The sequence below is a fragment of the Chiroxiphia lanceolata genome, chromosome 9, assembly GCF_009829145.1.
Source record: "Chiroxiphia lanceolata isolate bChiLan1 chromosome 9, bChiLan1.pri, whole genome shotgun sequence".
NCBI lineage: Eukaryota > Metazoa > Chordata > Aves > Passeriformes > Pipridae > Chiroxiphia > Chiroxiphia lanceolata.
The window spans coordinates 5,356,581-5,425,327 of NC_045645.1; the positions used below are offsets into that span (position 1 = coordinate 5,356,581).

At 52.9% G+C, this 68,747-nt stretch overlaps 3 protein-coding genes across 5 annotated transcripts; 1 reads left to right on the forward strand and 2 right to left on the reverse strand.

The window, feature by feature from the left end:
* Nucleotides 1–4,179: 4,179 nt before the first annotated feature.
* Nucleotides 4,180–20,955, reverse strand: POMGNT1 (protein O-linked mannose N-acetylglucosaminyltransferase 1 (beta 1,2-)). 2 transcript variants are annotated; one of them, XM_032696640.1, is made up of 22 exons: nt 19,813–19,974; nt 18,872–19,053; nt 15,728–15,836; nt 15,250–15,365; nt 14,877–14,942; nt 14,376–14,489; nt 13,601–13,718; nt 13,229–13,327; nt 12,616–12,743; nt 11,955–12,025; nt 11,582–11,657; nt 10,024–10,107; nt 9,851–9,892; nt 9,626–9,684; nt 9,062–9,134; nt 8,637–8,765; nt 8,206–8,331; nt 7,986–8,050; nt 7,557–7,601; nt 7,251–7,386; nt 6,861–6,970; nt 4,180–6,582 (listed from the first exon to the last, which is right to left on the reverse strand). In XM_032696640.1, the coding sequence occupies exons 2-22, from the start codon at nt 18,980–18,982 to the stop codon at nt 6,480–6,482; spliced, it is 1,980 nt and encodes a 659-aa protein (XP_032552531.1). In that variant the 5' UTR covers nt 18,983–19,053; nt 19,813–19,974; the 3' UTR covers nt 4,180–6,479. The 2 variants fall into 2 exon arrangements, with proteins under 2 accessions (XP_032552531.1, XP_032552532.1); XM_032696641.1 differs by lacking the exon at nt 19,813–19,974 and adding an exon at nt 20,656–20,955 and having other exon boundaries at nt 5,572–6,582.
* On the forward strand, nt 20,145–26,063 carry LURAP1 (leucine rich adaptor protein 1). Its single transcript, XM_032696642.1, has 2 exons — nt 20,145–20,358; nt 23,439–26,063. The coding sequence occupies exons 1-2, from the start codon at nt 20,167–20,169 to the stop codon at nt 24,126–24,128; spliced, it is 882 nt and encodes a 293-aa protein (XP_032552533.1). The 5' UTR covers nt 20,145–20,166; the 3' UTR covers nt 24,129–26,063.
* Nucleotides 26,064–32,949: 6,886 nt separating this feature from the next.
* LOC116791291 lies at nt 32,950–44,911 on the reverse strand. Of its 2 annotated transcripts, XM_032697129.1 has the most exons (4): nt 44,391–44,889; nt 44,167–44,277; nt 43,242–43,987; nt 32,950–33,472 (listed from the first exon to the last, which is right to left on the reverse strand). In XM_032697129.1, exons 3-4 carry the CDS (start codon nt 43,717–43,719, stop codon nt 33,297–33,299), a joined length of 654 nt encoding a protein of 217 aa, XP_032553020.1. In that variant the 5' UTR covers nt 43,720–43,987; nt 44,167–44,277; nt 44,391–44,889; the 3' UTR covers nt 32,950–33,296. The 2 variants fall into 2 exon arrangements, with proteins under 2 accessions (XP_032553020.1, XP_032553021.1); XM_032697130.1 differs by having other exon boundaries at nt 43,242–44,277; nt 44,391–44,911.
* Between the last annotated feature and the right edge of the window lie 23,836 nt (nt 44,912–68,747).

Consider the following 68,747-nt stretch of genomic DNA (forward strand, 5'->3'; position numbering starts at 1 on the left):
CTTCACCCTATTTTTGACATGAGGCTCCCTGGCTGTGGGGCAGAGCACAGGGACTGGGGGAGGGTGGTGCTGAAGGACAGGGTGATTAGCAGTGTGCAAACAGCCTCCCCCTGCACTGCCTTGCTCCGTGCCTGCTATGGCACCCCCCTATCAGCTCCTGCACTGGGTACAGGGCTGCACCAAGGCACTGCCGTGGCCCACTGGGGTCTGGCAACTCCCTGGCACCATCCAGCATGCTGGTGGCAGTGGGATGGGTACAGGCACCTGCTTCCCCACCCTGAGTGACTCAGCCCTGGGGACATGGGTTTTGGCCCTGCCCCACAGCAAGGTGTGGGGGAAAGCTGCCAGAAAATAGCCTTATCCTTCCTGGACAGGTGAATGCCCCAATTCCACCATAAACTGTTGTCACCTCGTGGGTGATGTCAGGGCTTTTATGTCTCTTTTCCCTCTCAATGGACGTAGGAGCCGCCTGGAGCCTGGCACTGCCCAAGGCCCTTCCCGGAGGTGTTGTGGTGCCCAGGAGCTGGTTGGTACAGAGCCAGGCACCTCTGGGCACACCTGGCCACGTCCTCCTCTGCTCCCTCTTAGTGGGGCTGCCTTGCAAAGCCGGCTCCTGGCACACACCCTCCCACCATCACCCCCATGGGGTGGAGCAGGTTTGGGGGTGATGTCTGACCAGCCGATGGCTTCTGTCTTCCAACTTCCTCCTGGCCCTGGGGTTTCGGTGGGGCAGGACAGGCTGTTTCTGTGGCACTGAGTTTTGTCAATAACCCTGCAACCACCAGCTTTGTTCCTTCCCTCCACCTGCCTGGAAAACTCGAAGGACCAGTTTCTCCTCCCGGATGTGATTCCTCCCAGTTGCCCTTCGCGGCTCTTGGCTGCCCTGGCAGCTGAAAGTGCAGCAGTGGAGAGGGTAAGCCAGACTGGCACAGCCTCCCCTGTGCCCCCACTCTGCCCCTGCTCTCCACTTCCCACTGCCCAAGCACCACTGGAGCTTTTGAGCTCTCCAGAGGAGATCCCATGCCATCACCAGCCCCAGGACACATCCCAGTCCACCAACCCATGTGGGTGCCACCAGGTATCTCTGCACCCTGCACCCTGTACCCTGCGTCCCTTAGACTTGTCTGGTTCTCCCAGACTGGCACCCCGAGGTGCTTGGCAGCACCCCAGAAGCTGACAGTTGTGCCATGGAAGCACGAGTTCCAAAGGTCCTCAAGGACACCTGGTAGCAAACATGAACTTCCTTATTGCCCCTCAGATGTCAGGAGATGCCCGAACAGCTGGTGTATCTGGGTGCGTGCCAGAGTGGGGGCTCTTCTTTTCCACCTGCAACACAGGGTGAGAGAGGGCAGGAGGGTAAAGTCCCCCTGCAAGGATGTTGGGCAAGCAGTCAGTGCCCTGTGCCTGCCAAAGCAGGACAGTGATGTCCCCAGCCACACACCAGCTGGTGCTCCCTGGTCCTTAAGTTGTCCCCCCTGGCCACATGGGGAAGGCAGAAGAGCTGCCTTTCACACCCCAGAAGCCCCATGGGGTGCCTGTGCACCCATTGCCCTGCCATGTTGGGTGCCACACACGGGCCAAAGTCCCAGGAGATTTGTAGGGTGAATTCTCCACTGGCATGTGCCAAACCCGGGGTGGCACAGGGATCTGTGCTGGTAGGGGATAGGCAGTGCTCAGCACTCAGCGATTCAGGAAAGGAGCCGCCCCCTCCTTCCTGGGAATTAGCGTTGATGGGGGCAGGTACGTGAGAGGAAGGAGGAATTGCACCTCTCTGTGTTTGTGTTGATAAAAGAAGTAAATTAAGAAGCAAAAGCAAACTTATCTGGCACCAGGTACCCAAGGAGTGCCCTCTGTGGGGAATTTCCCCCGCCTGCATAACAGCCTGGCCAGGATGTTCCCGGATTAGGGAGGAGAGGACATCCTCGAAGGGCATGGACTGGCCCAGGGGAAGAAGTGACGCAATGCACACTTTTCCTGGCATAGCCTTACTCCCTGGGTCCCCTTCTCCTCTTCTTCCTCCATGCCTCAGAGATAAACCATCCTGGGTGCTGGCCCAACCCCAAGTGTGCTTTCTAGGCAGCTCCCTGCCCTGATTATTTGTGGGGGTATCAGAGGAGGCGATGGAAGGCTGTTCAAAAGGCAGCAGGCAGGAGCTGACATTGAACCTGGGGTGTTAATCATTAATTCTGTGCTGGGCAGGACATGGGACAATAACCATCATGGGACAATAACCATCATGGTAACAACTCTGGGTACCCAGTTGAAGATTAATTCACTGCCAGCCTTGGGCGTGGGCACAGGAGGTGGCAGCCCTGTGTCGAGAGGCGCAGCAGGGAATAGGAACAGGGATGGGCCGGGTGCAGCAGAAGGACACCCCTCCGAGCTGGGATCAAGGGGAGAAGCCAAGCAGAGCCCCTTCCTGGGAGCAGTTTGGGCACCTTGGCATTGCAGGACTTTTTATGAAGCAGAGGGTGCTGAAAATTTAGGATCAGTTCCCTGAGCTGCGATGCAAGTGGCGTGGGTTATAGCATCATTGACTCCCTCCCAGGCAGGGAAGGGGATGGGGTCAGCACACCCAGCATCCCTCTAGTGCTGAGATCTCTCCATCCTAGAGATCCTCTGGATCTGTTATCCTGGAAGAGTGGCTGGAGGGTGTTTCCTTCTATCTGTGGGGCACAGAGGGACTGTTGTGCCATGGGAAGAGTCAGCCTGGAGCTTGTCTCCCACCTACCAGCCCATCATCAGAACACAGGGATTCCCTGCTCCCACAGCAGAGAGATGTCTGGCAAAAAACCATAATGCATAAAAACAAACACCACCAGAAATTATGCAAAACTCCCCACCCCCCACAAGCTCTGGAAAGGTCAAGTTTCATGCCAAAGCTATTTTGCTTTTGTTTAATTATCAGCCAGCTCCTGGGACGCAGAGCAGCCCAGACAGGTTCTCCTTTGTAGGGCTGCACAAAGCCAGGGAGGCCGGGCTGGGGGGGCTGCAGGGGGCTGAGTGAGACCTGGGAACCACAGCTCAGGCATCATGAGCTAAAGCTCAGAGGGCTGAGCTGTGGGAAGCAGGGGTCAGGCTTCCCAGAGCGGGCAGGTGACAGGCCAGTCCCCCAGACAGCTCCTGGCCAGCCGGGCACGCTCCAGCACCAGTGGGCTGTGCTAGGAAGGAAGTGAGATCTCAAAAAGAGGACATAATGGCGAGCGACCCAGCTCATCTAACAAGCTCCCAGGGACTGAGCCCCCTGGGCAATGAGCCTTGGCATCACCATCACCTGGGGGTGATGAGCTGAGGCTCTCCATCAGCCTGGCACAGGCGCTCCCCCTTCAAACAGGTTAACCTGTTTCTAGCACCGTGCCTCCATTTCAGGAGGGGAGGCCCCTATGAACACAGCAGTTTGCACACACTGGCTCCTCGAGGTGGGCACGATATGGTGGGTGTCAGACCTGAGCCCCCATTGATCCTCCCCTTGCCTGTGGTACCCTGGCAGCAGCTCAGCACCAAAGGGTTTGGGCAGGAGGCAGAGGGGAAGGCTGCCAGGAGGTGAGAGACCCTCCAGCATCACCAAGCCAAGCCCCTGGGGCCAGGCAAAAAACTTCTGGCAAAAAGCTGTGCCCCCACCCAAAAGCTGTGCCTGGTCCTGAGGAAGGGGTGGCAGCCCAGCCTGGCTGCAGGGATCAGGCAGGGGAGCAGGAGGCAGCCAGTCTGGGATGCAGGTTGCAGTCGGTCCATGCCGGTGGCTGACACTCTCCCACTGCCATTTCATTTGGGTCCTGTAGTCTCTGCCCCAAAAATGGGTACATCCCCAGTCCTCCCAAGGCTACCTGCCCCATGGGAGCAGAAATGTGGAATGGCCAGGAGGGTGATGAGTCATAGTTCTCAGGGGATCAGTAGCTGGAGGTGTTGAGGGAAACAAGGGGGCTGGTCACGCCAAGCAGTCGCCAGGCAGCTCGTCAGAGTTTCCATAATGAAGATTAAAGTGATAAAGCTTGAGGAGGGAACAGCTCATAAACCTGTGCCAGCCATGCTGGCACCGCATGGCACTGCACGGAGGACCTCTGCTGGCACAGGCCCAGGGCCACTGTTAGCCCATGGCCAGGCCTGCACTGCACAGAGGACAGGAGTCCATCCTTTCCAGCCCCGGCCCACACACGAGGCCGGCTATGGAACACACGAGGCTCAACAGCTTTGCAACGTTTACTCCTGAAAAAATAATTTGATTCAGAAAGCGGCAAACCCTGGTGATGCCACACACCCAGCCCTGCCACGGCTGCCACCCCGGAGCCTTGCTGGGGGAACGGGGAGGAAGGGAACAGCACCCAGTGAGGTGTGCAGAGAATGCACACCTGCAGAGTTGTGCAGGTGATGCCCATCAGTCAAGTCAAGACCCACAGCCCCCTGGTCACTGCAGGGTTGGCACCAGAGGAGAGGAGAACTTGTGTTTAGCCATTCCCTACCCCAAGGACCACCTTCCCCAGCCCCAAGAAGAGCTGGGAGGAAGCCAAGCCTGAGCCCTGCCAGAGAAGGGAAAGGGGATTCCTCTATTTTGAGGGGGAAGAGAAACTGGGCCTTGGGATGCTAAGGAAAGGGTAATGGTGAGACATGGAAGTTTTTCCAAAGCAGGGCATGGGGAGTGAGCTATGTTCCCCAAAAAGAAGCCAAGTCCCTTTTCCATCACTCTGAAAAGACCTTTTACCCTGAAGGTCAGCACAGGGGCCACCTGCCCACTGGCTGCCAGACTGGAGTCCCTCTGTTGGAGAGGGCAGGGTTGAAGCCCAGACTGGTGCTGCAGGCTCTGGGATGTCACCTTGCAACTCTCTTGTTCCCCTCCTGCATCCAACCCGTTCCTGCTGCCAGGGCAGCCGTGCAAGGACCAGAAGGGTCAGAGTCCCTGCAGTCACACTAGAGCTGCACTGGGATCACCTTGGCCAAAGAGATTTCCCTGGTTTGCAACTTTTCCTTCCTATTGTGGGCAAGGGAGGAAGGCAGGGAATAGAGGATGGAGCCAGGGGGACAAGAGACAAACCTTCCACGACTGCTCCTGCACAGGCTGGGGGCTGCCAGCTCTCCATGCTGCTTTCCTGTTAGCCACCCCCTTCCCAGAAGCAATAAATAAATAAGTTAGTGTGTAGTGTATGTAGACTCCGATGCTCAGTTCACAGTGAGAAAATGAAGGGGAATAGCCCCTGTGACCTCAGGGAAAGGGCTGAGCAGCAATCTCTTGCTGCATAGATGAGACAGGGAGGTGTACTGAGCAAGGGGAGCAGGACTGCCCCCCCAGGTGCAAGGGGGGCATTAGTACCAAGTGTCTGGGAACAGGAGGGGACCCTGGGGTCCTTCCTAAGGCAGGGAAGGGGGGATAGGAACCTCCTCCCTCTCCCTCTGCATGAGGGGTGTACCACAGCAGGACAGGCAGGCTGCCCATCCCAGAGCAGCTCACAACTTCCCTGCTAGCAACGTACCACAGTCAGGGTGGGGATTCAGGAGAAGGAACTCCCTCTGCCTTCAGCAGAAGCAGGAGATAGCTGGGCAGGGAAGAGGGAGAGACAGGGTACAGTACCACAGGCAAGGTCCATGTCATAGTGCAGCATCTCTCACTCCAGAGGACCCTGGCCCATCCTGCCCCTGCAGCCAGGGGTATGGCCAGTGGCTGCTCCCATCTCGCTCTGCAAGGCACTTTCACCCCCTCTCCCACGACTCAGAGGGCAGGGCTGCTCCCCACAGAGAAGGTGGGTGAGGATGGTCTGAGCTGCAGCACAGTCTGATCCCCTTCCATCTACAGTCATCTCCAGCTTCCAGAACTGACAGCCCTCGTGCTGGGTACGGGGTGTCCCCGACGTGTCCGCAGCAGGTCCAGCTCCTCTTCAGCATTCCCTTTTGCCCGTGAGCTGGGCTGCACCAGTACCTGCAGCCCACAAAGCAAAGCCAGTGTGCAGGAAGATGTCCAACCCTGCATACAGTCTTCAAGGTGCATCCATCGTGCAGGTAACAGAAGAGATGCTAGAATATCCCCTCCACCACCATGATCACCATGGGGCACAGAGCCAGCCAGGCAAGAGTTAATAAATACCACCCAGCTGGCAGGCTGCAGCACTTGCACCATGCCACCTTCTCAGGACTTTGGGGCCAAAAAGGGGAGCAGAGGTGTTTCTTGAGGCCCCCTCTAGGCTCCAGTTGAGCATCTCCTTCCTCCAGCCTTGCCCAGCCAGGGGGCAAAAGGAGCAGCGTTAGTAAAGCGTCTGTGTTAAAAAACGAAAGTTCCTGGGATGGAGGTGACGTATCTACAGGGAATGACCCTGTCCTGTGCAAGGGAGAGGGAGACCACAACAGGGGGCTGGAGGGAGCCCAAGATCTCATTTTGCAGCCCAAAACAGGAGTCCGTATCCAGTCACCAGCCTCCGAGAGCTGCTGCCAACTCTGGCTCTGCACCGTGGGGGTCTCTGTCTTCCCCCAGTCCCCTTCACTTCCAGCTGCCAGTCTCAGGTCTGCTCTGCTGCCGCAACCGCTGGCACTGCCACCGCCCCCTCCTCCTTGGCAGGGGGCTCCATGTAGATTGGAGTCACTGATGAGGGTTTCTTGGACCTGCAGGTGAGGGAGCTGGATGGGAGCACGCAGGGGTGGTGGTCTCCCCTCAGGACCCCAGTTCCCAACAGCGCTGCCTGGCATGATCTCCTTCCCACAGGGACATCCTCCAGCCCTGGGAATGTATCCTGTCCCCCTCCCGCCACACAGACTAAGAAAGGGGGGTGATGTCCCACCAGGATTGGGTTGGGACAGGAGTGGATGATGCACTGTGCCAGGCAGGGGACAGTGCCATGAAGATGGGGGATTACTCAAATTGTTGTGTCCCTGATACTCACGAGTAGGGGGAGGCAGGGACCCCCACCACAAGGAAGTGGTTCTTCTTGCGGAAGAGCCGCCACAGCCCCTTGTGGTTCCCACGGACGTCCAGGTCCCAGATGTGGAGGCACTAGGATGGTGGGGTGGGAGGAAGAGGAATCAGAGCCTGGGGACAGACACCAGGGCCAGGCATGGGAAGAGCCACTACCCCTGCCCTCACCAAGGCAGTGCAAAGAGGGCAGCACCCCCCTCCAGCCACACCGAGAGCTTTAACATCACCCAGGGACAGCAAGAACCCACTTGCTGAGCTGCATCGATGCCATGGGCAATCCCAAGAATGACAGCCGGGTGTTTCCTGGCGATGCAGAGATCAGTGCAGGCCTGAGGACAGGCCATGTCAGGGGCCTCACCTTGGCAAGCTGAGTCCAGGTGGTGAAATCTGCTTCCTGCTCCATCCTGATGAACATGACGTAGACCTTGCCCTCCGTGTCGGGCACAAAGGAGTCCTCGCAGGGATTCTTGCTGTGGTCCAAGACCTCAGCCTCACTGTGGAAACAGAACAGGGAGTGAGAGGGGACCCCACCTCCTCCCTATTCCCATGGCAGAGTACTTCAGACAGGCACCAGGGCTACCAGGGCCACCTCCACCTTTCCTCCTGTCTTGGTTGGTTCACCCACTGTGCCCTGTGGCCTCCTGACCTTTCTGTAGGCACCTACCCCAGGAGCCGATGAATTTCAGTCTCATAGGCATCCTTCCTCAAGCTGTGGGAGGAGGAGAGAACGCAGAGATCAGGGCAGAGTCAGGTACTTTGATAAGCAGGGTACACCCAAAATGATCCAAATTTAAGACTGCCCCAGTGTAATACTAAAGGTAGGTTGGAACCAACAAACGGAGAGCAGTGACTGACACACATCCTGGAGATGTGGCAGCAAAAACATGACCCTTTACCATATCCACCTGCAGCACAGGGAAGCCGAACCCAACCTTGCATAAACCAGTGCCAGGATTCCCCAGTAGAGGCCAGTGTGCTGATGCAGGAGGTTATGGCTGTTCCAGAAGGAAGGGAGACAAATCCAGCACAAGGAGACGAGGGTGAGGAGACAAGCAACTGTTTCAAGATCTCATTCATTCTGACCAGCACTCACCTCTCCACATTTTTAAGCTGGACATTTGGAACGGTGTTGAACTTGTGCTTCTTGAAATAGGCTTCCTGGGAGGAAGAGAGAAGAGAGGGAAGGAAAATCGTGTTCGATCACGAGTCAGCAGTACTTGGGCATGACCTCAAGCATCCCCACTATCTGGGAAGGTGTCTGAGAGAGAGATCAGCACCAGAACAGGGCTTGGGGACTACAGGAGGTCACTCACGTGGAAGTAGCCGTTCATGTTGAGCCCCACGATGCCGAAGTGGTAGGAGCGTGAGATGTCGGGGATGATGCACTCCCGGCCCTTCCGCTGCTCGGGCATCCGCATCCACATGTCCCAGTCCCAGAGCTGGAGAGGGGAAACTGCCACTCACACTCAAGTTTGGGGACATGATTAGGTAGTATGGGACCTTTCTGGGTACCCATACCAAGTCCAGCCCCTTTGGCCCCATCCTCCCTGGGCTGCTCCAGCCAGCTCTGTGGTTGGTTATGAGCAACCAGAATGTCTCAAATCCATTCTGCTTGGGCATCCTTCCTGGTTCAAGTACAGGGATAGCCCCTCCAAGAGCTGTGCACACAGGGACTGGGTGAAGGTCAGGGCCTGCTGATGGGCAGAGATGGGGTGCAGAAGTCAGGGTCCCTTAGGGTACTCACCTTCTCAGGGGTTGGCCACTTTGGCTCCAGCTCATCCTTGTACAGGCTCTTCCGGAGCACCCATCCCAGGCCTGGCATGGTCTCCACACGATACAGGAGTGAGGGGTCCTCAGCTGTGTGCTCATAGCCCTGCAGTGTTATGGAGATTGTTCAGCACCCTGAATGTACCCCTGCCCCACCAAAAAGGGAGATATTGTGCTCCACTGAGAACCTCAGTAGAGATAGAGAAGAAGGGACCAGCCAGTGGGAAGCACACGGCAGGGACAGGATGGTGATTTGCAGGGGCACTTTTTTCAAGAGTCCAGGGCTGGGGAGACAGACCCACTTAGGATGCCCTGCTTTAAAGATGGAACCTGGACCCCAGACTGACATGGGAACAACACAGGGTAGAGGTGGCCCTGTTCCACGATCCTTTCCTGACTCACCTGGTCGTTCCAGGCTGAGATGCAGTACAGGCTCTCGTCCTCCTCCAGAAGGTATATTGATTGGCTCAGAAAGCTGAGGAAAGAGTTGAACAGTCCCTAGTCAAACATCCTTCTACCATGTAAAACAAGGCAAACTCTCCACCAAGGGATGAGCCACCCCCAACTGGTGGAGAGGAACACCTGAAAACAAGCTAGGCTGCATCTCCCCATGGGGAGGGGACAACATCGTCTCCTGCTCAGTCTCTCTTCCTTAGGGAGAAACAGGAGCCCTGTTAGACACTGCCCCTGTCCTCTTGCTATGGGGCAGTCCCAACCATGTATGCACAGAATGGATCAGTGTCCCCAAAAAGCAAACCAGGAAGAGATCCCTGACCCTGAGAAGTCACTCTGCACTGAGTGCCAGGACTGGACTCAAGACTCTATGGGCAGAGCTCAGTTAGGCTGTTGCATGGGGACTGCTCAGCCTCAGATAAGTGAGCTACAGCATGGCAGGGATCTGGCCTCTCCTGAGCAGCCAGAGAGCTGCAGGAAATGGTCTGCCCACACAGAAACCCACAACTTTACCTGAAGAAGTCAACGGAAATGTCAAGATCTTCCTCCAGAACCACGGCAAATTTAGCTTCCTGTAGGGCAAGGAGAATGTCAGAAGGATGGAGACAAACAGGACAGAGCAGAGATAGACAATGTCCCCTGCCTGTGCTGTTCCCTGCCCCTGAGGACTGATTCCAGTTCCCATGGGAGGGGATCACAGATGCCAGGGACACCTTGTGCTGTAGCAGTCACACTCACCGGGAACAGGTTGAAGGTTGCAGTCAGGCTGGCTTTGTAGTGCTACAAGAAAAGACATCCATTGTATGTGTTAGCATCAGCCTGGCACAGACCTGGGCCTAAGCCTGCCTCCTGAAATGCTATCCCAGGTCCCTGGAAATAACTGTCCCAGGGTTTGGAAAAAGCTCTCTCACCTGGGAAACTCTAGCATTTTTAATGCTGATGGGAGTGTGCTGTATTCCTGAGAGGCCAAACAGCTCCACGACATCCATTGGCTCCTGCAATGGAAAAGTACAAAGCTCATCAAACATGTGGGTCATTCTCCCCATCCTCTGCCAGTGTCAGGTCCCCACAACAAGAATATCCTTGCACATGGCTGTCTTCTTGGGGGTAAGTGAGGCTCAAAATGATGCTGAGCTGTAGACCCTGAAGCACAGAACTCGCCAAACCCTCCTGGCCCTCCAACTCTTGGGTATCACCATGAATTTCTGTTAGCCCTGCTGGTTTGCAGACCCAAAGCTGTATCCAAGAATACCTGAGAGGCCTCAAATTCCCAGTCCCCCATGGACAGTACAGAAAGAAAACAGGTACAGCCAGGAACACCTAGTAGCTGCTTAATGGCAAGACCGCTATCAACTCAATTTTCTCTCACAGTTGCCAAGAAAAAACCTTTCTGGCCAAGCACATCTGCACTGGGGTCAGAAGTAATTCATATTTGGGCTGACATATCTCTGCCCCAAGAAGGACCCACCAAGGCCTTCTCCATCCCCTTACTGTGCATCCCACCTCCAAGCCACAAAAGAGAGGAGCTTCCATTGTACCAATCAGCACCAATCCCCTTTCCCTGGTATCCACCATGGCAGCATGTGCATCCAGGCTGCCCCCTCGTAGCTGAGGGATGCTGCTCCAGTTGCCATGGCAATAAATGCTGCTATCTTTAACCACTCTGATGTGGTACAGCAAGTCTGCATAAACAAACCAGCTCCCCCAGCCCCACAACATGGCAGTGGTGGGAGAGGCCTGTAAGGGAACAAGCCTGTTCCCTTCCCTGTCTCCATCACAAGGCAATTAGGTAGTAATTCACCAGATGTTGCAGAGAGAAGGCTTAGCAAGCTCCTGAGATCTAATAAGACCCCACATGCCTGTCCCAGACTTCATTTCACTGCAAGAGAGCCAAGACTTGCAGTAGGATTCTCCAGGGCTTTGTAAGGTTGAGCTGAGAGGAAGGTCTTTCCCTCTAAAGGGCCAGTTCTCCTCTACCTGGCCCCAGCTTTCATGAGCCCCCAGCTTTGAGCCTTGTGAAAACACACTGTTTTGGGCCTCTTCACTTCTTACTGAGAGTGGAGCTGGACAGGCATGGTTGGACTGGTTTGTTCCTCTTCACACGAGGGAGCTGGACAGGTGGTGTTACACCCAGACCCTGCCCAAGGGGCTGACGATGCTCATCAACCGAGAAAAGAGGACGGGGAGAGCCCAGCATGACCACCTCACCTCATTCCTGCTCAGCAACCCCTTTCTGACATGGAGACATCAACTCTGGGCTCTGGGCAAGGCCAAGGCAGCTTTATCCACAGGCATGGCTTGGCTAAGCTGACTTTGCTAAGAGCGGGTGAGGAGCAGTGTGACACACAGCAGCAGGAAGGGTGAGGGGGCTCATAACCTGCCACCCACCAAGGACTGGGCCAGAACTTCATACTCTCGGCTGGGGGACCATGGAGTTGGTCCCCCATGGATCTCTGGGAATGCTCTCACCTCATAGTAGCCATCGATGAAGACTGTGATCATCTGTGGATTGACGCCCTGAGCCGACAGCAAGGAACGCAGCATCCTGGGGAGAGAGGGAAGGGCCTGAGAGCAGCACAGCCCCAGTGGGCACAGGCCCTTCAGCAGAGGGGTATGGATCCCTTGGGATGGGGGAAAGTGTGCATGATTAGGGAACAGGACCTATTGCCCTTGGGCTCTTCACTTTCCCATAGCCAAGGACCCAGGGAACTGCCCAAGCAGGTTGGCCCATGCTGCTCATGCAACCCCAGAAGGAGGCTGGATTCTGCCAGCAGGAGAAAGGGAAGGGCCTGGGCCATGCCTGGTCTTGTAGTGCAGAACAGAAGCCCCCTGAAGTGCTTACCTGTACAGGTAGTTGGGGCGGTTCCCTGCAATAACAGCTACAGGCACATCAAAGACTTTGTTGTCTTTGAGCTGGAAGAGAACAATGTGTGTGAGTGGGGTGGGAGAGGCTATGCCAGCCACAACGATGCTATGATTTTATGGCACTGAGGGCAGGTTCCAAGGGGTAGGGACCTGCTGCTAAAACAGCAGAGCTGCATAGTCCTATCCTTTAGTGCAGGACCACACCAACCAACCAGGACACCACTCAGCACTGCTGGAGATCCTGCCAGCTTCTCTCCTTCACCCCACCTCTGCCCCAGCTCCCAAATCAGAGTCTGCATCCACTCAGAGACCCTTGTCTGAACCCTTCAGCACTGGGCCAAGGACAGCCCAAAGGCCACAATAGCTGTTCCATCTCCAAAGGTACAAACTCTGCTGCTTACACTGATGTTCCCAGAGCCAGCGTAAGCTGGGGGCTCAGGGCAAGGGAACTCCCTTTCCCCAGTATCACCTGCCCCCATGTATCCACTTTGCCAAGGCTTTGGGCTTGCCCAGGGGCAGTTTGGAATACTCAGCTGGTGCTTAAGAGCAGGGCTCTGCATCTGAGCTGCAAAACACATGTGGTCCAGCCCAGCCCTCCCTCCTGGAGCCTTCCCTGGACAGTCTGCCCCGGCACTCACGGGATCAGGGTTGAACTCGATGGGTGTGGGGTCTTTGCAGCTGCAGACACTGCCATAACCTTCTACTTTGCTGCAGAACCTCTTCCGGCGCCGGTTCAGCTCCGTGTCGGGCCAATGGCACTCAGCATCTGGAGGCACCGAGGAGCAAACACAGACCTGTCATCCCCAGGGCCTCACCTCTTGTGCTCCAGGCTGCACTACCACACACATGGCTGTCCCTGGGCTCAGCCACCACCGAGCCAGTCCTTGGTACCATGAACAATCAACACTTCCGGATGTTGGATACAACCACAGGAGCCATTCAGAGCCCAACCCCACCTATGGCCTCTCTGAGCAGTAAGGCTAACAGTCAGAAAAGACCAGACCAGGCCTGGTTTGGAGAGGTGACAAATGTCCAGACCACATTCCCACTTCTTCGTCCTCACCATTCTCAACAATCACACATGGAATTGCCAGGAAGGCAGGTAGAAGGGAAGCTGTGCCCATTTTTAAAGCTACCATCACCATCTCAAACAGCCTTGGGATTTTGCTAACACACCCATGGCTTCGACTTAAAACCAGGCAGCAGGTAGACATCTCCCAGAGATACCAAAGAGTAGACTGCACTTCCTACCTTCCACGGATGTCAGGTGAACTTCTGTCTTCAGCAGTACGGGGTCACCCCATGTCGAGAGAGCAGGTGACTTGGCATGCTTCTCCCCATACACTTCCCCTGGAGCAGGGACACAGGGTCAGGACTGTCTGGAAGGGCCCATCAAAGCATGACCAGAGGCTGGGTGGCAGCTTGGCACCTTTTCCCATTGGCCTCTGGCAAATTGCTGAAGGAACACTTCCATACTCTCCCGACTCCCAGGAACGGAGCTGCCAGTCTCTGTGACTTGTTCCCTGCTCATACAGCATGTTGGGGACAGGCTGGGTTTGTCTTTGCCTGGCATCTCCCAAGAAAAGGAGCCACAAACCCTCTCCCAGCCTCTGCAAGACTCACCTCCCTTCTTCCCCACAAATGTCCACATGTCTCTCCAGCTCAGGAATGGTGCAACTTGGCTCCCCAGGCTTTTCAGGACACTCTTGGCTGTGTCCTTGAGGTGAAAGGAGCCTTCATCCTGCAAAAAAAACACAACCCTGCAGCTGAGGTGTGGCTCCTGACAAGGAAAGTCTTCCATCAATAACAAAGAAGTACAAGGCCCACTCCTACCCTTCAACCAGTTGATCCTGAAACCTTCAATGTCTCTGTGCCACTAAAGCTGCTAGTAGCTTCATCATGACCCACAGGGAGGTCAGAGGAGTCATGGACTCCTGTTTCCTTGAGACCAAAATGTTCTTAAGCAGGGCCTCATGTTAAGCAACACTTCACACAGCTACACCTGGAACCCTGAAGCAGCACAGTGCTGTCACACAGCAGCCCAGAGCCAGCACAGTCCACAAGACCTCTGTAAAGCCTGGAACTGGGAGACAGAAGGATCCCACCACATCCTGGTATTTCCCCATGTCCATTCTCCACCTAACCCCTTACTTATTGCTGCAGGCTCTGACACATCTGCTTTTTGCTCTCCTCCTTTGCAGGACACACAGCAGTAGCTGTAGCAACAAGGGAGGGCAAGAGGGCAAGGGAGGTGATCCAGCCAGGGAGTCGCAGCCCTGCAGGGATGTGACATTTAGCACTGGGAATGCATGGTGACATTCAGAAGGCTACTGCCCAGATGAGCTTCAGGGCATCCTGACTCAAGATGACTTTTCCTTTTGACATGAGGGTCACATACCTTAATGGTGAAGATCAGGATTCGGCCCCGGGCAACCATGTTGAGGAAAAGTACCATGGCTTCATCTTCATGGGGAGAGTAGGTGTCAAAGACCCTCTTGGCCATCACATGACCCTATTGGTATTTAAACATCAGATGCATCTTAAATACCACATGGTACCGACACACAGAATTATGGAAATCTGCCCTGGAAGCCTCATTCCTTGAGCAACACAAGGAGTGGCTTTTCCGGTATGCCAGGGAGTTAATCCCCAGTCGAGCCCAACCCTCAGGCCTTTGGGACAGCATCACCCAACCTCACAACTCCTCCCCTGCCCACTCCCCAGGGACAACAGGCAGCACAAGGGAAACCCCGCAGGGACAGTCTGGGTGACCGTGTCAGGCTCTGCAAACGACAGACAAAAAGCATTCGGGGACTTCCCTCCTCAGGCACTCAACATCAAGAGCAAGGGCAAACTGCCCAGTCAGAAAAACAAATGCAGACACGTGGGGATGCTTTACCGTGGCCTGATTTAAGACGATGACGTGGATCCCTCTCCCCTGCTCCCGAGCCTCATCTTCCAGGACCTGCAAGTGGATTAAGTGATGAGAATCATATGCCAAGACCTCTTCTTATTGCCTGCCCATGTGGCACAGCAGAGCCCCCAAACAAGGGGCAAGTCTCTCTCCTGGGACGTTTTGGCTTTGCCCATGGCAGTGGTGGGTGCCAGAAGAGAAGACAACACAGGAGAATAATCCTGGAGTCCCAGAGGCAGGAGGGGGATCCACTCCTAACCTCCTTGCCACTGAGCTGCTCTCACCACTGCTGTTTGCAGCTTCACCTGTTCAGCTCTGTCCACCCTCTGCACACAGGGACAGCACTCCCGTCACTTACCGTCGTCCCATCCACAGCCACGTAGACCTTGGACCGACTGGAATACACCTCGACATCCAGGACCTTCTTGTTGTTGACAGGGTGCCTGGGGACCTCCACATTCAGCATCTCATCATCTACAGTGGAGAAATGCCCACTTTCAACCAGTCTCACCCCTGCTCAGCCCAGCCAGGCCTCCAGAAGGTCATGCCCACCAGGCATCCCAGCCCAAGTAGCCATGGGAAGGATGGCAGGCATGGGAAAACACAAAATGGCAACAGGTCAATCCCCACACAGATCCCTACAGCCAAATGTGCCAAAGCCCTCAGCAGACAGACTGGTAACAAGGACAAAGTTTTCTATTAATTTTTGTTAAACCCACATGCACAGACCTGTCTTTTGTGTTCTAGTTGGTCACAAATTAGCCCCGACTTAAAGAAATTACTTCCCTCCCTCCAGTTTCCTTGCTTCCAAAGCACAACAGGATGCTGCCCCTCACCGTAGTCCTGTGCAGACTCCTCTTCCTCCTCATAAGCAGCTCTCCTGGTATCCAAGATCAGCTTGATGTTCACAATCACAGTGACAAGCAGGAAGAGGACAGCACCTGTCTGCAATGCAGGATGCTTTGTGTTAGCAATTTGTAAGTAACAACCCACTTTGGCAGGGGCTGCAGGGCACCCCAAGGAGATGTTGCAAGGGATCACAAGCATCTGTCAATTCCCCTGTTTTCTTCTGGGGAAAGCAAAGAGAAAAAAATACAGGTGACCGAGTTTTATGGTGAAAGGCATTCAGCAGCTGGAGAGCACTACCTTCTTGTTATGTGAGAATTAACCCACTTCCAACATATCTCTGCTTCCAGATCTGTGAGCAGATTCCTGTTGAAATATTACATCAAGTTTGAGGGCCCCTGCAGGCAAACAGTTTGGTAATTCAGAGATACAACTCCCAGGATAACCTTAACTTCTGCCTCTCCTGCAGCATCACTACTCTCATCTGTCCCCCTGCAATGACAGGATGCACTCCGGGTATTCAGAGGAGAGGAGATGCTGTGCAGCTAAAACAACCAAAGGGAAGAAGCTGAGGTCTGCTTTCAGGAAAGAGCACTGTACCACAGGCTGCAGAGAACAGCCCACAGCTTTACTATCTGCAGCAAACTCCAATGCAACCCATGTGTTGCTGACACAGAGGGCTGTGGGAAAGTCCAGGGGCTGTGGAACAGTTCATAAGAACCCCTGTTGTGACCATCACCATTGCACATGGCCTTGTTGTTCTCAGACCAAGAGGAGGTGCAAAAGGCTACACCACTTCTATAAGCACCTGTTTTTACTCAAATGTATCTTGCTCCTCTCTTCCTCAACATCAGTCTTTTTCCTGGTATTTGGACCCAGTGTAAAGCAGAAACTGCTCCACCCTAACAGGGGCCCTACTGAGACAGAGCCACACAGGAATACCTAGACCACAAACATTGCATGTTGGGAAATAATCTACCTTCTGCAAGAGCAGGTCTGGCCATAGCCAAGAGGATGGTCTTATAGCTGCAATGCTGGGCTGGGATGCAGGATTGAAAGGTCAGACCTCAACTGAAACAATTTGTCTTTACTTGAGCCAGGGAGCTTTGTAACCCAGGCCCAGGTGGTGCTTTGTGGTGGAAAGGTGACAGTAGCACATGGTGGCCACAGGGCTCTGCATGGGAACAAAGGCCCTGACCAGTAGCTACAGTCTGCCCTAGGGCTGGGGAACAGCTCCAGCAGGGAGCCCAAAAGCTGTCCTGGACACTCAAGAAGTGAGGGAAGGCTTTGCCATTGGATTAAAGACACAAAGTCCTGAGCAGCTGTTACCCCCAAAGTCAACACTGCTGCAGGGCTCCACCAACAGCCTCCATGCCACAAGGGTCTGTCCAGTTCACAAGGGAGCCCCTACAGAGGCCCAAATGTGACTGATATACGTTGCTGACAGATTCACCCTATGGCCCAAAAGCTCTGGTTCCTTGGCCCAGCCCTGCTTTGGATGTACCAGGTGGTTTCCAGTTTCAGCCATGCAAGCTCAGGGTCCTACCAACCTCCCTGGAGCATCCCAAGGCTCGGGATGGAGATGTCACAGCAACCAAGAGAGAGGAGGGGAGAAGTTGGTGGAGGCTGCTCATAACTTGGTCCCCTGGCAAGGGGTGCTCAGTCAAGTTTTGGGTGGTTTTTGAGACTCTTCCCTTGCCCCTCAGCCCCACAACAGCTTTCTTCCTAGAAATCTGTGCTTTTTCAGCTCTAGGACTCTTGATTCTCTGCAGTCTGGTGTGGGGTTGGGATCACACACAGGCCTGCCCTTGGTGAGAGGCACTAAAAGGATTCCTGCCCTGTCTGTCCAGCTACTGCCTCAAAACTACGTGTTGCTGCTCTCACTGCCAAGTAGCCAAACAGGTTCAAGGAGCAACTGGGGAAAATGGAAAACCAGCAATAACACAACACGATGATATAAATGTCACTATGGCATTTTGGCTTGTTAATTGGCTGTTGACTCAGGAGCACGAGCACCTTTTGGGATCTGTGCACAGAAAGCTTTTAATTAGGCAAGAACAGAGCTGTGGGCTCGCAGCGAGGCAGGAAGGCCACCTTCCCAACCTGCCCAGATCTTCACCCTGCTCAGTGCTGGGGATGTGAGGGAGCACCCCAGTGACCAGAGGGAATAAGTCAGCACTAAGCAAGACCAGCAGCCCGGTCTAGCAAGGCTGACCCAGTCAGAGCTGCTGATGGAGACTCAGATGCTGCAGACCTGGCTGCTCCATACCCGAATCTCTGGGTTTACCTATTCTAAGCCCAATTTTCATTTGTTTTTTAAGTCAAAGCAGTGCCACAAAGGACAGAGATGACAGCAGGCAGGCTCTAGCCCGTTGCCCCAGCATAGTGAGCAAAATATGCCTGAATGACCAGACCCATTCCCAAGCCTTGAACATCCCATCAGACACAGAACTGAGCAATCTCCTTCCCCAGCCTTCATCCTCCCAGGCACGTGCAAAACCCTCCCCTGCTCCCTCCCACAGCAACCAACTGCCAGATTTTATGAGCTCCTCTCAGGAAAGGCCCCTTTTCTGCTGTTTGCTGCCATGGGGCCAAACCCTTCCCTTACACCCCCAGACACCCTCTAGGACGCTGTCTCTGCCAAGGATTAGCACAGGCAACCAAGCCTGCAGCTTTCCCAGACACCAGCTGCCTCTGGGGCATGAGATCCTGTCACAAAGCCCTATTTTCTCTGTCCACCTGTCATGCCCTACACCAGGCTTGGTTTGCAAACCAAACAGGCAAGAATGGTTTCCCTCTACAGGCTGAGCCCTGCAGCACTGGGTCCAGAGCCAGGAGGGGAGGAATCAGTCAGGTTTCTAGCTGAAAGACTCCCAAGGCCACCTGGATAATGGTGTCTCCTCCCATAGCCACTCAACAGGTCCCTTTGCAGCCGAAAGGAGGTGCCAGACACGGCAGGCCCTTTCACACAAAGGCACTGGAGGGAGCAAGCTGGGGAGCAAGATATGCTTCCCCAGCATGTCAGGTCACCCACACTGCCAGCAGACCCACTTCCAGCCATGGAGCTGCTCCATAAATTCGTAAATCCCGTGGATTATCCCTCCTAATCCCCTTCAGGGCTGCGGGTGACTCACCTGGCACAGCTTCCGCAGCGCACGCTGGTTCATCAGCTTGTACTTCCAGGCCAGGTACCAGCTCCGCTTCTTGTGGGGCTTCACGGTGGGGTTGGGCTTCCACTCCTCCATGGTCTCGGGGGCTGGCACGGGGGCAGGGGTCAGGATGTGTGCTGCTCCACTCCCGTGTCCATTGGGGCTCCCTGCCAGGGTGGGACGGGCGCAGGGTGAAGGAGGGGAGCACCTTCAAACCCCCTCCCCGGCAAAGGCAGCACCTGGCACAGACAGTGCCCATGAACAGCACTGACTAAAAGCCCCTGGGAGCCTCCCTGCCTGCCAGCACTCCCACCGGGAGCGATGCAGGAGGCCAAGACTGTGAGCAGGGCGATGGGAAGCCCCTGAACCAGTGTGCAGGTGACGGCCCCTGCTGCAGGCCAACCTGGAGGCTGCTGCAGTGCCGTGGGCCCACCTCCATGCTCCGGGAAAAAAAAGCTGCCCAAAGGCAGGAGCTGGCGACAGGCCCCGGACCCGCAGGTGCGATGGAGGGGCCGCCACTGGTCGCATGTGCCTGTGCAGAGACGCACCCTCCCCACGCACAGCCCGGGCGCGGGGAGCAGCGCCAGGAATGCCCTGCTGGAGCCCCAGCACCCTGGGGCAGAGGAACCGTGCCCAGGGGACGCCAAGCCTTGCGGGAAGCAGCCGGGCCCGGGTGGGATGCAGAGCCCCGGGGGAGTCAGAGACCCGGCCGGAGCACAGCGTCCCCCAGGAGCACCAGCGACGAGCTGGAGGCACCGCAGCCGCCCGGGGCGGGGGCCCAGAGGCTCTGGGGGGAGGGAGGTAGCGAAGGGCACCGAGGAGCTCTGGGAGGGGAGGGAGAGCCGGGAGGGCGACAAGGAGAGCCCGGGGGGGCCGCAGCGTGTGTGTGTGTGTGTATGTGTGTGTGTGCCGGCCGCGCTACTCACGGTCCGCGCGGGGAGGCTGAGGCGGGGCCGGACTGGGCTGGGCCGGGCTTGGCTGGGCCGGGCTGGGCTGGGCTGGGCTTGACTGGGCCGGTCCGGTCCGGTCGCAGGGGCGCCGCCACCTCGCGCACCCTCCGCGCCGCTTCCGGCGCCGCAGCGACACCGCCGGGGGCGTGTCCCGCGTTAGCCACGCCCCCGCGCGCCGCTCTGCCCGCCCCGGCGGCGCCTCGGTGGTTGCGCGGGTGGACGGGGCGTGGTACGGGGGAGGGGGCGTGGCGACGGGCGTGGTCTCGGCGGGCGGGGCGGGGCCGCGCGCGGGCCGCGGTGACAGCGCGGCCGCCGCCGCCCCACCCGCGCATGGAGGGCGGCGGGGAGGCGCTGCCCGCCGACCTGCGGGACCTGGCGGGCAAGGTGGGACGGCGCCCGCCCGCCGTGCTGCTGCGGGGGCTGCGCGCCGACACCGCCCCCGCGCCGCCCCCGCCGCCCGCGCCGGCCCGCGGCGAGCGCTCGCCGCTCGCCGAACGCCTGCGGACGCTCCGCCTCGAGCTGGTGAGTCCCGCGGTACCGGGGCCACCCCCGGGGACTGACCGTCCCGCTCCGGGGTCGCCGCATTGCCCCCACCCCGGGTAGCCGCTTGCCGACGCCGGTGACAGCCCCCTCATAGCGCGCTGCGCTCTGCCGGCGTTTTGGGGAACCCTCCCTCCGCCCTTGCTCTTTGCAGGTTGACAGCCCCCAGCTCAGACCCCTTCCCCGGCCTTTCTCTGCCCTCCGGCTCACGCAGCATCCCCCGCCGGGCTCTCGCGGACACCTTCGCCCACCTCCGTCCTACCCCCTCACCCCGCGCACCCCCGGGTTGTGCTCCCGCGGTGTCCCGGGGTCGGGATTTAGGGCAGGGACCTTCGCCAAGGGCATGGTGGCGGATTTTCTCTCCCCCAGGTGTGACCCCCTGGGTGACAAGGCAGAGGCATGGCTGGGAGCTTTCCCGGGGTCCGGTTCCTGCTCGGGCTTCTCGGGTAGCTCGTAAAGGGTTGGGGCTGCGGTGGGAGCCTTTCCCGGGGACCGTGGGAGTGCCTTCCTCGCCTCCCTCTCTCGTGGAGGGAGCAAATACGGGCGATGCCTGCGCCTCCGGGAAACGTGGCGAGATTGGGCAATGGGTTCAAGTGCAGCTGGGGGGAGGGACTCTCCCACGCATGAACATGCCGAGCGGGTGGGAATGAGCATCGTTTCCATAGGGAAACAGGCTAAATACGCCCGCGTCCCTGCCTGTCCCCCGCGGGGCTGGGGCACCACCCAGCCTGCGCCCTCCACTTCGCCGGATTCAATATTCCCATCGGTGCAGGAGCTTTCATCCTCCCTCCACTTTCATCCTTCCTCCGCGCCGCCTTCCAGGCTGCACCCTGACCGGAGGAGAAAGGTCTTCGGGCCCTGGGTTGTTCAGAGGAGGAGGAGGAAGAGGAGGGCAGAGTGGTGTCCGCCCTGCCCCGGTGCAAGCAGGCTCAGCCCATGGCCAGCAAGGCCTGGCTTTGGCCGGGCATTATTCACCTCAGCTCAGAAAGGCTTTTCCTTGCTCTGCCCTGGCTCATCTCAACGGCATACCTGACACCCAGGTCAGCAGCTTGGGAATGGCACCCAGGTGCCAAAACCCAGCACAGGGTTCCCCTCATGTCCCCATCCCAGTGAACAGGAAGCAAAATTCCCCCCCCCCCTCCTCCCCCGAGCAGCAGAGACCAGCAAACACAATGCTTAGAGGATAAGCTAGCCTGGAAGTGGGCGGTGGGAGGAGAATTCAGCAAATTCCCACTCTTGCCTCCTGGTCTGAGGAGGATAATTTATCCTTAGGGCTAGATGTATTGAAGGGAGAAGTTACCTGCAGGTTTCTTAAGTGCTGAGGAGGGGAGCAGGACCATATCTGCCCTTAGAGAGTGTGAGGAGGAGTGTGACAATCCCCTGGACAGCTGCCCTTGATGGGAGGTCAGTGCAGTGAACTCCTTCAGTGCATCTGGAGGAGTATAGAGAGCAGCCTGTGCTAGGTCTCCTCCCACGATAACCTTGACTTGCTGGAGAGGGGTTTCTTGGAGTGCAATGCGGGGGTCGGGCTGTCCTGAACTAGCAGCAAACTGGGGGGCCAACTCCTTCCAGCAAACAGTATGGAAAGCTGGGAGTGTTATCCCACCCTCTGCTTTTGGGGTGGCTCCCCTGACATCTCTGACAGCTGCAGTTCTGCACGAGGCAGAGAAAGATGGGGAACCCCCCCCCATCAGGGGTTCCCAGTCTCCTCCTCCCACGTCGTCTCCCTGCCAAGGCCAGATGCTTTAGCAGTGCGTGCAGAAAAGTCCATTGTAGGCAGTTTTTTAAATAACTTGCCTAGAAAGGAAATTTCTGCACTTGGAAGCTGGCTCCTGCCCCAATCCGGGCACATCGCTGCTACTTTTTATTTAAATTCAGCTTGAGGGACGTGGGGGAGGGATGGGGGCTTGGTGTCAGGTCTTTTACAAGTCTTTGACCCTCTTTTTGTGTCGTCTGGAGTGAGAGGTGTCACGTGCCGAAATCCTGGCTGGAGTTTTCCCAGGCTGCTTCCTTGGATGCTTTTGTTGCTGCTCTTGCTGTGGGACCGGAGATGGGGGTCTCAAGAGACTGTCAGGTCACCCGTGGGTGGGCGAGTGACTCCAAGGGTACCGGATGCTGGGGACCAGGCACTGTGCTTAAACATGATCCCAGGGGATGGCTTGGATTTCTGTCACAACTTGCTGATGCTGGGGACAGGATGTGTTTGTGAAGGAGTCCGTGGGCATCCACAGCTCCCAGGCTGCCTGTACCTGCCTTGCAGTGGGTTTTTCTCCCTTTCCCCCCGTCGTCACCTTATTCCCTTTCCTGGCAAAATATTTGCGTCCCGCGCAGGGGAAATCCAGTGGCTTTTGGCGGCCAGTATCATACAGACAGGAATGTCTTGGCACACGGGGCTTTCCATTAGGAAAACAGATGTTTCTTCAGCAAATGAAGTTTGCAAAGAGCTTCCCCAGGCTCGGAGGGCCAGGAGCCGGCAAGGCAAGTGCCGTGATCAGCAATGCCTGTCCTCTTCGTCCTCCTGTTTTGGGAGTGATTTGGGTCTCCAAATCTTGCCGTGTAACTTTGTGACCAGGCTTGGTTCAGACCCTGGAAGGAGAGAAGTACCGGCATGAAGGGACCGGCCTGGGGAGGTGCTGATGGTCCAGCCAGACCCTTGCCCTGATCCGTGCTTGATCCTTTTGCCCTGACAGCAGCCTCCCAGGGCTTGGGGGATGCCCTGGGATCAGATCTGCACCCAGTACCTCCAGTTCCTTGCTTACTCCCTGTTCCCATAGGAGATAGTGGCATAAATGCCCTGGATTTACTTCCCTGAGGGAGTTGGTGGCTGGTGGGAACCATAAGTAGCTGGTTGCTGATGGTTGTGTCCCCAGGTCTTGGATAGGATCCCCTGGGATGGTTCCCTGCAGGGTGTTCTCCCACACTGGGCTCTTCATCAAGCAGCTCGGGAGACCTGTGGCCGCTGCGGTGACACCTCTGCCAGGGTGGGTTGGGACTTGGGGCCCTTGGCCACTGGGATCACCTTGGTCCCCTCAAAACCCCCGTGCTCTCTGTCTCCCTTCCAGGCCTACCTGCGAGCCGTGGACGTGAAGATCCTGCAGCAGCTGGTGGTGGTGAATGAGGGCATCGAGGCGGTGAAGTGGCTGCTGGAGGAGCGGAGCACGCTGACCAGCCGCTGCAGCAGCCTGGCCAGCAGCCAGTACAGCCTGGTGGAGAGCCAGGAGGCCTCACGGCGGGGCAGCTGGGACAGCCTGCAGGACCCCAACGACAGGCTGGACAGCATCTCCGTCGGCAGCTACCTGGACACCTTGGCCGATGACATGGATGAGTATTCCCAAAACGCTGCTGAAACTGCTGCTGCGTCCACATCGGGCAGAGCCCTGGCCAGGGCGGAGCAGGATTGGGTCAGGATCGACCCTGAGAGGGGTCTTGCAAAGCAAGAGAAGGGCAAAGCCGAGCACGAGTGGCCCCACGTGGACCTCTCCCCGCCTGGGTTGCCCCAGGATCACCGGTTTGCTAAGGAGCCCCAGGTGGCCAACGGGTATTTGGGCCAGCAGCCCCCCTCCCTGGAACCAGGTGGAGACACCAAATCACCATCGGGGGCCGGAGAGAGGCTGGGCAAGGGGAATCTGGGTGGGAAGGCTCGGAAAGCTGAGGCTGACTTTGAGAACTGCAAACTCAACAGCAAACTGCACCTGGAGTATGATGCCCACTGGCGCTGGCTCCAGTCTCAGGATGATGTGACATTCTTATAGCCCGTGGCTTTGCCTTCCCAGTCCAGCTCTCCCAACTGCTCAGTCTGCTTCACTTGTCTGTGCTTGGGAGAGTTGGAGTGGCAGGAGAGGGGGGGACAGGCTGGCTTGGTGGTGTTCCTCTGATCGCCCCAACACTGTTTGGTGATGCAGCCATAAGGAACGGGGTGCCTGCCCTGCAGCAAATTTCTGGGAGAGGCAGGATGAGGTGGGTCCTGCTAAATTTAATCCTTTGCTCTGGGGTGGTGCTTGCAGGTGGCTGGACACTCCTCTGTTGTCCTTGATGGTGGTGGTGGGGAAACCTGGAACAGTGGGACTCCTGGGACCTTTCCCTCTAATCCTCAGCCTCTTGTCTGCAAAAACTGAGGACCCTTTCCTCAGAATAACTACACATAGAGGACAGGAGGCGCTCCCACACATCCACAACTCAGTGGCACCAGCATGCTCTGTGTGGGGCAGGACCATCAGCAGGGCATTCCTGTTGGATCTGCTCATTTCCATCATCATCTTCAAGGCCAGTGTCCATCCAGGGCAGAGCTGACCTGGAATTTGGCCCTAGCAATTGGTGGATGCTAAAACCCTTTCCCTGCAGGGGAAGCCCTGCCTGGTTTAAACACCTCTGTGAAGCCAATCTGAAGTGGGGCTGGGCAGCCTCTGTCCGTGCCCTGCAAAGGAAGGATGATGGTGCAGACTTCCCAGCGTGATGACACGAGAACGGCAAAGCATTGGGTGGGAAATGGAGATCCAGCTCTCCCAGTTTGTTTCTGGACTGTCTCCCACCTTGGGAGCAGTCCTGCAGAATCCCCAGGATGTGGCAGCATATGGGCAGCCTGGCAGAGCCTGCAGGGCTCAGACCAGGAAAGGCTCCTGCTTTCCCTGATGCACTGTGATGGTGGTGAAGGCTGGGTTTCTTCACCTGTGTGATGAATGTTGCCAGGTCTCTGCCTCCTACCAGCAATCAGAAGCATGAGGCTCCTGGGCTGGGGTAGATTTGCAGTGGCCCTGCCCCAGAGACATCAACTCCATCTTTTTAGCCTTGGCTTCTGCCTGTGCCTTTCGCTGTCCACCCACCATGCCTCCCAGCACCTCCCCTCGCTGGCTTGCAGAGCATGGCTTGCAGCTGGAGCTGTGTGAGAGCTTGGGCAGGACCTGCTGCCTTCACCAGACAATGCAGGGAAGGACCTGAGCATCTCGCTTTGAGGAGCTGGGCTCTTCCACTCTTCTGGAGTGTCCTGACTTCAGAACCCGTGGGTACATCTGTCCCCAGAAAACGGCTGTGATGGTTTTGCTCTCGCCCCGGTGCTGTTGTTCCCTTGCCTGCATGGGTCGCAGCTTGGATCTTTCCTTGCTGGGGTGGTCATCAGAGGAGAGTGGACATCACCTCATGATGTCAGTGGGAAACTAAGAGAGGGCAGACCTGGCTGTGACTCTTTCTAGGTGTGAGATGTGAGCTGGCCATGGTTATGAAGGTGTTTGGCTGCACAACAGGTTCAGATTGGTGTCTCTGAAGCAGCACCTTCAGTGGAAACTGCCCTCTGTGCTGAGACCCCCGAGCACCCTCCCTTCCCCTGCAGATGGAACTTCCCCGATGGACATGGAGAGCAGGACAACATCCAGAATTCCCAGAGATGGCACCTGCTGAGGACTTGGGGGAATCCCAGCAAACTGGGACTGGGTTGCCCTACGCAAGCACCCGTCTGCCTGCCCTGGAGCAGCTGTGCTTGGCTTGCTGTTGCCTGCGAGCTCCCTGGGTAGCTCTGCTGCTGACACTGAGCCACCGTGTCCCCCAAGGCTGGCTGTCCCCTGCTTTCCTTCTAACCCTGCATGCAATGCATCAGCTGAGGGTCCCCGGGGGAGACGGGTAAGTCCTCCAGTGCTGTTAAAATCATTCTCAACAAAAAATATCTGGCTTAATAAATGTTAGTGTTTCTCCCAGGCCACACTGTCAGTGCTTTGCTGAGCTTATGGGTGTTTCTAGAGGAAGGGGAGAGGCTCTGGGCTGGAACACCCTGGAGCCACTGGCAGCCCTGCAGGAGGGCATGTTTAGTCCCAGTCCTGGAACAGGCACAGAGCAAGTGTCTGGGGATTTTTCCCTTCTCACATCAGGGTGGTGACGCATAAAAGTCATGCTTCCTGAAGCAGCTGGGTACCAGCACACATCTGCTGGGAGCAACGTGCTGGTGAGACTGTTTTGATCTCAGCTGAACTACATGTCCAGCTACAAACAGCAGCTTCACCCCTCCTGCCCCAGATTTCCAAGGAAGATCTGTTTAGGTGTTTGCCAGCCCTATGAGCTTTGCTGGAGTCTCTATTTGCCTCCCTGTGTTCTGCAGTGGCAGCCTTGGCTCCTGTGGCCTCCTGCCCCCAGGAAGTGCAGCGTGGATCTGGGTGTAGAGCAGAGACCTCTCCAGCCCAGCTGGGGTGGGAGCAGCACAGCTCTGATATCAGGCTGTTGGGATTTGCTCCTGGGTGGATCACTTTAAAACCCCAAGAGCCACTGCTCATGCAAACATCAGCTTTTCCAAAGCAAATGCAATCGGATTATCCGGGCCTGCCATCCCAGCCTCAGCATCCCTTCCGGCTCACGGCTTTGACACCGTGAGCTTTTGCAAATGGAGAATTGGCTGCTGGAGCCAGCAGAACTCAGCAGGATTTCCCAATTTTCTGCTGGGCTGAGGTAAAAAATAGAATAATGAAGAAAACCTTAGAAATAAAATGGCCAGCCCATTCCTCTTCCAAATCTAGACCTCAGCAGTCAGACAGCTCTGTATCACCTCAGAGGAACTTTTGCTGGGACTCCCCAGTCTGGCTTACATCAGCTGAAGGTGCTCACAGTCCCAAAATCTGTGTATCCCCCAAATCCCAGCCCTTGAAGCTGGAGGGGTGGATGGGACCTCACAGTTTTCCTGCCATCCCTTGCTCTGCCTCTGGGCTGCCTGGATAAGGGGTCACCCCCTCTGGGCTTTGCCCAGGTGCAGGCAGAGCTGACATGTCCCAAACTCACTCCGGGGGAACACCCCAGGGACCTGCATCTTGCTGAAAGGTGGGTGCAGCAACAGGGTGCAGAGCACCCATGTGCTGGAAACAGCCCCCAGCATGGATCCACAGCCTTTCTCCTGGTTTGCCTGGCCCTGACCCTGCCTGCTGCTGCCCTTGGGCTGCTCTTGGGCTGTTCATTGCCGGTATCAGGTAAGAAAACAAGCAGATAAAGCAGGCAGGATCCCAGCCGTGCCAGAAAACACCCACGTCTTTTACAAGAAAAACACCAGCAAGCCAATTTTTTTTCGAGATATACACGGAGATTAGACTGCCTTAACGAGGCAGTAAAACACTTCAATAGCACTCCTTGCTTGTTATTAAAATGTCCCCTGGGCTTTCCCCTCCCTGAGTGTGCTCAGCTCTGAAAGGGCCTGTTCCCAGAGCGCTGCAGCCAGCTAAGTGATTTCTGTTAGTTCCTGTGGGGAGGAAGTGTGAAAATAACCTTTTCCCAGGGGAAAAATAGTGGAGTCCCCATGGATGGAAGGGGGTTGGCCAAACCAACCCTCGTTGGTCAGAGGGTTCTTGGCCCCTCTGCCAAACACCATGGCCTTTGGTCTGGCAGCCCTGTGGCCCCACACAACCCCGTGGGCTCACTGGTGTGGGGAATGGGTGCAGGGGATGTGTGGGTGCAAGCACAGCCTGTGGGGCTGGATCCCAACACTTCTACCCTCCTCTTAGCAGGAGATGGATGCTCCCTGTTGACCTCTGTGCGGTTCCCTGCCCAGGTCCCCTGCACCCCACAGTTCTCTGTAACCCTTGCCAGGGAGCAGCACTGCGAGCAGAGCCCTGGGCTTGTGCCCTGATCCATTGCAGACAGTGTGGGGCAGAAGAGGCCAACAAATGGGTTGGGAAGGGCTAGTATTGCCCTAAGCCCTGTTCTCAGCCTGCCTTGTTTTGGCAGTGGGGATGGTCTCCTGGCCAAGGCTGAAGTGTTGGTGCTGGTTGTGGAGAAGTGTTGATCCCCAGATCCCTAGGGAGATGCCAAAGGCACCTCCAATTCAGGACAACATTCAGTCCCAGTCCTTTGGGACATGGCACCCAGCTGTCCCCATCCCCCAGCTCTCCTCCTGCCAGTACCCCTCACCAAGCCCACTCCCCATTCTGTGCCTGGGACTCCCTAGTGCTGGGATAACTCAGCCCAGTGTAAGATTCCTGTGTCCTGAGTTTCCAGATGGTGTCCAGCTTTTCCTTCCCACAGTCCCAGGATCACAGGTCTCCAGAGGTGGGAACTTCCTCAAAATTCTGTGCAAAGAGAACGGAGAGGCATCCCCCCAGTGCCTGTCTTATGCTGAACCTCGCAGGGGATACTCTGACTGCCCAGGGCAGCTCAGGCACCAGGTGGGGGTCTCCTGGAAACCTCCTGCCTCCTCCCCACCTGTGGAAACCCCCTCCTGAGATTCTTGGTATCCACAGCTGAGTGACTGTGAGGGTGGCAAACAAGGGTAGAAAGTCAGAGGTTGAGCCAGGAAGGAGCTGAGCCTTAGGGAAGTGCCTTCCCGGGCTGTTTGTTCCCCGCTGGGGGCTGGCAGCAGGCCAGGCCTTTGCTTTGGAGACTAATCCTCTGGCTTCAGAGCTTCCCGGCAGTCCTTGGGAGTGAAAAACAGTCGTGACTGCTCAGGGCCTCATGGGTGTGTGGGCATGGGTGGGTGACAAGGACAGGCTCAGGGCTTCATTCCCTGCCTGCACCCTGCTTCCAGCCCAGCCAGGGTGCCAGGAGGGAGTGGTGGCACAGCTCTCCCCTTCCTCCTCCCTGGGTGCTGGGCACCCACCCTGGCCCATCAGCATCTCTGATGTGGCACCTTCTTCCCACTTACACGACCCATCGCTTGGCAAGAGTGCCCCTACACCTCCCACATAGGAATTGGACCTGGGGACGTCCAGGAGTGACACCAAAAGTTGTGTGGGCCCAAGAGGTGTGTGTGCTCCTGCCACCAGCTCTGCACTCTGTGGGGACCAGAAGAAAAATATGAATTGCTCGTCTGAGAAATTAATCTTCTTTCCCTGTCTTAGCTCAGCCTGACCTAGAAGAAACCCCCTGGGTTGTTTTTTTAACCCCGTGGGGTGTTTAAAGGGAAAATTACAGCAAATGTGTTGCAAAGAGGCTGTGGGAGACAGGGGCCAGACCTGCAGGAGGGCAAAGTGGTGCGGGCAAGGTTGTAATGGTTTTAGGTAGGATTTGTCAGGCTGCCCTCTCCTGCAAGACCCTCTGGTCTGGGGTGGGTGGGCAGACAAAATTTAATCTACCCAACAGTGGGCAGTAAAAGAGAAACAGTAAAATGTTAAGATATGTGTTTGGTTCCTCCTGGCAGTGTGCAGAGTCAGGGGGACTTTTGGCTGGAGAGAAGTAAAAGCTCGGCTGCTGGAGAGAGAAATGGCAATGGAAACAAAGCAGCTGCAGCACTCACCGTCCCCCCTGGATGGCTGTGGTCCTGGGGTGGTGACAGGGGCTGGGGCTGGGTGGAGGGACAGCACTGACCGCCAGGAAAGGGACAGGAAGTGAAATATGCCTCTCTCAAGACTTGCTCCTGCCCCACTAAACCTCCTGCTGCCCCATTTCACATCCCTTTTCCTCTGTCCCCTTCTTCCCCAGGGATGAAGCCTGGATGGCCCAAATGCCACCCTTGGCTTTGCAGGCACAGGCTGAGTGAGGGAAACCAGCCACCCCAGCACCAAAATGACTCTGATTAAATGCTGAAGCTCCTGTCTTGGGGGTTACATCCAAGTGTGGAGCTTCATCAGCCTTTAAACCTCATCAGCTGCCTTGCAAAGGGCTCTTCTCTTGAGCTGAAGGGCCAGAAGCCCCTTCCCTGCTCCCTCCCTGCCTCAGTTTCCCATATGTAAAGATGGGGGGCATTAGAAAGGAAAGAAACCCCCAGGTCCTCTTGCTCTTGAGGGCTTTCTTGTGTCTGCCATGGGGTTGGTTCCAGCTCCACAAGTTTTGAAGGAGAGAAGGGAGGCTAGGCAGTTGCTCTGGTGCTCATCAATGTGTCTCTGTACGTCTGTCTGCCTGTCCCTCCTCATCAGAGTGCTTAGACTGGGAGGGGAGTGCAGCACTTGTGGCCATCCAATGCCTTCTGCAAAGGGGTCTTGAGTCCAGGGCCAACCCCAGCTGGAATCTCTGACCTGGGAGAGAAGTGATGCTAGGAACTGAAGGGGTTTGAGGCATTTTTTGGGCAGCAGCCCCCGTTCTGGAGGCTCAGCCCTGGGTCTCGGGGCAGGAGGGTGCAGGCAGTGTGAGCAGCGAGGATTATGGTTGCTATAAAAAGCACCAGCATCTCTCGCCCCTGCTCCCTAAGGCGCTTAGGGGAGGAAAGAGGGAATTAAAGAGCAACCTCCTGCACTGAGGAGGTGCAGGGACTGGAGCAGACGGATAGTCTGGCACATTCATCAGACCCCCTCCTCCCTCAGCATCCCCAAAAACCTCCCCTGGACAAAGCAGCCCCCAGCACGTTTTCCCATGGACCTTCTCCCTGGGCCCTTGCTGTTGGATGACCAGACTTTCATACCCTGCTCAGAGGTTGTGGGGGACAAGGAGAGGGCTGAGGGGAGCAGCCCAGCCTGCAGAGGGGGTCCTGCTGGGCAAGAGGAGCAGATCAGGGTGCTGTACCATTTGCACTGGCCCCCAGTGAAAAATGTGGAGCTCTCCCTTCCCCGTCCTCAAAGCTTCACTCATCTGCCTGGTCCTGTCCTGCCACCCTGCTTCAGAGGTCCTCTGAGGGTACTGGAGATGCCCTCCAAAATGCAGCCAGCTGCATAAGTGGATGGCTGAACAGAAAAACACTGAATTCTTGGAGGGACAGGGGTTGCTTTCAGCCAAAAGCCACACTCTGCCTCCAGTGTCCAGAGGTGAAATGGCTCCACAGCATTGGGACTCTCTGACAGGCTCACAGTCATCCTCAGAGCTCAGCATTAGTGCTGTGTCTGGTGACATGTTTGGGGACCAGGCAGGGGGAAGGCAGGTGCCAGATGATGGTGATGACGGCAAAGATGCAGGGATGGGGGGATGTGAAGGAAGGTGGTGTGGGAAACTTCCGTCTCTGCAGTATTCCCCTGGCATGTGGCAGGTTCCAGTGGGGTCAGTTATAAAAGCAGCTACAGCCATGGGGTCATGTGGAGCTCTGGTGCCAGCCTGGTTCCTGGCATTGACCAGGTGTGACCCCTTGGCTCAGGGAGATGGTTGGTGGTTCCCCTCGCCACGCATGCTGCTGTAACATCACCCAGGGCTCGGTTGGTCTGGGAAATGGACACAACACCAGGATCCCTCCATGCATCCCTGCAAAAGAGGGGCTTCAAGAGGCTGGCTCCAAGAGGCTGAGGGGAGTGGGCTGAGGGCACTTCCTCACCAGCCCCTTCCCAGAACTGAGCAGTCTGGTGGACCCCGGTGCAGGTGGCCACAGGAGGGAGCTTGGCTCCTTCCTTCTGCTCCTGCTCGGAGGACGGTGGCCTCGGGTGGGTGTCAGCCAGGCTGGCCCTGGGTGCGGGTTGCTGGTTGGTGCAGGAGCATCTGCTCAGGGTCAAACCGCATCACATGGGACCCGAGGTGTCACAGGAAGGGAGCAAGAGCCCGGCTGGAGTGGAGGTGGCTGCCTCCATCCTCAGGGAAGCCTCCACCTTATTTCCAGCAGTCAATGTGTCCACAGTGCAGATAAGTAACTGGGGCTGTTTCCTGCAGCCAGGGGGGGACCTGTTGTGCCCAGTGAGTGGCATGTCCCCTTGGCAGGGACCAGTGCCTCTGAGAGCAGTGCCAGTGTGAGACACATGGTCTCACTGTCCCTCCCGAGCAGTGCCAGAGGCACCTGGATAACCCTGATCTCCAGCCCTCAGATGCTGAAAGGGCAGGGGAACAAGAAAACCAGCCCCTCCCCATACAACCTCCTGTCCCCCAGAAATCTGGACCTTCCCAGTTTCCCCAGCCCACAGCCAGCTCTGGTGCTGAAGCTCCACTCCCAAGGGCCGAGAGTTATGGGATCACCCCGCCAGCATCCTCACGTGCTGCCGGGGCATCGCTGCCTGGCTCCCCTTCATAGCCCCACAAGAGATGGCTGGCAAGTGCCAGAGCAGCCACACTACAAAGCCAGGGCCAAAATAATGGAGGAAAATGGTGGTGGCAGCAACGCTGTGTCTGATTGGAAACGGTTAATTACTGAGGGGAGGTCTGTGGTAATATCCTGCAAAACCGACAAAGCCCCAGCGTGGGACTGCTGGTAATGGCTCTCATTAAAGCCATTGGAGCAGGAGGTTGAAACTGCATCCATTTTCCTCAACCACTTTCTGAAGGGGAAAATTGCTGTTCTAGCCCCTGCTATTCATGGTGTGCTGGGTACTGCAGGCTGGGAAAGGCAGGGCTTGCCTCCCTGAGTGCAGAGGCAGAAGTCTGGACCATTGCCTTTTCTCAGGGTCAGGTCTGCGGGCCATCAGTATAACCTTTTTTTTAAGTTCAGGAAAGATGTGGAGAGCAAAGGGATCTTCATCAGGAAGAGGCACTGGGACCAAGGAATGATGCACCTGCTGAAATAGGCTGTGAGCTGGAGCTGCAAAACTAAGGAGAGGAGTGATGACCCAGGCAGGTCTGGATTTGGCCCCTACTGACCTTTCTGTGTCTTTCTGCAGCCCCCAGCTCCCTGCTGTGTCCTGGACCTGTCCCCAGAAACACAGATACTCCCATTTCTCTGCCGCCTCCTTGTCTCCTTTGCCCTTTTCACCACCCCATTCCCATGCCACTGGACAGCCACATGCCAAAGGACCGCCCGGCCTCTCTCCAGCTCATTTCTCTTGCAAGCTTTGCTTGGTGGGTGTATTTTGCATTTGCTTTTTCTTTTTCGCTATTCACAGGGAACAAAGAAGGGGTCACAAACCCACGGGCAGATGTCAGGACAGGGCTGACAAGCCTGGGAGAAGGGGCAATGCCACCCACCCCAGCAAGGTCCTTAGAGGCAAAGCCAGTGGGAGAAGGGCTTTGCTCCGCAGTGCCGGCTCTGCCCATCCCTTCCTCTCACTGCCCGGTCCTGCAAGGTGGCTGCTGCACTGTTCCACTGCTCCAGCCCTCCGCTCCATCCCTCTGCTCCATTCCTGCTCTCCATCCTGCTGCTCCATCCCGCTGCTCCATCCCGCCTGGCCCGGACATCGCGCCGGTCACGTCTGCTGTGGCAAGTGGCAAGTCTCGCCGATGGCAATGACCACGTCCTGGGGCTGCCGGTCCCGGTGCCGCGGCGCCTCGGGCATCTCGCTCATCTCGTTGACGCTGTTGCTGATGCAGTTGATGTCGCTCTTGTTGCTGTTGTCGTCCGGGTTGGGGCCAAAGATCCAGTCTGGAGGAGGGAAAAGCACAAAACAAGCCCCTGATTACCTCTGGCTGTTCCCACAGTCCAAGCCGGCTGGAAAATTGCTGCCTCCTGCTACATCCTACCTCTCACTCTGGGTTCTCGCCCTCCCAGGAGGGTCCCTTGCCCACCACTGCCCTTTCAGTCCTTTCTGCTCCTGTGGAGTTGCAGTCTCTGCTCTTCCCAGCTCTGGGCAGGTTTTCAGGCTGCTAGTTTCTGGAAACCCTCCCAGCTTAGGCAAATGAAATCACTCTGCTAATCCCAAAAATGGGAATGACGTGCCTGTGAAGTGAAGTGTGCATCTGGGCTCTCCAGCAATGTATTTCTCTGCAGTGGGTTTTTGCTGTCAGAAACAGAGGGGACAATTAAATAACTATGTGACATCCAAATTGGGCTGGAGGCATGGCTGGGACATGGCTTTTCTACCTCGAGAGTGTATCACAGCCACACCAGGGCTTCAAACCCTCCATGGCAGCTTTGAGCCTGTGCTTCTTGCTGGTCACCAGAGCACCAGGACATGGCTCTGAGCTGATCCAGCCACTCTCACAACCTTGAGGGTGACTGTCCAAAACACAGTGTCACTACTGGATGGTGGCATGACCAAGACACCCTCTGCAGCACAAGGGGCTGCAGCTCAGTGGAGGTAGGTGGTGCTGCTTCCCAAACAGCTATTTTTTTAAAAAACTTGGCTGTTTGGGCAATGAAAGACCATGCCCAGCCACGATGGGAAGGCAGCAACAACGAGGAAACCAAAGCTGGGGAAATCCAGGTGAGGCGAGAAGAACCCTAGAACCTGGTGGTGGTGGGCAGTGGAGCATCAACACCCCCCTGGTTTAGCTCTGCTCCCAAAATAAAGCAGAGATAGCTGCCAGGAGGCAGACAAAAGGGCCAGCCTGGTTTAGCTTTTTCTGAGGGACTCCACTTATTTGCCAATGGATTGCTCTGAAGAAATAGCATTTCTCTCCTCTGTGGCATGGGGTATTTTCTGTCCCTACAGGGCATTTCAACTGCAGCTCTTTGGTGGAGGATGTGGGCTGCCTGGTGGAGCAGGGACAGAGAAATGCACTCCCAGTGAGATGTTGCCTTTCTCATGGGCTGCAGAAAAAAGTTTTGCAGCAAAACCGAGGCTGAATGATGGCAAATGCCATCAAGTGTGAAGGGAATGAAAGATCTAATTTCTCAGCTCGCCAGTGGTGTCCAGACATTTCTGCAGGTGTGAGAAGAGAGACGAGAATGACCTGTGGTTCTCTCTGCAACTCAGTGTGTGCACTGTAGGTCAAATTTGCTGGCTCCAAGGAGGATAATGCTCCCACTACACTGAGCACAGGCAACATGTCCAGAGAGAGACTGTTTTTTCTTGGTTTTTCTTTTTTCTTTCCTTCCATAAGTACGCTAGCAGGGTCTGCTGGCTGTGTGATGGGAATGACAGAAGAACCACCACAGTTCCCTCAGCTACCACAGTGCTGGCAAGAGTGATTGGGAATCTCAGCAAATATGTGGTCTAAAGGTTTTTGGGGAGTCCTGGGTCTGCCCCAAGTCCCAGTTAGGGCATTTAGCTTTCACTTGCATGATCCACAGCCCCAGCCAGAGCCTGGGCTCCCCATTACAACACTTCCCCAAGGAAATCACCCAAGCCCAAAAGGCTCATTTAGGTATTTTTCCCTTTGTAGCTTCAATTTTGCTTGGCTTTACTGGATTTAGACTAAAGCCAAACACCCCACCATCTTCTTCCTGGTCTGGCCCTGCAGCCTGGGCTGGGTCCACGCCAGACAGAGCCCCAGCCTCTTGCCCCCAAGACCTTCCAGGCTCCTCCAGTCCCCGTACACACTTGCTGTGAGGAGAATCCAAAGGCAGTAACAAGATTGCCTCCTACAGATACTATTAAAGGTCTTGGCTTGCTTTCCTTGATGTCAGCTGTAAAACTCCAGTGGGAGCAGGGGCTGGTCCAGCAAGGAAGAAGGGGAATAACCTGTAGGAAAAGGGGCTATGGGTCCCCAAATATCCTGGGAGCCACTGGATGAGGACTGCTGTGAGCAACAGGAAGCAAAGAGCTCAGCATTGGATGCCTGTGAGTCAGGGGGAGTGGCACTTGGTGGCCAAATGACGAAACCTTGGGGACATTTGCAGGCAGCAGAAGAAGCTGGAGCTGGATGTAGCACTGGGATAAAGGCAGAAATGCAGGGGATGGGTGTTTTGGAAGAGCACCAAGGGAACCAGTAAAAGCCATTTCTATGGGAAAAGGGTCAAAATGCACTGTCAGCAAAGGGAATGTGGCTGACCAGGGTGCCTGGGGAAGGTGGCTTGTGTGAGGCTGCCACAGTCTAATTCCTGGGTAAGAGCAGGCTGGATTGTACGCGCTAATCCGAACCACTGCTTCCCTGGGAATTATTTCTGGAGCCTGCTGGATCTAATTACCCAGTAATCTGCAGGAAGATGTAATTAGGCTGTCATTAGAGGGTATTTACTGCGATGCCTTTATGATTTGACTGTGTAAGTAAGGAGTGAAGTAATTACACAATTACACGTTATTTGTGGCCATTTATGGCCTGTAACTTCAGCGTGTTGCCATGTGTGGAAGAGGGGAGCGAGGCCCCGTGGAGCTGGCAGAGAATCTCCTGCCAGCAGGACCCTGGACAAACAACCATAAAAATGTCAGTACCCTCATCTCCCCTGCCAGCCACTGCTGGATCTGTCCCAGCCACGCACGCTCCTCCCCAGTTTCACCCTGTGGCTCCTCTCAGTTTGTGGGTGAGAAACCAAGGTCTCACAGGTTCCCCTGTGGGATGTCTGGGGAGGAGTGACGGAGAAGAGAGAGGAGACCTGCACATCTTTGGCGTCAATGGGATTAAACCTTGCTCTGATGCGGAAGGGCCTTTGCAGGGGATGGGATGCACAACCTCATGTCATGCACAAGCACATGATGTAAACCTCGGATAATGAAAACGAGGGGAGGTATAATGGGGTAATGGAGGGTGGTGAAGGGCTGGGAGCCCTTCATGGTGGTGACAGCTGAAGGTAGCTGTAGCCCTTAGCATCATGTCAGGTATTTCTCTCTCTGTCTCTTGCATGTGGCGGGGGGGCTGAATGAGCAACAAAAAATAGACACAATTGCCAGTGAGAGGAAAACAAAATCCTCTTTTGGATCAAAGTCCACATATGTGCTCATGCAATCTCCAGCAAGAAGGCAAGCAAAATCAGGCTAAGCCAGGACACCCAATGGTCCTGGGACACCCAAGGGCAGAGCTGGGGTGAGCAAGGACCACACAGTGTGCTCCTGGGGCAGTGGCACCTCTGGACCCAGGACAGTTGCACTCTGGAGATAAGAAAAAGCATTTCCTGCCCCTACCCAGCCACTGGAAGGAGCTCGTAACACGTGCTGCAAAATCCAGGGCATGCACATGGGCATGTCTGTGAATGTCTTGGATAAAAGAAAGGGACTTTCTCAGCCAGGCTGGGGGAGCAGCATCTGACCGAGAGACACCTCTCCTTGCTCCTCAGGAGCTGCCGAGGCTCAGCGTGCCTACTGAGATCTGCGGGGCGAATGGAGAGGTGGGAAGTGCTGAGGTGGGGTGAGATCGATACGGAGCGATTGATCCAAAGCAGCTGGAGAGACAAGATAGAGCAGATTGGGCAAATCAGGAGTTGTGGAATAGCAACTCTATTATTATTATCCCTAAGTAGCAGAGTAATGTGGCACAAAGCTCCCCTGCACTTCCCTGGCTCTGTCAGAGCCTTTGACAGCACCCCTGGAAGCAGACCCTTGAGATGCACCATAGTTTTGGGGGCAGAAAAACACTGGGGTTGCCCAGATGTCACAGTGTGCCCTCCTTGTACCAGCAGCATGAAGGATGGTCCTCACTTGAAAACCCTTACGATGCAGGCAGCAGGGAACAGCTTCCTGCTGTCTGTGTGCAGAGGAGCACAGGGATGCTCTACCCCCAGTCTCATCCCAGTAGGAGTGTCCAGGTCCCTTGCATTCATTGGTGACAGGGTGGGATGTCCACGAGGCACTTCAGCCACTGAAAAAGAGACATCCCCAGCAGAAGAGCAGAGGCAGGTGGGAGAAAGGGCTAAAATTTAAATGGGGAGTGAGACATTCACGGTCCCTGTGGAGATGGAAACAAGGAAAGGAAGGGGTAGCATGTTCGATGAACAATCAAACTTGTGCTCTAATTTTGCTTTAAATGGAGCTGGGTGTGAAAGCAGCTGCTAAAAAAGCCCTTTTCCCAGCAGCAGGAGCAGAAGCTCCTTTTTCTTTGAAACGAGTCCTGACCCAGCAATCACACTGTGTTCTGCAGCAAGGCTGGACCAGCTCTGGCCAAAGCGTTCCCGATGGACAGGAGTTCAAGGGTATCCCTCATGTGTTTGACAGGATGCAGCATTCGCAGCTGGACATCGTATCTGTCTCATTTGCAGGACAGGCTCTACTTATTCATTACCAAAATCAGCAGATAACTCCCAGGTTTGTTCTATTGGAAAACCTGTGTCTGCCCCTGGCAACAGTAATTTGTTAGAAATCCCCCTTTCCCCCAGATTCACATCTCTCTAAATGAACTTGCTGTCGGGGTCTGTTCTTCCTTCCCCCTTTTGAAGAAATTTGTTAGCTTTGCTGTGCTGGCTGAGTCAAAATTGTCCTGCACCCCAAGCAACATGAGCACACTGCTTTGCTGATAGACAGGTAAGGACATTGTCCCTCTGCAGAGCTGTCACTGGCATGAAGTGTCTGGTGGGAAAAGGGCGTGACACGGAAAAGGCATTCAATTAATTATGATATTCTCTTAAAAACAGCTTCTCTGCACCAGAACAACCCTGGACCAAGCCTGAATTTGATCCCAGTCCCATCCATCGGGCAGCATTGCTGCTCCAGAGAGTGGGTCTCAGAGAGGTGATGACTCAGGTGTGGTAGGTGGGAGGCAGGCGTGCTCCTGGGAGTGGATATTTGCTCTCTGCATCTTCCAGCCTTAGATGTTCTCCCCAGAGGCAGAGTGAGGATGGCCAGAGAGTGAGGAGGAGTTGTGGTTGGTTCTCAGCTCAAGAAAGACCAGTGCTTGCAGAGGAGTAGAAAGGCACAGTCCTTGCCCCAGGGACCTGGATCACACGATGGCAGGGCTGGAAACGGTGCTGTGGGATGGCGCATCCCTGGGGCCAGCCTTGGTCAATCCCCGGCAGCGCATGCTGGAAGCCGTTCCACTGCTCCGGCTTTGAGCTTCAAAGATTTGGCTGCAAATGCAGCTATCCTGGAGTGGGGCCACCTCTCTCTTCTTTTTGCAGGGCAAGGCCACTGCAGCCATTTGTTTGGCCAACAGCTGCAGCCTGTGGCCGCGGCAATGCCAGAGTGGATGCGGGGATGGGACATCTGCCTGTTAGTACAGGCAGTTGGTACACTCCCACGGGAGTGGGAACTAACCCAGTGAAAGCCACTCTACAGCAGTCATTGCTAGACATCAGAGCCCATAAACAGCAGCTCAGGAGCCCCTGATATACCCCCATGCACCAGAAGGGAAACTGAGGTGGGGTGTTAGTGTCAGAGGTGGGTTAGCACTGAGATAGAGAAGCAGAAGGGAACATGATGTGGTATCTTCTTTTCCCACAACTTTGGGAAGCAAAGGAATCATCCTCAAAACAGAGCCTGAAAAGAAGATATGTAAGCGCTCTCTGATGGGTCTAAGATGCTGTCTGCAATCCCTGCCGTGGGCTGGATTATCCTACGAGCCCTGCGGTTCTGTGTGGAGCAATTAAAAGTGGATCCCAAGTCCCCGCAGGATCACCCAGCAGCTATTTTCAGCAATGTTACATTCATGCACAGTTTCTTTGTTCAAGGAGACTGTTTCCTAAAGAAGCCTGAAATGTGGCAGTTAGAGATAAGGATGAAAAATAAAAATACAGCCGGTGGGTCAAAAGGGCAAAGAAAAGAAAGACCCCGCTCCAAGAACAGTGCAGGGTTTTGAGCAGTCCCAGAGCATCAGAGCATCGACCAGCACAGTCCCGCCGGTGTCAGTGAACCCGCCCTGCTTTGCCCCAGCTGGGCACCTGCCTTGGGCCCATTCCCAAAGGAAAAGTTTCCTCCAAGGTCTCCTCGGGAGGTCAGCAACTCAGAGGAGACCTCGGCTGTCACCTCGGGTGACACCAGCGAAGGTCTCCCTGCTGAGCACCGCTCCCACGCAGACCATCAGACCCTTCCCGTGTGGTTCCCGCGCAGGAACGAGATGCTTTCCCCTTTCCCGGGGACCACGAGCGTGCAGTCTCCATAGCAACAGCTTTGTTTCCAGTCAAACTTTTTATTTTTTACCCTTTTTCCTCCTATTTTACGTTTAAAAAAGGGTGCTATTCAGTGAACTGCTGGGGACGGAGGAGGGAGGGCGGGCCGATTCCCAAGGATTGCAGTAATTAGGCGCTTCCTACGTTGGTGACAGGCTTGTCATTTGCCAAGCCGGCTCTTCGCCGCAGCGCCGGCTCTGGCAGCTCTCCAGTGCTTCTGAGTTAAGCAGCTTTCCAAATGCTTCGACCCAATTTGCCTTAACTGGTGGTTGGGTCTGAGCTGCACTCACACAGGAGCCTTTCTGCCTCATCAGGGGGCTCGCATCCATCCCCAAGCAGAGACATCTGATGAGTTTTGGGAGAGTGTCAAACATGAGACTTTGTCAGCTCAGAGCAAGTGGAGAGGGATCAGAGAGAAATTAAGGTATTTTGGGCTATCCTTGGTCAGGTCTCTGCAGGAAGAGCTGAAGAGGGTCTCTTTCAGAGCCCTCTTATCCATATCCAGGTGCTCTGCCTTCCTCCTCTCCGACAATGCATCTTTCCCCCTCCTCCAAAGCAGCCTCCCATTTTCCACTCCTCCCCACCCTCCTGAGCATCACAGCACTGTTCATCTCCCCTGGGGATGATTGGGCAAGCTCTAATTGATTTTTTAAGAAGCATCTGCAAGAGAGGTGTCAGTGTCTCAAATACCTGTTCAGATTTCACAGGGGAAGAGCTTGGCAGCATCCCGAGAACCCCTTTGCCATCCCAAACCAAGCCCAGCGCCTGATTCTCACAGTCCCTGTGAGTGCACAGGGCTGGGTGATGCTCTGACTTCCCAAGCCGTGTCTGACAAGCTGTTATTGAGGAGTCAAAATCATCTTTGATGCTTCCAAGTGACTCTTTAAAGTAGTGATTAACTATTCACACTTTAATCTCCCTGAAACAGGCTCCAGCCCTTTGGCATCTTATTTCCATCTCTCTCTGTATCCTTCTAAATATGGTTAGTGCAGAAAGGCTGATAGCAGAGGTTGGAGCTGCTGCCGAGTATATAAATCCAGGCATTGTGTTAAAGGCAGCTAATAGGCCAGCTTCTTATTTACTATCCCTTGGCCCCTCTGTCCTGTCCCTAAAGTAATTTTATGCAAACTCATTCAAATGAAACCTTCTCTTTAAAGGCTGTTCCTTGGCAGTGTTAACAAACACAGGCTCGGCCGCTCTCCTCTGAGGACTGGCTCATTTTAAGCGTATCAGCTGTGGGAAGACAGGCCCGGAGTGCTAACTAGGATGAGCTGGAGGCAGCCTTCGGCACTGAGGGGTGCTGCTGGAGTTCTGGAAATGCCTTTTCCTCTCTGCCTGCATGGGGAAGAAGCTCACCTCTGGATTTCTAACTTGGAGAGGTGTTACCTCCACCCTGGGCAGGGAGAGAATGCTCTGCCCTCAGCGAGGGCGCTGAACTGGGAAAGGGCTTCTTCCGAAGTGGTGGGGAGCGGGCAGACCCCGGGGCTGTCCCTATGCCTGCCCAGCCCCACGATAGCCACGGTGCTGTGAAAGGCTGTGGAAGTCCCTTTGCAAAAGGCTTTGCGAGGAAGGGGCACCCCGCTGACCTCGTCCCACGCAGAGGCTGAAGCTAAAGGTCACCAGGGAGCATTGCTGCTGAGCTGGAAATAGCACAGTCAGGGGCATGGATGTCCCGGACCGTGGCTGCAGCCTCCCTCCCTGCCCATAGGGGCATGGCATTTGTACCAATTTTGGCCCTGCTTTGCAGTACCCAACCAAGGGGCGGGTTTGAGCACTCACATCTGTGCTCTCCTGCATCAGGGACCCCAGCAGTTGGGGCAGGGTCGCCTGCTCTGTGGGGACACTGTGGCTGGACCAGCCCCTGCTTTGGGAGAGTTTCTGACCTGGCCTGACCTGGTCCTTTGAGCGTCTTGGGGCAGCAGCAGGTGTATTTTTAGGTGCTGTCCCCACTGCCTATCTTTGTTGGGAAGGCAACTCTAAATCAGATGAGTGGCAGAGCTGGGTGATGTTACAGCCCCAGAAAGCTGCTGATTAAGTGTTAAATTTAACACTTAAGACAATTTATCCATCCCCTTCCATCTGGGGCGAAGAAAGACTCCTCAGCAGCTGCTCCCTGCCGCTTTCCTGTCTGAGCTTCATGTAAGATCCCAAGTACTGTACCCTGCCAGGAGGTTTGACCTTTCTTGTCCCAAATACCCCCTCCCTGAATCCCTGTGTCCTGGATCTGCCAGCCTCTGCCTGGTCATGATCCTTTCCAGAAGGGACTTGGCTTGCCCTCCCATCAGCAAGGCATGGGTGCTGCACGCCCCACAGGCACCGATGGAGTTTTGGCTGGTGTGTGTCTCCCACATCCCAGGAGCAGGGAAATAAAGGGATTCGAGGATGAACACGTGGATTTTGTTCCAGATGAGCGTGAACTCCCTCCCACTGCAGAGATGGAGCCTGCAGGGCTTCGTCCATGGCTCAGAGCAAGGGTGTGCAAAGGGATTTCAGCTCTGCTCCCCTGAGGAGGACATTGCTCCCCATAGCTCTTGCAGGGTATGCACTTCTGCTAACCAGGAGCTTAAACCCCTCTCAGTACCCCTCCTGGCCCCCCATACAAGCTGGAAAGCTGTCACCAGCACCCTGCAGCAAGGCCCTGACCCCCAAAAGGACATGGTGAGCTGGCTGTTGGGGCCAAAAGTACTGAGGATTAAGAAGGGAATCAGGCACATTTGCACTCCCCAGCATGACCAGCCTTACAAATTACAGGGCAAAATCACTGAGGGCTTGCCATAAGCAGCAAAGCACCTCTGTCTGCACCTCTGCCTACACCACAGCCTGACCACAGCAGCCAGCAGAGTGTTTGCACTCCTGTCCCTGATGGTGAGGGACCTTGTTCATCAGCAACAGGATGAAACCAAAGAGCCAGGAAGCCAAACCTCACAAAAATGCACACTCTTTGAGCTGTCTTTGCATAGATTTGTTGCAGAGGCTGTGATGGCTATGCTAGGGGCTGTACAAGGGAGCCAGACTGCTGAGCTGTGTTTCCTAGGAGTTTGTGGATTCACTGGTGTCCAATAAGGGGTTAAGCTCATATGGCAGCTTTTCTTTCATAATGCACTAGTGGGTTGTTATCCTGTGTTCAGCTATTTGTTGCCATGAAACTTTTCATGTTGGAGACCTCTAATCCAAGCTTAGTTGAAACTTACCAAAGGATTTTACAGTCATTTGGCAACACGGACTCACGCACACACACATTTATACACACGCACGCACGCACAAGCTTTGTTTCTTTAGGAAGGGGGCTAAACCCAAGGATTTTCTCTAGGAAGGTGGTCAACATACACCTCAGTTTGGAGAACTCAGAACATTAAATTAACTGTCTTCCAAATGTGAAAGGGTCAAGGATTGGTCTAAACCCCATCCAAATCAAAGTAGACACGCGAGCCAGCACTTCCAGGCTTTGCACCAGGCTTTTTCTGGCCACATGCACACAACATGTGAAGCCTGCACTCACCTACAAAGTCGTAAATGAGGTCTTTGATGAGATGCCCGACGATGGCGTATGCCACTGCCACCACCACCAGGGCTGCCATGAGAAGGTAGAGGACAGCCTTGGGCAGAGGAATGGCATCTCGAGGAGGGGGTTTGTACTCCTTGTAGAGCTGGTCATTGTCCGAGTATGAGTACTGGAACAAGTGGTCCAGGCCAGCTGTGAAGTTGCTGGAGTTCATGGACTGGCTATTGGACAGGTAGTTGTCCTGCTCAGGGTCCTGGAGGACACTTACCACCGAGCTGGTGGTGGCTTCCACTTGCTGTACCAAGTTCAGAGTCTTGTTAACGCTGGGGAGGATCTGGGAGAGGAAAGTGCTCCAATCTTTGATGGCACTGATGTTGCAAATAATCATAATTGCAACGAGGAAAGAGATCTCCAAGCTCAAGAGACTTAAAAAGGAGAGAAAGAGGCGAGAATTGCTGTACTTACACCAAACCATGTACTGCAAACCGGGCAGAGAAGGTCTTGATGGGGTAGGTTTGTAATTCGAAAATTCTTACATGATCCAGTAGGGATGCATCTGTGGTACCTCGGTATCACTCCTGGAAATGCCCATAGAAACCCCCTATGGGCATGAAGTTCCTTAGGAAAAAGCAGATGCTGGAATGATTTTGACTGATATCATTTTTGTTCCTCAGCCGTCTCTCCCTGATGCTACTCACTGATGAAAACCGGAGAGACAGGATCCTGTGGGTGTTTTCAGTCATCTGGAAAAGAAAGATAAATTGCCTTTCTCCAGCTTTTTTTTTTTTTTCCACGGGTGATGGTCCTTGGAGAGACAGAAATCCCCCCTTTGCTGTTCCCCAGGCTCGGTCAGGCGCAAGGTGTGCGATGCCGCGCTGTGACTCTCCCGAAGCGTTCGCAGAACAGAAACACAGATTCAAACCCCACAAAGTTCAGCTGCTCCCGGCGTCTGATGGAGCCGGAGGCGCGCAGCTCCCGGCCCTTCCAGCCCGGCTTTCACCAACTTCTTTTGCCGGCATCTCCCGATCGATTCCTTTAAAAACAAAACCCATAATCAGAGACCACGGCCACGCCAGCAATGAGCCCAGCACACGGTCCGCGGAGGGCAGCCCAGCCCAGAAGCTGCCGCTCTCGGGTTTTATTTACCTTAAAGACTTTTCCAAGCGAACAGATCCCCTCGCCTGATGCTCCAGCTTGTTTTATTCAGCGCTCGGCTCCCTACGGAGCTCCCCGCACACAGCCCCCGATGCGGTGCCGCTGCCCGCCGTCTGCGGGGAGTGCGGGCACGCCTGCGTGTGTGAGTGTGTGTGTGTGTGTGCACACTCCTCCCCGTCCTCTTCCCCTCCTGTCCCTTCGCCCAGCAGCCCGGCTCGCTCTCCCCAGCCGCCCCGGCTCCAGCAGGGAGGGGGATTAGCTGTCGGGAGGTTGGCTCCACAACTCCTGAGTGCGCCGTGCAGCAGGCGATGCGTGGCGGGAGCGTAGGCTCAGCCTCCGCCGCTGCTCCCCGGGGAGTTAATCCTTTCGATGGCAAAAAGGCGAGCTTTGATCCGTCTGCTGGATCTTCCCGGAGAGGTGGAGGGCAGGGCGGGGAGCAGCCGGAGCGTGCGTGTGGGGGCGCGGGGGTACCCGCAGGTCCAGCCCGCCCGCGCTGAGCGCAGCCTTTGTCTGGGAGCTGTGCCGCCGGCAGGGAGAAATCAAATCGCGGGCGCTGCCGGGAGGAGGGAGGACATCATCAATCCCACCGCCAGCATCCCAGAAGAGTGGTGCTCCCCACAGCCCTGCTTCCCCTCCTGCAGCCTCCACCCAGCAAAGTTTTGGCATCGGAGGGATGCCTGGTTTGCAGAAAGGCAGGAGGGTTTGGCGCTGAGCTCCCTCACTCTCTCCCCTCTCAGGTTGGCTGTGTGTCAACTGGTAAGAACCAGCCCGTCCTTGGTCACCTTGATAATGGTCTTAAACTGGTTCATGTTCCCTGCTCTGTTCATCTCCCCATCTGCCTTGGCATGGGATTTCAGTGGGGTTCTGGCTTGGTTTGAAGGCACTGGGACTTAATTAAAAAGGAGGAAGAGGACATCTTAGAGAGGGGGAAATTGCCTTTCTATATTCAGAGGTGAAAATAAATCACAGCTCCATTTTTCACTTCTGCCTTTTTTTTTCCGTGCTGCTTCCCCATGTAAGAAACAGCTGTCACGAGGGCAAGGAGATCACCACATTAGGCCTGAATGCAGCCAAATGGAGCTTCTGAGAAATAATAGCAAAAGATTAACTTTTTGTGTGTGTCTGTCTGTGTGTGTTACCAGCCAGCAGCAACCCTGCCAGCTGCCTGGGGTTTGGAAGAGTACAGAATAAAATGCCAACATCTCTCCCATATGATAAAATCACCAGGGCTTAGGTTTGTGATGAACAGATTGTACAGCCCAGGAGCAAAGAAGATGTGGAGGGAAAAGCTTTTCTGCTCTCTGTGGAGTGTGTGTTGGGCCACGTCACAGTGACTTCTGGCTCCCAGGAACATTTAAGAGCATCCTAAAATTTCTTCTCACAAGTAACTGAGCTGTGACTGGTTACAGAAAGACATCTGGACAGCTCCATGGATACATATCCTGCAATGGGACGTGTCCTGATGTCCCCCTGCCCCACTATCATGGTTGAAGTGGCCCCTCTGCCTCCAGACCATGAAGCCATGGGGATGTTTTGAGGGCCAGGGCAGGAGTCAGGAGCTAAGGGCAAATGGTTCTTCTCTCAGGCTCTGAGTCCTCTCACCAGATTTTATCCTTCCAAGAGGGAAAACATGGCAAGATTATTTTTTATAAAAACTTTTCAATGCAAACTGAGTTCTGGAATTTATGCAGGGATAACTCAGTGCAGGCTGGCTTTGCCCTGCTCCCGAGGCACATCCTTTGGCTGGGGTTCCCAGGAGGAGAGGACAACCCCTGGGACATGCCCACTGGTCCTTGGGGACCGAAGCTGCTCTGAAACTGTAATTTCACAGCAGTTGTTTGGTGTTAGCAGTTGCCATGGCACCAGTGCATCAACCAGAGGGAAGAGGAGAGAATCTGGTCCAGGCTGAGCCATCCCTGTGCCTGGCTCTGGGATGCAACAATCCTAGGCAGGATCCCACCAGGCTGTGTCTTTTTATTCCCAGGAGGGAATGGAGTAGAGTGATTTGGGGCAAAAGATTTGTAAAGCTGTTTGTGCATGGGGAGAATAATCAGAGAAACTGGGGGCAAAAGTGGCAGCTGTCTGCATGCCTGGGGACAGCTGGTGGCATCAGCCCACACCTCACTCCAGTGGGACACAGGGCAGACCCCCTTGGTTTCCTACACCTCCACTGAGCACTTCTGGGAAGAGGCTGGAAAAGCACTTGGGGAAGCTCCGAGTTCTGCTGCAGGCACTGACTTCATTAAAGGGGCTGAGGGTAATGCCACAAAAATACCCCTCCACCTTTTGTGTTTCCCTGGAGCGGAAGGAAAGTTGGCTCCTTTCATTTTCATTAACACCCTCATCAATTCAAAGTGACTAAATAGATGCTTAACTGTTCATTATATACTCTCTGCATCTCAGGTCTGAAAGGGAGGCTTTATTTCCACAGTTATGGTTTCCATCCCATTACAGAGGGAGAGAGCACAAAGAAATATAGAAGTGTGGATTTTAATAACCTTATATTTCAAACTCTCTGTTATTAAAAAAAATGTTTGCATTTACTGTGATGGGGGGAAGATTAAAAGGATTGCCATGGATTCCACTTAGGGAACATTGCTAATGATTTCAATAAATCACTTTAAATAAAAATCACAATCTCCACAATTCCACCCAAATGCCATTTGGCAGAGGGGTTGATTATAGGAGCAAAATGAATTTTAGAATTAGCTGCTTGTCCTAATGCAACTGGACAAATTAAATTTAGGGATACACACATATCCAATGAAACACATATCTCATGCAGAAGAGCGGTGGTTTGGCCCCTGGGAAAAAGAACAAATAATTTTTTAGTGGGTCAAGAAAGATCTTGTCCCTCGTGATGGATGTCAAGGGTTTGTTTCAGCTATTTCCTTGGCATTTTTATTTTATGGCTTATTCCCTATGTAACTACAGTCAAAGCACTGGTGTTTTATTTCCACCAAGGCAGGATCCAACTGACTACTGGGACTTGTCTTTGATAATGCTGGTGTCCATGCAGAGCTGAAAAACTGCCCTGACACGTTGCTAGCAATGCCCAGAGCAGATAGTCTTGATTCCTGTTTGTGTCTGGGACCGTATCCCAGGGTCTCTACACAAGGTGAAGCCCAGGTGCTACACCAGGCCTGGAGATCTGACTCTGTTCCCAGCTCCACTGCTGGCTGCTTGTCCTCCTTGGCAGCACATAAGGGACATGAAGGCAACAGGCTGTGGATGTGGCAACAACTGTCAGGTGCAAATAGAGCTGCAGGGGTGGAGACCGGCGTAGGAGTTTATCCCTGTGCAGTGGGCTGTGGCTTAGGAAGGCTTTGTGTCTCACCCTGGCCAAGAGCTATTCAGAAGCTGGCAGAAAATGTCATCAGGAGGTGCAGCTCCAGCAGCAATATCTCCATCTGCACTTTTGAGCAAGACATTTGTTTGCCCAAGGGTAATTTTTACAGCCTTAAGGTGTTTTTTTGTGTCTGTCTTCTGTGCTGGCTGCCGACACCAAACCCTGACCCCCACCAGAGAAACCACCACGCGCTGTCAGCAGAATAAGCACAAAGATCTACGCCCTCATATGGCACAAGGTAAAATGGTCTTCACAGCACTTCTTCAAACCATGCAAATTTTATCTATGCAGGGTGACATCCACGTTCCTATCCAGATGCGAGCTCGTGGGGGCTGCACAGTTCCTGTCCCAGTTTCTGCAGCCTTCCCACGGATGAGGCATGCTGACCTTCATTCATCCCTCTATGGGCCAGATGCTCTTCCCTGCCTCCCTGCCTGGCTGTGCTCAGCTTCTGCACTACACCCTGCAACAGCGACTTCATTTCCCAGCAAATTCCATACCTGTACCAAAGTTGTGACAGCAACCTCCCTGCATGACAAGAAGTTGTGGAAATATAGGCTTATCCTATATTCCCATTCCTGGCATTCCTCTGGCCCAGCGATTTCTGCTTGAACAAAACAAACAAACAAGGAACAGCAGCAATTTTTAGCAGATGAATCAGAGCGAGCTATCTTTATCTGTCTATATATAAAAACACCTTTTTAAAAGTGGGGTTTTTTTTGGATGCTGTATTATTCATGCTCCCAAAGCTGAAGAAGTCCAGATTATAATAATAATAGACATAATAAATATGCCACATTAAGTGCAGTGCCTGGGAAGACTGTTCCCTCTCTGCTGTCTCTGGTAAGCAAAGTGGGGTTTTAACTCTGCGTGTGGCACCATCTCATGGACAGCTTGGCTTGTTCAAAGGACTTTAGAGGCTGAAGGCAGGCACAAAATTATCCAGCATGAAAAGCTTTCTTCCTGAAAGAAAGGGGAACATTTCCCAAATAAACAAATCCAGGGCAACAGGAGTAATTGCAGTGGAGCTGAGGTGGGAAGAGTGAATTACATGTTTTGTTTGCATCTCTAGAAAATGCTTTGGCAAAAAAAGCATTTTTAGGCCTTATTTGTGGTTAAATCTGACACATATGGGCAAAGCAGAACAGGAAGGCTTCATCCCAACAGGTGGGAAAGTACTGGTTTTCCATGTCTTATTCTACTCACAGCTTTACTATTCTGAAACCTAGTGAGAAAGTGAGACAGGCTGTGTGCATCCAACACCTCCCAAAGCCTCTCAAAGGGATCTGGAGGGAGAAGCTGGCAGTCTGTACATTTTCTATTTTCTCTGCCATCTAAGCTGGATATGTAGATAAAAAAGTCACCAACTGTTTCTTGCAAGCAAAATGGAGAAGAAACTGCATGGATGTAAACCTGTTGGAGTCTTCAGAGAGCTTGAAAGGGCAGGACTGAGGTGTCGGTCCACCTGCTAACATCTGGGCTCCAGGAGGAAACTTTAAATGTCAACAATGGTAGAGGAAAGGAAGGAATGAAGGATCTGAGAAAGGCAAATAGGAAAACTTACCTCCTTCCCTGAAATACCTCCCTCATCACAGCTAGAAGTACAGGAATAGAGACCTCCCCAGACACCAGTTCTCACTCCCTACAGACAGACACAGGAGTGTGTGGCTCTGCTGCCTGTCCCTCGCAAAGTCCTTGCTCCAGTGTCTTCTCCCCCCAGACAAGGACCCACTTCTAACAAGGGACCTCTAAAGTTATGCTGGTATTTCAGGTCTGGAGGAAGAGCTGAGTAGGGTTGAGTGTGAGAAGTGCTGCTGGGTTGCCAGGCAGGTTACAAATACACTCTGTGACTCCTGATTAATCTGCCACCTCATACGAGAGGTGATGCAGAGCTCTCTTCTGCATTGCAGATTGTGCTCCCGCCGTGCCCTTTCCCCAGCACCTCTCATAACCCTTACCTGCTATTTCCCAGGCACTCATTCAGCACCTCACAGTGCACTGCGTGCCTGATCCCTACGTTGCTGCCTGCTGGGGTTGTAACTGTGTTTGCAAACTGATCCCACCCTCACAGGCGGGAAACCAGCCCCTGGGGCCATGTCGTGGCTGTCTCTGCCGCACCAGGCACGCTCACATTAAAGCACCTGATGGTAGAGGGGGATTGTAACATTAGCCTGTTACTAAATGGAAGTGGGTAACTCTCTTTTCTGTGCTCCAAAGCAATGTGTGCAAATGGTGGATCACGGGTGGGAACATCGCCCTGCTATAGGTACCTGGGTGCTGAAACAGAGGAAAGAAGTGGGCACAGCCCTTCTGGAGCGAAGGCTGAAAACGGGTGATAGCATCCCTTCTCCCCGTTCGGGTCTGGCAAGGTCAGCCAACTCCTGGTGAACTGCAGGAGCCCGGGACTGAGTGACAGGAGCATGAAGCAGCTCCAGTCTGGACTGAGCTCTGCTGCATCCCAGCAGGGGCATTGCCTCGAGCACCCCGTGGTGCTCCAACTCTAGCGGCAACGCTCCTCTTGTCAGCAGCAGGCAGTTGTGATTGGCAGTGGCAGCAAAACGCTTGATTACTTTGGGATAGGATAAACTCAGGAGCAGAACCAGAAAAAGAAAGAAATGTTTTTAACAAGTATGGAAACCTCTTTTAACCCACGTGCAACCAGAGGTGTGGTTGCGTCCCTTCCATCTTTTTATTTTGCGATGGAAGTGCTGCATGTTTTTTTTTTTCAATCTGCCTGCTTAATGCTACCAAAGAGTAATTTAGCCAGGGAAGTGTTCACTTCTGTGAGTTGAAGCCCCAGGAGAAGTCTGAATTGAGACTTAAGGTGACATTCATAATGAGCAGGGCAGGATTTTTTTTGCATAGGCTGTTAACCACATGGAGACATAATCCTTTGACTCCTGCACTTTACTGCTACAAAGGTATTAAATGTCCACTAGTGTTACATAAAATTGTTCACAGCTCACCAAAGCTCTTGGCTTTCAAAATGTTGTTTGCATTGAATGTTCTCCTGGCTGAACCTGCTGTTCCACAGATGAAGGAGGTCTCCCATCAGTGAGCAGCTATGCAGTGGGTTCTTGTCCTTCAGCGCTGAGTTACAGCTTTTCTCGGTGAATCCAACTCGAGTCTTCTTCGCTGCAATTGGAATCAACATCTTCCTCTGTCCCATCAAGCACAGAAAGCTTCATATTTCCTTCTTCCCTGGAGCACTCTTTGATGTTTTTGATGGAAAGAGCGATCTGTGGGTTTGTGTAAAAATGACCTTACACGCTTTATTTCTTTTATCTGAGACAACAGAAAAAAAACTAAGCCACATCCACTAAGTCCATGCAGGAAGATCAGGTAAGTGATGGAGCAGCAGCCCTTCTGTTCATGGTGGTGCTGAGCTTCAATGACATTGCACACAAACTTTTGCTCCAGAATGGGACCCTGCCGAAGGTGACCTTGGGATCTGAGCAGTGAGAGCACAGACACTGAGATTTTGCCTCAAAACCAGTTCTAGCTGTAAAGTTGCATCCCAAGGAAAGGAAGCCTGACCGCAGCAGTCAGAGATCCTATAGTTCCCATCCTAGGCTATACCTGCCTTCAGTTACCCTATGCAACTATTACCTCCTCACATCAACGGAGCAGAAGCCTCCCCTTTCAATATCTGAAGGTTCTGTGTTCTTCTGCACACCTCATCCTATTCCCTGACCCGCCTTCCCCACCCCAGGCATGCTGCACACCGACTTTCTGGCCTCAGATTTGTTTTGCTGTCGTGTTTTGCCTGTGCCAGCCTCTCAGCAGAGCGCAGACAAGCGGCCCTTCATCCACCACTCGGATGATTTATAACCTTGCCAACACCTCCAGGGCTTCCACTCACCATATGGGTTAATGGCTGCTACCAGAAGACTTTGCAGCTTCAGGCTTCCTTTAACAAGTGTCCAACATGCAACTGAAATGTAAGTGCTTTGTTTGGTTATTCGTTTGTTCAGCTCAGTCCAAGGTCAAAGCCAAGAACAATACAGAGGAGCAATAGTAAAACACACAAAAGCCCTCTGCAAACTTCTCTGCAGGGCTCCAAAGCACAAGTGTATTTTTATTCTCCTTGTGGCTTTCAGAGGGAAGCTGGGAACAGCATCACTGTGTCACAGAGGGGGGAGCTGAGGCACACAGCAGTTGAGCACCAGATCCCAAACTTATTCTAAACAGGGATTAGATTCTCCTTGGTTTCAGTTGACTTCAATTCCCAGAAATTTAGGTGAGGTACTCGGTTCTTTCAGAATAAGCAAACTTTCCTAACCAAAGCCAAGGCTGTTTGTTTACTGCAGGAAAGGAGCAGTACTGGGAGGGAAGGAAGCATGGCAGTGGAACTGAGCTGATGAGCCTCTGTGAGGAGGGAGGGGTAAATAGAGAGATCTCATATCTGAGACCCCAGCATTAATTCATATGTTGATGAATGCCATAAATTAGATTGCAATCAGACTGCATTCTCCAGGGACCTATTCCATGTAACGAGGCAGAGCCAAGTCTGTTCCAAACCCAGATAACTTCTGGAGACTTTGAGCACGGTTCCTTCCTTCGCCACCCTCAATAAATAAATGACGTTGGAAAAGAGGAAGGTATTAGCTGTGAATGGATTTTAATTGAAGCAATGGTAAATTCATTTCATGATCTTTAATTAGCAGAGATGCTTGCCGGAAATGTAATTTACAGGAAACTTGCTCCTTTGCTTGGAAATCACCGGAATGTCCTAGTGATGGGGCTCAGAAGGGGCTGTGGTCTCTGCAAATAAGGCATGAAGGTCCAGGATGAAGGTGCTTGTCTCTTGGGGTGAAGGAGGCAGAGCAGGCAGAGGGTCTCACAGCACATTCTGATCCTGTCTCCAGGCAAACCTCAGTTCCAGCTTGTGGCTGCATCTGAGAATCAAGCAGGAAAAAATGATTAACGTCAAACGATGGCTGGGTTTGATGGTCCGAGTCTGTGGTTATCCAACCTTCACATACACAGCCCCTCTCCAGCTCCTGACCTTATCCTGAACCACACTGCTTTCAGCAAGCTATGTCTCCTGTCCTTTTGTTTTTCTGAGTCTCCTGAAATCCTTTGGATCCCCACCTCCTGCTGTCTTCCATGAAACCTGACCCACACAGGTCCTGGAGTCCATCTCCTGGTACAGCTGGCTTGGTGAAGGGGGGTTGGGGAGTTTTACAGAGAATCCTTGAAACTACTCTTCTTTCTCCAACATGTTTTTCACTGCAGGAAGCTTTCTCACCTCGGGACACATTCAAAGCTCATCACTTTGGGAACAGGACAGGTCACGAGGGATCCCAACCAAACTCTGAGAGCAAATTATGAGTGGCTGAATGGGAGACATCCAGAGATCCCTTCCAGCCAATGTGCCTCTGAGTCTCTGAAACCAAATTACCCTGTCTGGAGCTCCCAGTGAAAGAAATGGCTATGAGTCATGAGTGGTGATTAAGGACAGCTTTAGGTGCCGGGACTCAGAATAAAATCACAGTGCTTGCTTCTCTGCTTGTCTTCTCTTTGTTCATGCTCCACTTCTTGCCTGCTTATGCTGGGATGAGAGCAAGCTTCCTTTCATCTCAATTCCTAGCAGAGCTAGAGTTGTCCCAGCAAAGGGAATGTGAGCCGGTTGTACTCCTGAAATCTGTTGACATGTTGCTAAAAAAAACCCCTCAATTATTAGGAGAGGAGCAAGGGAAAGAAAAGAGGTTCTGCTTTTCCATGTTGAAAACTTTATGGGGCGTAATTGAGAGATCAAAACTACCTTGGTGAATAATTGGTACCAGCTGGGAAGAATTAGCTTGACGTGTGAATCACATGTTGGGTTTGTTAAGCCACTCATGAGAAACCAAGTCCTTCCCTGGTAATCTGAGGGTACGTTGCAAAGGAGAGTGTTCCCTGTGCCCTTTAATCAAACATGGTCTTCATAGGTGTGGGTAACACATCCCCCATGCCTCAGTTTCTCCTTGATAACAAGAGTATGGCACTGGATTGCTGGGTGTAGAGCTCCTGGGATGTGTGTGGTTGGAGGGGGATAGACCTTGGTACCCTGTGCCTGCACCCAAGGGCAGCCTCTGCCCACTTGGGTGTGGGCATGGGGAGGTGCCCTCATGAGATCCAGGGATGGGGATGGATAGGTCCAGCCTCCCTCACCCCAGTAAATAAAGAGAAAGAAGAAAAGCTGAAAAGAGACAGCTTTCTGGATGCAGCAGGGAGCTCCTGTTTTCTTTCCCCTTCATTAAATACTGTGTTTTTCTCTAATGAAGGGGCCATCCAGAGCAATAATGAAACTCTTCTCACATCTCAGTGCTTCAAATGCCACCTCCCCTTCCCGTGCCGAGATGAACCCAGGCTTCAGCAGCTCCGAGAGTGGGGGCCTCGCTGCTGCCTCGCTGTTTCTCTAGCAAAATAAAAGCAAAATTAGTTCCCCTGCAAGAGCCGCAAAGCACCCGTGCGGGGGGTTGTTTCATTCATCCCTTCTCCTCCTGCATCAATAATGCCTTAATCTCCTTCCCGCTGGGCTCTGCTGTGTGCCGCCTTGCCAGAGAAGGGCAGCACGGTGCTCCTGCAGGGCTTTAGGGCTGCTTTCTCCACACGTGGGCTGCTCTGTCACCAGCCGCGTTGCCCAGCAGGGAGTCACCTCCGGGACTCGGATAAATCCGACCCGTCTGTGCTGCACCTTAGGTGCTGGGTTTGGGTGTGTTTCTGTGGGGTGTATGATCACCAGGGTACACCATCCCCAGGTATACAGAAACCTTACATTTCCCAGGTTACCCAGGACCCCCGGGGACATGTGAGCCGCCCAGTTCTCCGTGGCATTAACAAGCACCCCCCTTTTCACGTTAGGGGTGATTATGTAGAAAGTCCCCTCAAAGCTATGAGCATCCTCACTCCTGTTAGAGGTTCAGCAGCCACTGCCTGCCTCCTGAGAGGGTCTGGGAACTGCAGAAATTGTGAGCAAAACCAATGTCCTGAGCCAGAGGGTACTTCAGGATGAAAACGTGCCAGGTATCCCATCAGCTCTGGGCATTTGCCCCTCAGATATTCTTGACTTTGCTCAGGACGGGGCAGCCTCTCTGCTGTGAGGATGGGTAGGGATGGCAGCAGCTCCAGGGGTGACTGTACAGGCACAGCGGATGGCCTGTAAGTGTCTCCTCATCTATCATCAACGTGCAGTTCAATTACAGCCTATTGGGGTTTTCTCCATTTGCCAGTTAATTAATAAAATCTGCATCGCAGATGAGTTCTATTTACATAAGAGCTGAAGGAGGCAAGTCTTCATCTTAATAGCAGTGAATATTCAGATGTCAGATTAACTCATTGCTCTCAGTTCCAAATTGTTATTCACTTGGTTGTGTTCTGAAGACACTCTGAATTTCCACTTTCTTACTGTGAAAGAGGCAGTAATGGGATATTTTGTTTTCTTGAGCCCTGGTTGTTTTATTGAAACTACTTCCAATAAGCTGCAAAATTGGTTCTGTGTGAGGGTAGGACTCCCTGGCTAGAACGAGAGGTACCTAAAGGGGCAATGACAGAGACCTCTCATATCATGGACAGCATGGAGCTGTGAGGGAAGGATTGCTGACCTTTCCTCATAACCAGGTGTTTCTGAAAGCAGGCAAGCAGTAGATTTGATACAGACAGAAGCAAGTCTCTTTTCACATGGAGTGGATTCCATTGCCTGTCCTGTTGCCACAGGAGTCCACCAGGGATTTGACAAAGCATTGGTGGATGTTAAACCCCATAATCTGAATATGGCTTTGAATTGATGAAGACCCTTGAACCACAGATCACCAAAGATGGGAAAAGTGAGTCAAGACCAACTTGTGAGTGCTATTTCCCTTGATTTCTTTGCATCTGCTGCAGCCACTGAACAAGCTGGGTGGGCTGTTGGTCTAAATCATAAAGCCATTTCTATAGCAATTTAGCTGATTATTTGAAGAAAAGGCAATGAGTCCCTTTGCTTCTACAGTTGATGGGAATCAAAAAGATGTGTGTGAGGAGGCTGGCATGTAGGGAAATCTTGAATGGTGATGGGTTTTTATCTGCCTTTGAAGTTGTCATGAGAACATTTTAAGGTGACGTCACTATCCAGTCTACTACAAAGAGTAACAGAGTACAAGAGAGAGCTTCCCTTTGATATAATCTACATCTGACCTTTGTTTGTTAGTGCCTCAGCATTGTCCTTGTCTGATGAGCTTCTTGAAGGACTGAAGAATTAAGAGGCTGTGGCAGTGCCAAAAGAAATTAGGGAATGTGATTGGGAAGGAAACCTGGGAAATGAACCTTGCTTTTTAATCAACGCACCAAGCAAAGCAGGGCTAATCAGCATTAATCAAGTAGAGCACTGTTGTTAAATGCAGGCCCTGATTTAGAATAGGGGGCTCTACTAATGACCGAGCAGAATCAGGAGACTCCTTCCAGCTAGAATTCTGTTGTTTAGGACAGTGATTGATCTGATGATCGTGTATTGATCTGCTTTCCCAGCTGCACAGCAGCTCAGGCTCTGCATCACTTCTCCCTTTTGCAACAGAAGTGCTGTGTGGCCTCCCCTGGAAGTGACTCACATGGCAGCAACCAACAGCCAGGCAATAAAACACCATCCAGTGGGAGCGAGGCATTTTTATTTTCATTATTCAGACAGCATGTGGGTGTGTGTGGCTCTGCCCCAGCAGCAGCTGTCATCTTATGGGCTGCCAGAGCAGGAATTCCCTCAGAGAGCAGCCACCACCCCACAGAGATGCCCAGCAAGCTCCACAGGCAGTGTGGGAGAGGCTGAACATAGCGATGCTGAAACCATTTTCCTCAGAGGTGCTTTCAACTCAGCTCTTCCTGAGCCCAGGTTGGACTCCTGCAACCTGGGATACAGTTAAAAAACGTGGACAGGAAGGAATCTGCTTTTACCCCCACAGGGTACAGATTGCCCCAGAGGGGCCAAGGTGGCCATGTCTACACTAGGACATAAGAGAGCCAGGGGACTGTCCCACAGTGGCCTGTCCTCTTTCATCATTAGCACACTTCCAGTTAACATTCTCTGGCCAGTGACCAGACACAGCTATGGGGACAGGCAGGCCAGGACCTGTTCCCTTGTGACAATGTGGGTGAAGTCACCTGGCTCTGAGGGGAGCTTTTGGCTAGACCCTCAGATGTGGACTGTACTGTGGCCACTGGCCAGCGACCAGAACCAGGCCTGTTTTATTTGGGTAGCTCTAGATCACGGGGCTGTTGTGCTGGATACTCTCCTTCTGCATAGTGGGAGCCATTCCCAGATGAAACGTGGAGGAGAAACTGAGGCACAAACCAGTCAAAGGACTTGCCTGGGATCAGTGACAGCAGCAGCAGCTCAGGCTTCCTAGGACGTGTCAGGTCCCTCTGCACACTTAACAGGAACTTCCAAGAGCGGATTTCACCTTCTGAGGTCACATTCCGTGCTGGTTTTCAGCAAGTGACACGGGTGCTACCTCTGCCACTTTCACAATTAAATATTTACAAATGATTACTGTCTGTGCCATGGAGCCTGGACGTGCAGGTGATAACCTGGAGGCTGAGCGCAGTGGGGAGGCTGAGACATGCTCTGCTTTCCAGATGAGGTAGCTACAATTTTTGGAGTTCTTGATTCATTCCATTAGCCAAATCCTCCCCCTGCCTTGCCGTCCCCAGTGTTTGAAGTGTCAGGCATGAAAGCAAAGGCAAGTCAATCAGATGAGCAGAGGCCTATTGGAGATAATTGCTAGGCTGTCTCCCAGACAGTTTTCCCTGCTCAGCTAAGTCAGCTGGGGAGGGAAACATCATAGAAGTGATGTCACCAACTTCTCTGTGATCTTTTCTTCCTCCTGAGGAGAAATGGTCTGAAAAACAGCATCTGAAGAAGCCATGGGGGAAAAAAAAAGTTAGTTTTGAGGGAGTTGAGCAGATGGGCCCATTGCCTGCCAGAGAGGTAGGGAGGGCTGTCTGGGCAGTGTGGGCAGCCGTGAATGTGCTCAGGAGGTTTTTGCAAGGAATTTACAGAGAAGTCAAAGTCAGGCTCTTTGCAGTGGAGCACAGCAGGAGACTGAGGAGCAATGGGCATCATCTGGAACAAGAGAGGCTCAGACTGGTTATATATATGTCCTCCTTATATGGCACAAATGTTCTGTGTGAGGACAGTCAAGTAGTGGGATGGGTGCCCAGAAGGGCTGTGCAATCTCTGTCCTTGGAGGATTTTAAGACCTGAGCGGACAAAGCCCTAAATGACCTGGTCTCACCTCAGAGTTTTGGGCAGCAGGTTGGACTTAGAGACCTCCTAAGCTCCCTTTCAACTTGAATTATCTTCTGGCCCTAGGAACACATCCCTCTCAGTGCCTGGGGGGACAGAGGTACAGAGGTTGAGGCTGTACACCAAAGAAAGCCCTCCTAGGAATAGGGGGAGGTAAATACAGAGATGCCTTGGCATGGAAAAGCAAGTTCATCCATCGTTGGAGATTTCTAGGAACAAACTAGATGCATGTGGATCAGGACCAGTGTGAGCAGACTTAATGTGACCTTGTGGGTTTCATGTGTGAGGTTTGGACTCTGAGGTGACATTCCTGGTCTCCTGTCATCCCAGCACTGAGCTGGACCTTCCTGAGCACGAAGGCTGCTCCTCTGCCTTTCATCTTCAGCACCCTTGGGATCTTTGGGATATCATGCCTTTCTCAAGCTCTCCCAACCCTCTCTCCAGGTCTGCTGCCACCCTCACATGTTCTCCCCCTCAAAATGATCATTGGCAGTGCTTTCTAGCAACATTCCCAGTGCTTTATAGGAATATCCACTTCCTTTCTAGATATTATCCTGGTTTCTTTTTAGGAATTTTCCTTATGTCTTTACAGGAATTTCTACATTGCTTTCTAGGAATGTCCCAGGGCATTTTCCAGGGATGTCCCATTGATTTTTTACTGAAGCAATTTTGAAGGATTCTTTCTAGGAATTTCCACTTTGTTTTCTCTGCATGTTCTGCAATGCTTTTTGGGAATATATCATATATTTTCTCTGAATTTTCCAGAGTTCTTTCTAGGAAACTCCATGTTGCTTTCTCAGAATTTCTCAAGTTGTTTTTTAGGAATTTTCCTCTAGCTTTCTAGGATTGTCCCCAGATGCTTTCCAGGAATTTCATGTGTTGATTTCTAGAAACTCCCCTGACGTTTTCTAGGCATTTTCCCACCAGTGTTGCTTCCAGAAATATCTCCTCTGCTTTCTAGGAATGTCCCAGCATGTTTTCCAAGACAATTTCTCCTTTGACTTTACTTTTATTTTTTCCAGAATGTTTCCAAGGAATTTTTCGGGTTCCTTCCAAGGAATATCTCAGTATGATTTCTAGGAATTCTCAAGTTACTTTCCAGGACTTTTTAAATTTCTTCCTAGAAATCTCCCTTTTTTGCTTTTCCAGAAAGCCCCACATTAATCTCAAGCCATTTCTCATGTTGCTTTCTAGGAATACCCTACAGTGCTTATCAGGAACTTGGAAAGTGTTTTCTCAGATACTTCTAGGATTCTTTGTAGGAAAAAGTCTTTGTTTCCTAGGAAATTCTTTACTGTCTAAGAATTTTATGTTACTTTCCAGGATTTTTCCTAGATGTTTTCTGGGAATCCTAGAAATCCCTTTTTGTTGTTTTCCTAGATCCCTTCCAATGTCTTTTTGGGGCTGTTTTCACAATGGGGAAGTGGCTGAGGTGGCTCCATGGAGCCATCTTTCCTTCCCCCCCCCCCCCTTTTGTGTGGAAATGTGCTTGTTATGGCAGCCCTGGGAACTACTTCCTTGCTGTGTTCTTGTCATCACTGCCTTTGTGGAGACCTCAGGGATGCACATTTCCTTCTGCAACTGCTGGCTCCGAGCCTCTCTCCTGTTCCCAAGTGTTCCTGGTCTGCTGTTTGACTGGGAATCTGAGCATGCCTGGAGCTCCACTTGAAATAACTCAGGTGTTATTTGTTGACATGATCCTTGGGGTTCCAAGCTGATGTTGTGAAGAGCAGCAATGTCTTCTGCTCTGCCTTAGCAATAAAACCAGTGCTGAGGAGATTTCTCTTCTGCCACACAAAGCAGAGACGGTCACTTCTCACTCCAGTTGTGTCCCAGCTGCCTGGGCAGAGTGGTCATAATGCCTGGGGATGAAAGAGGCTGGAGATTTGAAATCATTAGTGAAATCCTGGTGTTACAAAAGGCAAGAGCAAATCCCAGTGAGGAATCCAGAACTGGTCCTGTAGTTTCAAACCTTTGATGGGATGGTGATTTAATGAGTGACCTTGGTTATGACCTTGGTTTCCCACCAACTTTGGGCCGTGCCTTTCTCTCTCCTTGTCTCTGTTTGTGTCAGAAGAGCAGCAGATTTATTGAAGTTGAAACTTTTTCTTTGGTAAAAAAAGAACAGCTTTGACAAATGTTTCAGATGAAAAAAAGCGCCATCGAATTCTTCAAAAGTCCCCCTTTGGCAACCAAGATTTTTAGTTTTCTAATTTGAAACACCCTTGTTCTGCAATTTAAGCTGATTATTAATAGCACGTTCAGAAGTTACTGAAACAAAACATTTTAATTGGCCCAAGCCAGGTGGCTTTACTTTAGTTTTGTTTCATGGAAGCTTGAGATTTTGATCTTTCATCTTCAGCTGGAGCAGGAGAGTTAAAAAGAAATCTCCAGAAGGTTTGTGAAGACTTTTCGCAGCCTGTTCTTTGCACTAGTACGTGGAAGCAGAGCTCACATCTTTGTGTCTTTGCCTGTTGCTGGGCTCACTAAACCCCCCTCTCCTCTAGCTAAGTAAGAACAGCAGCTCTCAGCTGGCTGTTGTCTGCAAGCAAAGACACTCAGTGGTGAACTGGGGAGGCTGAGGCATGGGCAGGCATCTCTTTCAGCTGCCCCATTGGCAGGTGAGGTCTCCCAGTGCAGAGGGCAGGTATTTGGGGGCATTAGCTCCCTAACCTGGATTTCTAAGGCTTTTGTTGCCGGGAACAACACCCACGCTGTGGGAAAAAGAGATAAAAGTCTGTCTTAGCTCTTCCCCCTGAAGGTGCCTGCCTGGGCTCTCTGTGAGGCTCATGCATGAGGGAGTGCTGAGGCTCAGAGCCCTCCAGCAGTGCTCCCCGTGCAGCAGGAGCAGATGACCTTTTGTCGTACTCATCCAAGTGTGTGCAGTGCAGCTCTCAGGGCGAGCATGACAGATGTAAATACGCAGCTCATTTGAATTCTGAGCCTTCCTTGATGAGGGGAAGCACTCAGGCGTGTTAAGGGGCAGCTATTTGTTTTCCTCAGCCCCCATCGAGCTTTCCAATTAGCCAGAGAGATTGTGATGGAGGGATCTTCTGGAGAGGCAATCACACAAGCTCTGTGCTGTTCCTGCTCTCATCTGCTGTGGGGTGGTGTGAGATGCAGCTCTTTTGGAGTGGGAAGCTGCCTAATACTCTGGAGGGGAAGCCCATCAGCCCCAGCATCTGGATAGACACCTGATTAGTGAAAGTCAAGTCTGTAGAGCTGAGTCTGGCACAGATGTCCCATGTTGGAGTGTCAGGAGATTTGGGTAACTGCAGCAGGGAGGGCTCTGGTTCTTTGAGCAGCTGATCTTAGCAGTGCACTGGGATGTTCACGGGGGAATATCAGGTGGGACTGTTCCTTGAGCTGGTGGGATTTCATGTGGTACTCACGGAGGAAATTCAAATAGGACTTTGACTTAATATTGGGCACAATGGGTGGTGTAGCAGGTCTGTCAACATGCCAGATTTCTGCTAAGGTCATCCAGAACCTAATTAACATAATTTGGCATTTCATAACTCTTAAAATTCTCTCCTATGGTTCTCTAAATGGCGTGTAAAAACAAAGACTTTGGAAGGAGGAAGTAATAATAATAAAAAAGGGCAAGTTAACAACCTTTTAACAAAAATTATACAAGGGCTTCATGGCAGAGGGAGGCATTCATTCCCCAACTGCTTTGCTTAATATGGAAATAAAGGGCAATAGATCAGAGCCAGTCAACCCCACAGTGCTGAGCAGGAAAAGGCCAGGCTGAGGGTGTGGGGAAAGACACAACAGAAAGAGGCAGCTCTAAATGTTTCATGTTAATGTTCTGCCCCTGTAGCACTCTCTGCCTTTTATGTAGTGTCTCTTCTCTTCCAGGTCTGCTCAGGGAACTGGTACTTGCCTGGGGATGTGCAGCCAGCCAGAGAGGGGCTGTGGGGGACACGTGAACCTGCACTTTGTGAGCCAGGAGCTCAAAGTCAGGAACCTGGGAGTAGGACCCCTGCCCCAGCAGAAACCAGTGAACCTCATGAGTCTGATCTTCACCTGAGACCAAACTGCCCCAGGAGACCTGAACCCTGCTCTGACCCAGGGGGATTTCCCCTAGAAGCAGATCTTTGTATTTCATCAGTTGCCTTCAGACAGTTTCTTTCAAACTTTTGGGATCCCTCTGTGAAGTGACAACTCAAGGTTATGTTTTCAAGCCCTCAGAGGCCCCAGAGGGAAGATTCCAAGCCAAATGATTGACTCCAGCCAGTATGACCATTCTCTTGAGTATGTCCATGCTCGGGGTGGCTTTATAGCACAGCCAAGGGCAGGGGTGACAGTGCTTAGCAGAAGCTTTGACATCAGCTTCAGTAATGGGATTATCTGGGGATGAAGAGGGAGAGGGAAGATGAATGGCAATGGTGAACATCAGAGCAGGAATGAAGGGGGAGAGGGAGGGTTGTGTGCTGCCCAAGGGGAAACCTGTCCCCAGAGACTGGCTACACGTCGAGACAGGGTACAGGTCCTGCTGTCACACAGCTTCCCAACACTGCTGTGGGTCCATCTCTTGGACTCCCTCCCTGTGAAATGAGCTGTTGGCAGGGTAAAATGCTTTGTAACAGGGCCAGAGAAATATGTGATCCTCTAAGTCTGTCTCTAGAGGCTGTAAGGTACAGCCAACGTGTTAGAAGGACACAGTCCTGCTCCTCTCTGCCACTGACAGTCTCTGTGACCTCTGGAAACTCACTTTCCATTTTCTGAGCCTCAATTTCCCTGGCCTGAAAAACAGTGCTGATTATTCCACTTCCCTCTGCTTTCCTGGCTGATTTCTACCAGTTTTCAATTTGACAGAGGAAATAAAGACTTTTTTTGACTGCATGACAGCAGCAGGGTGAAGTTTATCTGACTCAGGAGGCCAGGAGGATGACAGCTGCGTAGAAGCAGGTCAGAGTATCAAGCTGTGAATGACCCTGGATTTTTCCCCCCTGGTTTCTTAATCCTGGCTATTAGTTCTTCTGTCAGGCACAGATGACTACTTCCAAAAATCCCAGTCATTTGGAAAGGACAAAAAATGTTTTCATCAGACAGGGAAATTCTCCTGAGAAGAGAAAACAACCAGTAATGCAGAAAACAGTGAAACCAACCTCGCCAGGTTCAAGCAGGTTGAGAGTGTTGGGGAGCAACGTGGCACAAAGCAAGTTCAGGGGACTTGCTGCTGCGCTTCATGCCTGGATGCCCAGCTCATATCCAGCTTCAAAACCTCCCACTGCTGCTGCTAATAGCATTGCTCCCACAGCTTGCCTGGAGTCCAATGCATTAGCTTTGTGAGGATGAGAAGATCTCTGTGGCAGGGATGATGTTAAGTGATGGGGGTTTTTTTTAAGGTGATGAATGAGGGTGGGGTTGTTTCCATTTTGCCTGGGTTGACAGCAGGCAGGTGGTGAGTGAAAAGCAACTGGTGACTGCTGTGGAAATGTTTAGTTGGCTGTTCACAGGGAGCTTCAGCTGCAGAGCTGATCTCTGCCTTCATGTACAAACAAGCAGCCATTTGAGCCACGTGAGGGAGCAGAATTCAGCGACACCCTAACCAAGCAGGAGCCTGGTGTGGTCAGCAAGATGAGCGAAAGAGCCATCTTTTTCACTTGAAAGTGGATCTCATTTTATCTAAACTCTGGTGGCACATCACAGTGTCATTATGGAAAGGGTTTTCAAATCAGAAGCTCACTTTCATGTAATTTTTAATATATTTTTGCAGAAGTGGCAGCTCAGGGCACACTAGAAATCCATCCTGACTTTTTCCAGAGAGCAGCTCCTGTAGCCAGAGTAAATTCCCTTTGAACTGCTCATGAAACTGTACCTGCAGGGAGACAAATACTCCAGAGGCAAATATGAGGGAAATTTCATGGGATGGTGTAAGTAAGAAAGAAAATCAACCCCACCACAGAAATGGGTCTTCCATGCCTGGCCACCTCTGTGCTACTGGGATTACAGTGTCTCTTCTAGTTGGATTGCACAGTCCTGCTAATCCAGGTACTCCTTGGCTCTAACGCTCATGCTATGAAAATATCCTCGTTTTTTTCCTTAAAGAAGGTTCTAGTGAGGTGGGTGTTGATCTCTTTTTCCAAGTAATAAGTGATAGGATGAGAGAAAATGGCCTCAAGTTGCACCAGTTACTCCCAGCAAATGGGAGGCTGAGGAAGTGGGAGGTTCAGTTATTGAAAGGTGGAGGCTCCAACCACCAAATAAAACATAGATGGAAAATAAATGTGAAAGAGGGTGATAATGTGGTTTCAATCAGCCTGTTCACAGTCTAAGAAATAATCTTTTCACTTTCATCCCACTGCTCACCCAGTGTGTCTCCGCACAAGGAAGACTTTTGATCTGCAGAATAATTCAGTTATTTTTCCTTTTTTTTTTTTTTTGAAAAAGCTTTTTTCCCTCTTCCATGTCGTTCAAAAATTCTCCAAAAAAAGTGCATTTTGGGAATCAGTATTTGTCTCCCAGTGAAACCTAGCTTGGAACGGTCATTAAGCAAAGAACTGGGTGGTGACATGACTTTTGCCTGGCTGCTCATGGCCATTCTGAAGATGGTGAGGCACTCACTAAACCACAGGGAGGGTTCCACACTGCTTTTGATCTAGTTGTGGGGGACCTTCTACTGAGGTGTCTGTGTGTAAACTCAGCCTAGGCTGGGGAGCAGAGATGTCTCCAGCTGGGATGGCAGACCACCAAAGACTAAAGACTTCCCAAATCGGTTCTTTAAGCCAAAAAGTGCATTGCCTTAATCAGAACAACACAGTGCATGTCCAAGGTACTTAAGCTGCTTATTATTCATCTTACATAATGGAGGGGGAAATGGTGTTTCCTGGAAGGGGGACACCGAGTCAGTGACTGTGCAAGGAGAGGTGCCCAATCTGACCAAGAGCCTTGGAGAAACCATGGCCACGGGCCAGTCGGAGCCCAGCCACGGCTCAGCCTAAGCAGTGCTTCAGGGGAGGAACAAGGGGTGAATGTCCATGGTGCAAAAGGCCAGCAGGGCAGCCACACAGCCCGTCTATCCCCAAAGCCATAATGCAGCTTAGTGGTGAGATCCCAAAATAGTCTGCTTGTCCAGCGAGAAACCCTCTCTAAGTCAGCCGGCGTGTTCATTTAAGGAGACGCTAATTTCCTTCAGCCCGGCTTCCCTGGCTTCAGTGCCCCAACAATCACCTGCCAAGTGGCTTACACAGTGACAGACTGGAGGAGGGAGCACAATGAGGAATCATGGCTCCAGGTGATTTTTAATATCCAAGAGGCAGTGGCAGACAGGAGAGAGATGGAAAAGTGTGGACACGGGCAGCACATCTGTCAGGAGCTGCCTGTCCTGCGGGCAGACAGATGGGCTTTTTCAGCATGTTTCATCAGGAGAGTAACCTGCAACACAGCATGAAAGGGGAGAGGAGCACCAAAGGGTGAAGGCCTGTCCAAGGGGGACGGGGGAGTGCAGTGTCCCTGCAGGCAAGTGGGGCTCAAAGAGTCTGTTTGATCTGGCATAAGAAGGGATTGGCAGGAGCTGGGCTGGAAGAGGCCCAAATAATTACAAATTTTAGCCAGGTTTGTGTAAGGAGATTGAGCGTGGACACTCGGGCTGTGCTTGTGAACTGGGGTGCACAGCCTGCCTGCCCTGTCTGGGGACATCTCTGGTGACAGGGGTTAGCAGAAGGGGATTTTCACAGAATGTGAAGGTCTGCTCATGTAGATCTTGGTTTCTTGTCAGTGGGACTGTTTTAACATAGCCAGGAAAAGGGCTGGGACTAACTTTGTCACACGTGGGTTCAGTAGTACCTTTCTTATCCTTTGGAAGCTTTGTTCCAGTCTGTAGGTCGGGATGGCTTTGAGGATCTTGCACCCCAAACTCCAGTTCTGAAGAGTCACTGCAGTGCAGTACAAGCTACTGTTCCCAGGGTCTATACCTGCTTCCCTTAACCACAGCCTCAGCACTGAGGCGTGAGGGTGAAGGCAAAGTTCCCTAGATAGTCCCTGGATAGATGCTGCTATGCTGCTTGTACCATGCTCCAGTTCAGCAGATATTTTTTTTTTTAAATGAACACCTCGATTTCTGCCATGACCTTGGGAGACTGTGGTTATAATTTATTTCTTTTTCCCTTCCCAACCATCCAGGGAAATATGTTCACATTTCAGGGCTGAATGTACCTTGGAAACAGATTTTCTATTTCATTACCCTACTCAGCACCTCTGAGAAGGTATGATAAGAAGTGAATTCTTCCCTCCCTCTTATTTCTGGAAGGCAATAAGATATTAAAAAAAACCCTGGAAATACCCCTTGATACTTTGGATTTATTTTTACTTGTCCCTCTGGGCCTGATTTATCACCTTGCCTTAACTGAGGCTGTCAATGGACCTGACACCAGCACCTGCTCTGCTCCTCCTTTTCAGGTGCTGATGCATCCTCCACCTCTGCTCCCAGCTCACATTCCCTCAGGAGAATCCCTGCTCCTGCTGCTGTCTGCCACCCAGCCTGCTTTTGTTTCCAACTGAATTGTGATTGGCAAATGCACAAATATAGACCTTAGCGTGAGTATTTACTGAAGAGATTTAGTGTGTCCTTTTTTTGGTTACTTCTATCCCATTACCCAATACAGCTCCAGTTAAGCCCCTTTGGCCAGTCAAACGGGTGCTGTCCTGCCCCTCACCTGAGAGCAGGACCTGGACTTTGACCTCCAAAGCTGGTTATTCTCCTTCGGAAGCTGAAAGAACAAGTGGGTTTTTATCTTCCTCCTGAGTCAGCTGTGGGACAGGACGAGCTTGACAGGTCACTGTGTCCCCAGTCTGATGGGAGTGGGAGTGTGTCTGGGCTTGCAGTAAGCAGAGGAGCCCCAAAGCTGTGGAGGTCACGACTCCAGCCCTCCTGTTTGCTGGGCTGAGCCTTTGTCTGGGACCGAAATCTGCAGCTGGGGCTTGTTCATTCCCACATGCCCTCCCCAAGGGTATGCAGCTCTACACTGGCCCAGAGTGCTGTGTGCCTCTTAAGGCAGGGAAAAGAGGTTATGGGCTGACCTCTACAGCTTTTGCACAAATAGTCTCTGCTGGCACCCTGGTGGCTGCTTTCTCTGTCCCAGAACTTGGTATGCTCAGAGGAGTTGGTGCCACGCTGTGTTTTTGGGAGAGAGATCACCGAAATACAGATCCTCCTCACCTACCTGGGGAGATCACTTCTCACCCCTCAGTGCTCTTGGCTGTAGCTGTGGTCAGGGCCTCTCTGTGCTTGCACACATTTGGATCGAGTCGCCAGCTTTTCACTGTCCCAGGCAGCCCTTAATATTTCCATAATCTAAACCTAAATTGCCATTTTCCTTGACTAAAACTTCCCGAGCTGTCCCCTGTGTAAAAAGCAAACTGATCTGGTCCCAGCCAAGAGGTTGTCCTGGTGAACTGCTGTAAGTATAACAGAGCTTCTTCTATCTGTCCTGCTTGATGCCATTAGTATTGAAAAATATTCTTAATCACAACATGATCATGCTCCCACCTAGGTGGCCTGGCCTGCAGACAGATGGTCCTAGGGAGGGCTACAGACACCTCACTCTCTCCAAAGGCCCTAACACTGATTTCTCTTCTGGGAAAGCTGTGTTCTTCCAAATGGAGAACTTGGGAAATTCTTTTTCTTGAGAGTTTGGGGCTGGATGGGTCCTGGCTCAGATGAGTTTTGGTCTTGCTGTGCTGTAAGTACTAAACCGCTCCAGTGCTGCTTTGGATGCATGGACGTGTAAGTCAGGTAGGTGTGGGTAGAAATAAAGGAGTGGAAAGATGGATAGTAGGAATGAAGGGGTGCATATGTGAGTAGAAAGATGAGTGACAGACAGACCAAGGTCTTTCAGTGTGTTACAGGGTCTCTTGTTCCACTTGAGGGTCTGTTGTCTGGGACCTTGTCTTAGACTCCTGAAGTAATGAGGGGAAAAGCTTCTGCCTGACTCTAGCAAGATTTGCTCAGTTTCCACCACTGTATCTCTGAATCCTGCTGCCTGTAATAGGATCTGGCCAAGGGGAGGGTGTTCTGACCCGGAGCAGAGCACACATTCCTCTCCAAAGCATCTGCCTTTCTCTCAGGTCTATTTCTGTCCTCCAGTGTCCTTTCATCCCCATTTCCAGGGGATGCTGTGACTCTGTTTTCTGCTCTTTTTTTTTTCCCCTTAGTGTTAAATAAGCATTTTACTTTAGAGTGAGAAGACAGGGGTGAGCAAAAAGGTTAAACCAGTGACTCTGGCACCTAGTGAGAAACCATTCCCATCCACACTGGGGAGTGTATTGTTTTGACAATTGTTTCAGGTTGCTTCACTTCCTCATTCCCTTTGAGGAACCGGCAATATTATTAGATGTTGGTTTGCAGATGATTTTGCACATCTTCCCTCTGGTGCCTGTCTCATAAGGTTCTTCATAGCTCCCAGCTTGCAGTGTGACAGGAGGGACTGTGCTCTGTGCAATTCAACACAAGAGCTGGTGGGCTTGGGGTTACCAGCTCCAGGCCCTTTCTGCTGTTGTGTCTGATGTGAGGAAAGAGAGGACTTCATCCAAAGCACCAGTCCTACACACAACCTTAACTCTAAGCAGTGCATCCAAATCCTTTAGAGGAGACCTAGGGATCTCCTGGAAGTTGTGGTTTGGGCTCAGACCCCACTGGCAGCAGATCCGTGATTTGGGGGCACAAGTTCTGCCTCTTTTTTGGGGGGCAAGGGAATATGACTTTTGGCAGGGTTTGGGTGACCCAGCTGTGGGG

Bases quoted from the DNA above. Each gene is read 5' to 3' on its own strand.
- LURAP1 (XM_032696642.1), top strand. From the start codon at position 20,167: ATGGAGGGCGGCGGGGAGGCGCTGCCCGCCGACCTGCGGGACCTGGCG. The intron at 20,359-23,438 runs GTGAGTCCCGCG...TCTCCCTTCCAG, and splicing joins GGACGCTCCGCCTCGAGCTG to GCCTACCTGCGAGCCGTGGA.
- LOC116791291 (XM_032697130.1), bottom strand. From the start codon at position 43,719: ATGGTTTGGTGTAAGTACAGCAATTCTCGCCTCTTTCTCTCCTTTTTA. The intron at 33,473-43,241 runs GTGAGTGCAGGC...TCCCTCCTCCAG, and splicing joins CCTCATTTACGACTTTGTAG to ACTGGATCTTTGGCCCCAAC.
- POMGNT1 (XM_032696640.1), bottom strand. From the start codon at position 18,982: ATGGAGGAGTGGAAGCCCAACCCCACCGTGAAGCCCCACAAGAAGCGG. The intron at 9,685-9,850 runs GTGAGTGTGACT...CTTGCCCTACAG, and splicing joins CAACCTTCAACCTGTTCCCG to GAAGCTAAATTTGCCGTGGT. The intron at 7,602-7,985 runs GTGAGTGCTGGT...CTCCTCCCACAG, and splicing joins CAGCTTAAAAATGTGGAGAG to CTTGAGGAAGGATGCCTATG.